At 55.2% G+C, this 60,833-nt stretch overlaps 1 protein-coding gene across 1 annotated transcript; it reads left to right on the top strand.

Moving 5' to 3' along the window:
- Positions 1-18,136: 18,136 nt before the first annotated feature.
- On the top strand, positions 18,137-59,259 carry CACNG5 (calcium voltage-gated channel auxiliary subunit gamma 5). Its single transcript, XM_059907678.1, has 6 exons — positions 18,137-18,176; positions 52,120-52,372; positions 54,364-54,450; positions 55,341-55,481; positions 58,595-58,740; positions 58,935-59,259. The coding sequence occupies exons 2-6, from the start codon at positions 52,177-52,179 to the stop codon at positions 59,190-59,192; spliced, it is 828 nt and encodes a 275-aa protein (XP_059763661.1). The 5' UTR covers positions 18,137-18,176; positions 52,120-52,176; the 3' UTR covers positions 59,193-59,259.
- The last annotated feature ends 1,574 nt before the right edge of the window (positions 59,260-60,833 follow it).

Genomic DNA, 60,833 nt, shown 5'->3' with positions numbered 1-60,833 from the left:
CCTTCCTCAAGGTCTTGCCCCAGCCCGTTCACTAGATGACCCAAGTGCCAGTGTCCACGGGGCTAACGTCCCGTCCCCAAGCTGCTGTGGTCCCCCTGCATCTCCCGAAAGGCCAGGATCTTCCCGCTGCCGGTTTAGATGCGGAACAGCAAGGAGCACGTTTAGGGCCCTGGGAGCGGCGAGTGGTCGCCGGCTCCCGGGCTGGCCCTGAGCTTCACTCGGGGCTGGTTGCTCGCACAGGCACGTGCGGCTCGTGGCTACTCCCCCGCTGCCTGGCAAAGAGGCCACGTGAGGGGCGGCTTAGAATAGCTCTTCAGCCTGCCCTCCTCCCACCAGGTGCTGTTTTATTTCCCGTGCGTCAGGCTCAGCCCCGGGCTCTCCTTCCCGTTGACTGCGATGCGGGATGGAGCGCGTGCGTCCGGCACGGAGCGGAGCAGCACCCTCGGCAGCTGGCCACAGCGAGGGCCCGGCTCGGCCCACCGCGATTCACCCCGCGGGGCGACCCCACGGCCCAGCACGGTCAGGTGCGCAGGGCCTCCTGGCGCCACGGGGGCCTAGGGGGCGGCCTGAACACCAGGAGGTCAGGACTTGATGCTTCATTAAGCTCGAGACTGCGGCTCCCGGCTGCCCGGGAAGCCTGTCCCCGGCCCCCCAGACACACACAGCTGGTACCTACCACCCAGGTGGGGCCCTGGCTGGGCTGGCAGCTCACGGCTGAGCCAACTCGGAGGGTCGCTCAGCTTGACGAGGCCCCCGTGGCTCCTCCCCGTCTCCCGTGGCTCCTCCCCCTCCCCGTGGCTCCTCCCCCTCCCCGTGGCTCCTCCCCTCCCCCTCGTGGCTCCTCCCTGTCCCCTGCGGCTCCTCCCCCTCCCCTCGTGGCTCCTCCCCATCCCCCTCATGGCTCCTCCCCTCCCCCGTGGCTCCTCCTCGTCCTCCCGTGGCTCCTCCCCCTCCCCTCGTGGCTCCTCCCCATCCCCCTCATGGCTCCTCCCCTCCCCCCGTGGCTCCTCCTCCTCCCCATCCCTCTCGTCACGCATCCTCGCGTGGGCCTGGCGCCCGTGGCCACCTCCTCCGGTGCATTCACGCCCGTGAGCTTCTCCCCTGCTTCACCCTGCGTCTCCCACCCCCCGGAGAGACAGCCCAGGGGGCGGTTGAGAGCGAAGCTCTGCAGCCCTCCTGCTGGCCTCCCCCCGGTGGTAGCTGCTCGATCGGGGCCGGGTTGTTTGAGTCTCCGGGGGCCTCAGTTTCCTCGCGTGCAAAAGGCGCTGCTTGTGACGGTGCGGCCCCGTCGGGCCGAGGGTCCGTGTGGAGCGCCTCCCGCGATGGACGCCAGCTCTCACGACCCAGCGGGAGCCCTGGCGCGAGGCCCCCAAGACCAAGCCGGGCCGGGGCTGCAGCGAGAGCACGGCTTCTTCTCTCCTTCCGTCCTTTGTGAGAAACGGGGCCGCGTGCCAGCCGATCGGGGGTCCGCGGTGGGAAGGTCATCACTGAGCCAGCCTCGGCCTCCAGGAGCAGGGCTGAGGGGGGCGTGTGCCCAACAAGAGGGATGTTCTGTAAACAGGACTCGGGTCCTCGCGAGAAGGGGCGGCTGAGCCGCGAGGGGGGGAGACTGAGGGGCACTGACCAGCCTTGAGGCACCCCGGGCTCAGCCGCCCCCCGTCCTGCTCTGCGCGGGAGGATGGAGGGGGGAAAGGGAGGGAGGGGGAGGGAGGGGGAGGGAGGGTGCCCACCCCGGCGCTGAGCAGCGAACGGCTGTTGAAAGAGACAGAGTGAAAGCGTAACACGCGGGGGAACCCGAGCCTGTGTCGCTCTGGCTGCGGAGGCTCCCGTCCCTCTGCCCCTCTGTCCCTGCCCTGAAGCGGTGGGCAGCGCCCCTTGCGGTGGCCGGGGCTTCTCCGATTGTCCTGCGTCCAGTACCAGCCTGTGGCCAGCTCTGCCCACTTACATCCAGTCCGCCAGCAAGACCTGCTGGGTCCACCCTAAAGCCGTGGTTCGCTACTGGGGGCAATTCTGCCCCCTGGGCAGACGTTTGGCGATGTCTTGAGACATTTTTGGTTGCCACAGCTGGAGAGAGGGGCTACTGGCGTCTAGTAGGTAAAAGGCAAAGGCCAGGGACGGTACTAAACGTTCTACAACACACAGGGCAGCCCTCACAGCAGAGGATGATCCAGCCCCAAATGGCAGCAGGGCTGCTGCTGAGAACCTCGCTGTGAAACAGGCCCCCGGCCGTCCACTTCCACCATGTCCGCCGGTCTCCCCGCCTGGCCCCTGAGGCCGCCCTTGACGCCCGCCCCAGGGCCCTCTGTGCATCAGCCAGCGTGACCTTGTCTGAGCAGGTCCCTTCCCTGCTTAAAGCCCTCCAGTGGCTTCCCATGACCCTTAGAATAAGCGCAAACTTTCCCACTACCCACCAGCCTCATACAATCTGGCTCGTGGCACATGAATTCAATGGGTGGGAGGTGAGCTCAGAAAAGTGCTGGCTTGATTATTCACTCCTGGGTGTGTGTGTGTGTGTGTGTGTCTGTGCCCTTTCCCATCAGAATATAAGCTCTACAAGAAAACCGAGCTGGTCCATCCCGTTCGCTGCTGGATCCCAGCACCTAGAACAGTCCTTCACACATAGTAGGGGCTCCAAAAAATGTTTGTTGCATGAATAAATGAGTGAATGGATGCCAAGACTGCTCTGAGCCCGGCGAGTTGTGACCCGAAGCATAACCGTGTCATGGCCCGTGCGCTCGCGGTGTTCGCAGGCTGCTTAAGGAGGCAAGACGTGCGCCCGAGAATTAATTCAGGGTCAGCTCTCAATGCTCTTCACGAGCCGAGGAAACCCGAGCTGTCAACCTGTGCCATCAGCCGGCACCTAGAGGCACCGGCTGCTGCGGTTACACTTGGGCGATTGTTGTCGGCCCTGAGCTTTCTCTTCTCCAGCCTGTTGTGTGTGCTCTGGGGTGGAATCATGGTTCAGCTGAAATGCTAGCACACACGGGCAAAGGCGACAGCCCACACCATGGGCGGGGAGCAGAGCTGAGCCTGCGGGGGGTGTGCAAGCAGTGCTTTGGCTCTAAGAAAGCAGAACAGGATGTCTCCCTGAGATGCTTTTTTTAAAAAGCCAATTCAATAAATACATTGCAGAGAGGCCTATTCTAGGCAGGAGAGGGGTAAATACAATTTGGTTCTAAAGAACAGAAAGAGCTAGTGGTGGACTCAACAGATGGAGGGAAAAGGCAAAAAAATAAAAGCACAATGCAGATGATACACACACACACACACACACACACACACACACACAAACACACACACACACACACACTGAGTGAGTACCAAAAGCATGCCAGGCACTCTTCTGGTTACCTTAAGTGCATTTTTTAAAGCCCACAGTGACTCCTTGAGGTGGGTCCTATCTACTGTGCCCATCTTACAGAAGAGGAAAGCGAAGTCCAGAGAGATTAAAGAACAATTCCCGGGTGAGCAACACCAGGCAAACCCAGCCAAATGGAAGAGCACAGATGTGAGCCACGCTGGGGGGCCTTCCTGGAGGAGGGGGCGGGAGGCTATGGTCTGATGGAGGAAAGGATGGGTGGGAGGGGTCAAAACCACACGGAAATCAGTAAACAGGTGGGAGAGGAAGGACTGATTCGTATCCCGTGCTCGCTGCATAATTCCCACGTAATCATCTCGTTTAATCCTCATGGCATGTCTGCAAAATAGAAGCCGTTGTTCACACCTCACAGATGGGGAAACTGACACCCAGGTTAATTAACTGTTTTCCAGTTCTATAACTCCTAAGCATCAGAACGAGGTTTCTCTGTCCTTTCTGACCTTGAACACTTAGGGCACCAAAGAGGCAGCCTGGCTGGGGTGTGCCGGACCTTCCCGGGGGCCTTCTCCCCTTACGGCTTCCTGCAAAGTCCACCCCATCACCAAGGGAAGTTTCCTTTTCTCGTCTGACTCTGATGCCTATGAGACCAGAGGCCCTTCTGTAACTGTTTCTGGAAGGCCTCTCTCCCACCTTCATCTGATTTTTTTTTTTTTTTTGAGCTGTCTGGGTGTGGGTAGAGAGAGAAAAATAGCACTGCGGTTCTCAAAACCCAGCAGGTCCCTTTGCAGCCGCCCCACCTGGCTGGCTGTCACCTGGAGAAGACCCAGAGGAAGGAGCAAACTGGCAGGCAGGTGGGGCTGGCTCTGGGGTCACCCTCCCCCCACAGGACAGCCCTGGTGTTGAGACCTCCCAGAGGTCAAAAACAAATGGAAGTAGTGAGTGCAGGTGACCCGCAGGGCGTGTGGGAGGGAGAGTCAAGGCTGGCCGGGCGGGGTCAGCATCAGCTAGTGGCCAGAGACCTTGTCAACGGGGAAGAGCTGATTTCTTTGGCAAAGGGCAGCCCAGGGAGGAAAGGTTGGACTTGGGGCGGGGGTAGCAGAATACTCTGGGGGTGTTTGTACTTTGTGGAAAATTTACCAAAATAACACCTGATTCCTGTAGCTAATACAGATAGGAGAAAGAAAACCTCCCCATCCCAGGATAATCACTGTCATACTTAAAATGCTTGATAGGGTCTTCCCTGGTGGCACAGTGGTTAAGAATCCACCTGCCAATGAAGGGGATGCGGGTTCGAGCCCTGGTCCGGGAAGATCCCACATGCCGCTGAGCCAATAAGCCCGTGCACCACAACTGCTGAGCCTGAGCTCTAGAGCCCGTGAGCCACAACTACTGAGCCTGCATGCCACAACTACTGAAGCCCACACCCCTAGAGCCCATGCTCCGCAGCAAGAGAATCCACCGCAATGAGAAGCCCGCGCACCACAACAAAGAGTAGCCCCCGCTCGCCGCAACTAGAGAAAGCCGGTGCGCAGCAAGGAAGACCCAACGTGGCCAAAAATAAATAAATTAACAAACAAATAAATAAAATTAAAAAAAACAAAAAAATGCTTGGTAACTTGCTCATTTCACTTAATTATTATTAATTATTTTGTTACATTTTCATAACGGGGACAGTGAAGTTCTCTTATCAAACTTACCGGGACCCTAAGCCGGGTGTCTAAAATGGGGATGGCAAACATTGACGTGCAAGTTCCTTAAACATTTTCTGTAACTTAGAGCCTGTAAACACACAACATTCAGAAAGGATGAGGTCTTCTCTCTCAGTGCCTCCTTCTTGCATAAACTATACCCATAATGCTTGACTGAAAATTGCCAATTTGAGGTTATTTGAAGAAAAGCAAAATATTCACAAAGCAACCTGAATGCAAAGTCCTTCTTCATGTTTGCAATATTTTCTAGTCTTTTATAGTAGCCTTGCCCACAACTAGCTCTAGAGCCGTTTTTAAAATCTCATCTTTATTATCCTTCTTAAACATTCTATTGTGTCCTCATTGAAACAATTCTGTTCTTTGCACTCGTATATCTTCAGTTTCTGAGGCATTTGCTTAAACTATTTAACTAAAAAACAATATAGCAGCATCAAATGTTTGGGGAATAAGCTGGCTGATTTGTGCTAAGTCACAGTGAGAACACAATTCCACAGAGAAAAGAAGATGTTCAGCATGTCATGGGCATTATTTAGTGTTTTGTAGAGGAAAAAAAAAAAGTCCGTTAATCCATTCAGTCATTCAGTTATGTCATTCAGGGGACATCAACTAAGAAAGATTCCACTACAAAATATAGATCTTTCCACATAATTGTATTGTTTTTTAAGAGCTGTATAATATTCCATTTTGTACATATGCATTATAATGCCTCCTAACACATCACTTACTTTCAGCCTCATGTCCTAACATTTAGGAGGTTCTCAACTTTTTCTATCACAAACAACACTGTGATGAATATTCTAATCTTTATATCTTTACACACTTAACCAGTATTTCATTCATTCTTGGGTGTGATTTTATTACATGGAAGAGAGAGTGAACAATATAAGAAATGATGTCCTCTACAATATTTTGGGATTTTTAAAAAAATAAATGCAGTAGCAAATTTCACATGGCCTTTCTTTAGTGACCTTTATCAAGTTAGGGGCTTAACCTTGAAATGCAACTTCATGAAGGTGACTGATAAATAAATAAAAAGATAAATAAACCCAAATCTCCAGGTAAGTATCCAATTACGTGGTCCAACCTGGTTCAAGAATTTAGAATTCCTGGAGGAAAACAAACAAACAATGAGATACCAAGTTTTATCTATCAACTTGGCAAAGATTAAGCCTTCTTTAAAGACTAAAACCCAATTTTGGTAAGACTTGGGGAAGCCAGCCCTCTCATACGCTGCAGATGGCATATAAATCGGTACAGTTCTCTTGGAGGGCGATTTGGCACCAGGTAACGAGAGTCTTAAAAATGCGCTTGCGCACAGCAATTCAGCTGTGGGGATTTGTTTCCTAAGGAAATAATAAAAACTGCACATCAAGACTTATGTGCCAGGAGCTTGCTCTGCTCAGGTGCCTAGGTTTGCAATCAACACAGGTGTGCCCACCAGGGCCTGGAAATCTCGGGGTCTCTGGCAGTCCTGGGAGGTGAATTCTTTCCGTCCCTCACATCGGCATCTCAGCTTCTCTTTTTCTTTCTAAACCCTTTTATTTTGAAATCATTTAAGGCTCAAAAGACTTTGCGAAAATAATACAGAGGGCCCACATACCCGTCACCCCTCTCTCCCCACGATGATGTCTTACCGAACCGCAGCATGTTATCAAAATCAGGACATCGAGCCAGTGAAATACTATTCTCTGACGACAGACCTTATTCAGATCCCACCAGGTTTTACATGCTGTGCGCGTGCGTGTGTGTGTGTGTGTGTGTGTGTGTGTGTGCGCGCGCGCGCCTGTGATACCATGAAACCCTACCGCGTGTATAGAGTCACATAACCACCACCATGTTCAAGATCAAGAGCTGTTCCTTCCAGAAAGAAACTCCCTTTTGCTACGTTATACTCACCTCTTCCCGGCCACCGCCCGTGCAACCGCACATCTTTGCCCGCCGCTGTAATTTTGTCCTCTCGAGAGAGGTATACAAACAGAAGCGCCAGGATGTAAGTTTCTGGATGTGCTCTGCCCCCTCTACTTGTCTGTTTTCTCAGAATTCCAACCAACCACACTGGCCTGGGGCCCTTTTGGGTCAGGCCGTGTCGTTGGTCACCAGCAAGCCCGTGGATTGGCTGCTGGGGGTCAGGCTCCCACCTGCGGTCCAGTCATCCGTGGCCGAGGAGGGAAGCCACCTGACACAAAGCTCGGCCACCTCGGCCCAGACTGTCGTCAAAGACAGGAGCAAAGGAAGTTCCCCTCTGAGGGGGCCCGGGCCGGGCAGGCGCTTGACCTGGTGCACCTACTTCGCAGTTCACTGGGGGAACCCTGAATGTCCATGGCCTACCTGATCGCCGTGCTGGGCCCCTCTTTGCTAACAGAACACCATTTGGGGCTGATTTGGGGTAACCATGGGTCCTCTAGAGCCCCAGGGGATGGGTGTTCGTGGTGTGAGCCAATCCCAGGAACTCCAGTCTCCCTGCCACTGGCCGGTTTAAGTGAGAGCCCAGGACACACTGGGTCCTGGCCGGGGACCCTTCTGCGAGCCACCTCAGATGACCTTCCAAGGCCTGCGGGGGCCGGGAGGGGCTGTCGGGAGAGAAGAGCTCGGCATCAAAGAGGGTTTTGCAGGTCTGCGAGAGCATCTTGCCGCCCGGGCTTGCCGCAGAAGTCCTTACCCAGGGCTCAGTAGCGAAACCCACTGCTGCAGCCAGAAGGATTTATAGCAAAGCAAAGCAGCGCAAAAACAATAAACTGACTTTGGAGGACAGATTAAAGGCCAGAGAGGAGATGCTGGGAAATGTTATTAGGCTGAAAACACACAGAGTCATCATTTGAGGAGGTAGCAGGATCTTTTGGTGCCACAGGCCCTGAGGGATTTCGGGGTCTCGGTGAAGCTCCGCCCCCTCCCCAGGCTCGGCGTGACTCAGAAGGGGCAGAACCCGTCCCCGCGTCCAGGGGCTTTTGCCTCGCCCCTAATGATAGGAAGACTGTATAACTGATCGTCCGAACCAGGTAACGCATGAAGCAAAACAGAGGTCTGTCCGTTCTGCCGGGACGGAAGCCGGGACCACCGCAGCAGACCGGGCTGGAGGGTCGCCCAGCAACCTGCCCGCCTCTGGCGAGAGCTGCCGCCCGCCCCGCCCCGCCCGTTGGGAGGTGCCCGTGAATCTGATATTTTATTTATTTGAGGGTTTCTCTGCCTGACGAGTGTCTCACCGTGACGTTTGGGGGTTCATATTCTTCGCGGTGGTGATTGTCCCGCATGCCGCGGGATGTTCAGCCGCCTCCCCGGCCGCCTCCCACAAGCACCCCTCTCCCCAGTCGTGACCACCGAAAACGCCTCCATGTCCGCGGGGTCGGGGGCAAAGCCACCCCGGCTGAGAACCGTGGATCTGGCCCCATCCTCTCACTGTCTGGCAGAAGGACTGCAGTCGGTTTGCTTAGGGGTTAAAGCTTTCTAGACAGTTAACAAGGCTTGTCATCTCGGGGCCGAAAGGCAGGGGCCTCGAACTGGGGTGGGCACAGGGGGACACGTGGAGGACAGCCCAGGGAGGAGGGGGGAATGGGCACCTTTCCGCCCGGTGTCGCCCAGGAAGCTCTGCTATGACCCACAGGCGCCGGCATTGTCCCCACGCCTCTGCAGAGCCAGCCTGGGGCGCCGGCCGTTGGCGCCCACCTGGTGGGCCCGCGAGGGCTCCTGGCCCATCCCGCTTGCTTGGTACCAGGTGCGCCCAAGGTGCCCAGAGAACTCGCCGCCCTCTCGCTCCCTGCCGGCCTCTCCCGTGCTCTCAGGGATGCGCCTGGCGCTTTAGAAGATGAACAGTCTAGAAGCACACCCTCCCCATAGGAATCTATAGCTGAACGTGTCATAAATAATAAAACTTGCTCCTTTTAGCCAGACCCCGTGCTGAACCCTTGGAATACATTGTCTCCTTTATTCTCCCCACAAACCCTCAAGGTGCGTGTTCTGGGCAATCTGTGCGGTTTTCAAATGATGAAACCAGAGCTTAGAGGGATCAAGCAATTTGCCCAAAGTCACTTCGTGGCCGACACGTGGAACTGAGTCTCAGACCCATCTCGCTCCAGAGCACGTGAGTGCACTCCGCTGGGGATCACCGAGTTACAGGTGTGCGGAGGTGCGGCTTGCTGGAGCGGCCAGAGCCCCCGAGCCAGTCGAGCAGCCCTGACCTTTCACCCCAGCGGGCCATCCATCATTATCACTGTCTTGAAAAGGGTCAGGAAACACAGCCTGACCTAGTTTCTCCCACAAATGGACAGCAGATCTGCCAGGAAATTTTAGACATTTGCCAGCAGATGGTAATGACTGACGGAAGGAGATTTTTTTCTCCCCCAAGTGTGAGTAGAATCTTTGATCTTTACAAGTGATGACTGAGGGATATGTCATTCTCCATCACGGTTTCCAGAAGCTAGAGGCTTCCAGATAACCTGAAGCAGGTCCTTTTTTTTTTTTGAGAGGCAAATTTGTCATGCCCAGAAGGAGTCCCACTTCCTAGAACCAAGCCCAGGTGAATCCTACAGACCTTCGCTTGCTCTGAAAGGACAGCCAGAGCCGCTGGGCAAGCATCATGGCTAGGGTTTCTGGGACCAGCTCTGCCCATTCCAGACTCTGATTCTCACCTTCGCTGCCCACATCCTCAGACTCATCCTGGAAGTCAGTGCCACGCTTCTCACCCACTAGGAGGGCTATGGTACAATAATAATGAATAATAATAATAATTTTAAAAAGGAAAATAGCAAGTGTTAGCAAGGATGTGGAGAAATTGGAACCTTTGTCCATTGCTGATGGGAATGTAAAACAGTTTAGCCGCTGTGGAAAATTCTGTCGGTTCCTGAAAAAGTTACACATAGAATTATCCCATGATATAGCAATTCAACTCCTAGGTATGTACCCCATAGAATTGAAAACAGGTGTCCAAACAAATACACGTACACGCACGTTTATAATCACACTATTCCCAGTAGCCAAAAGGTGGGAGAACTCAAATATCCATCAGCGGGTAAATGGATAAACAAATTGTGATACGATAGAATGTTTGCATAAAAAGGAATGAAGTATTGACACATGCTACAGTGTGGATGAGGCTTGAGAACATTACACTAAGTGTAAGAAACCAGACACAAAGGGCTATATATTGTAAGATCCCATTTGTATGAAATATCCAGAATAGGTAACTCTATAGAAACAGAAAGCAGTTGGTGGAAGCCAGGGGTCGGGGGAGTGAGAACTAACTGCCTAGTGGGTCCAGGGTTTCCTTGTCGGGTAATGAAAGTGTTTTGGAACTAGATAGAGGTGGCGATTTTACAACAGTGTGAACGTACTACCTTCAGGCACTGAACCGTTCACTTTAAAAATGGTTTATGTCCCGTGAATTTCATCTCCATAAAGAAACTTCTCAGTTGAGAAACAGTGCCACAGTTACACCAGCCTCGGCAGGGGGCCGGGCTGGTGCATGATGAGAGGGTGTTCCTCTAACCTCTGTGCGGTGAGCACCTGCTGATTTGGTGAAAAACGTCCGTACCTTCTTCCGGGATCTGTTCCCAGCGTTTCCTCTGAGGACCTGTCCCCACCGTCCTCTCTGAGCCCAGATGCCGGCTACATAAGTCAGTTCATTCCCTTTCCTGGTTTTCTGTCACTTGCAACCAAAACAGTCCTGATGATGCAGTCAGTTTCAATGTTTCTGTGGAGCAGACCCTAGTTTATGCTTGAGTCCATTTCGGGAAACTGCCGAGAGACGTTCACGTGGAAATTTGAAAATTCTAGCTCCCAGCCCCCTCCTTCAATCTGTACAGAAACCTTCAAGTTAAAAATGTTATTTTTTTGGATGGTGACGGTTGCCCAGCAACGTAAATGTACTGAATGCCAATGAAATATACATTTAAAAATGGTTAAAATGGTACATCTTATGTTATGTGTATTTTACCTTCACTTAAAATAATAATGAATGTTATTTTTTTCTGATTATAGTATTAATATACATATATTCATAGTAAGACATTTTTAAACAATATAGAAAAGAATGAAGAATGTAATGATCACCCATAATCTTTCCCCAGGGCCTAACAACTGTGCACACTTTGGTATATTTCCTCGTAGACCTTTTTATTTTTCACTTGTATACACATATAATTTTATTTTTTCACAAAGTGGATCATATTACATAAATATTCTCGTGTCCTGATTTTTACTTAGCTATCCAATAAATATATATGTATATATAATAAATAATATTTAGAGACTATGAGCATTTTCTGTATCCTTAAATTAAAAACTTGATTTTTTTTTTAATTCTAATTTCATGAACTTTTATTTTATTTTATTTTATTTTAATTTTTAATTCTTGGCCGTGTTGGGTCTTCGTTTCTGTGCGAGGGCTTTCTCTAGTTGCGGCAAGCGGGGGCCACTCTTCATCGCGGTGCACAGACCTCTCACTATTGCGGCCTCTCTTGTGGCGGAGCACAGGCTCCAGACGCACAGACTCAGTAGTTGTGGCTCACGGGCCCAGTAGCTCCGCGGCATGTGGGATCTTCCCAGACCAGGGCTCGAACCCGTGTCCCCTGCATTGGCAGGCAGATTCTCAACCACTGCGCCACCAGGGAAGCCCTAAAAACTTGATTTTTAATGGCTATATAATAGTCTGTTCTTTGGCCACGTCGCATGATCCTCCTAATGGATTCCTGAACAGTAGGTGTTGAGGGAGTTTCCTATTCACGCCCATCATAAATAAGGCTGTGATGAATATTGATCACTGGGGTCAGAGAAGAGGGATTACGAGGTCAGAGGCTGGTAACAACTTCAATGCTTTTGATTTCTGCAGCCGGATCACCCCCCGAAAGTGGTCCCTTTGTCGAGCTTTAATCACTGCCGGAGGGAGGGGCCTGACTATCAGGCCGGGATGGGGGCAGACGCGGGGCTGCAGGACACTCACGGCTGCAGGGGGAGTGGGTCGGGGGGGCCATCAGCACCCCCCACCCCCACCGGCTGGCTCCTCTGTGCTTCCTTCCCAGATGCTGCCTGCTTAGAAAACCACCCTCACTCCTACCTTTCAAAGTGTTTTCCATCACCTTCAAAGCTGGGAAACAGCGATACAAAACGTTGCTTTCTGCCCTCGCAGGAGCCTGGTCCTGACCTCTGTCTGAAGTCCACGGACACGCTCTCCTGTCCTGGCCCCCTTCTCCCCGCCGCCCCTGCCACCCTCCGGGGTTCTTGCCCTTCGTCACGGGGTCCCTCACCCACCCGGCAGCTTCCCAGTTAGCTGAGCTGCCCCCCCTGCCCTTGGAGTGCTGACCAGCCCGCTGGGCTTATAACCACTGTCGTCGGTCTTCTTCTCATGGAGGGAATGTTTGGTCAGTCTCCAAGGACCTGGGCCTATGCCACCCGGCCTATTTAACACCTTAGCCCATGTGTGTCCACACTGATGTTGGCGTGGATTAACTTTTCACAGAGCATTGGTGTCTCCCTGAGGCCCATGAGCGTGAGTCACCAGGCAGAGAGTTTCCCGGGGTCAGCAGAGAACAAGAAAAAGTCTCAGACGACCCGGCTGCAATCACCTTTTGCAAAGACCCTCCTCCAGCCACCTGCTTCCTGAGCCCCGCAGGGAGCTGTCCCCGCGAGGCCATCTTCCCGGCCACCTTCAGACCTTTCCTGCGAAGACCTCCCCCCTCCTGTCTTCCCACCCTGCCGTATTCAGCCACGTCCAGGGCCCTCATTCAGTGCCGTTTCCTTGAGCACCGGCAACCTTCTCAGCAGTCGGAATGGAGAAGAGTCTTCATTTGGTTGATGGGCTCCCCTGCCCTTGGAACTGTTTTATAAGCAATCATCCAGTTGCCAAGGGGACAAATTACGAGAGCAGAGGCTGAACAGTTGGTCCTGGGGGACGGGGAGGGCAGCTTGGAGAACGGCCCGTGGGGGGAGCACAGTGGCTGCTGGGTCACCCGGCAAGGACATGCCCGGCGGCGGGAGCACTCCCAGGTTCCACGCCCTGCGGCGTCCAGAGGAGGAGAGGGCACATCCTGCTGAAGCAAAGGACTCAGTTCTTGGCCAGCCACGGTGGGAAACCTGCCGAGCCACTTAGCGGGCTGCGGGGGGGGGGGGGGCCGTGAAAACAGCAGAGACTGAAGGAGAGGGGCGATCACAGAGGAGGGCGAGTGAGGTCTGGAGGAATGAGGGACAGGGAGGTGGACCCGCGGTCCCCGTCAACCCCTCCCCCACCAGCAACGTCAAGTCCAGGAGGAAAGCAGGGAAACCCACAGGCCTGAACCCACGGGTGAGAAAGCGGGTGAGTCAGCAACGCCACCTGGTGGGCTATAGCACATCCGCAAGCCCAGCCGCCTGCGGGTCCCGCCGACCAGCCCGCCACGGAGCATCGCTGAGCGCGCCGGCAGCCTCCCCGAGGCAGAGCAGGGGATCTGAGCGCGCCGGCAGCCTCCCCGAGGCAGAGCAGGGGATCTGAGCGCGCCGGCAGCCTCCCCGAGGCAGAGCAGGGGATCGGTCTCCTGCTTCCCGAAGCTCAGTGTCTCTTGGGCCCTGAATATTCTTGCGGCCAGTGGCCCTGTGGCCCTAGGCTTCCCTGTCTGCCCAGTTGTCCCGAACATGTGGGTCCCACAGAGCTCCCTGCCGGGACCAGATCCCGCGTGCCCGGGCCCTGACGGCCAGCCTGAGGACGCAGAGTGCTGTACCCACGCACGGCGCGGGTGACGCCCGAGAGGATGGAGCCTGAACACGCCGTGCTCCCTCCAGCACTATCATTTTGCCGTTTCTGGGGCAAACTGCTTCTTCAAGCCTCCACCCCCTCGTCTGGAGTAGAGGGTACCGAGGTCCTTGCTCACAGGGTCGCTGTGAGAACCCAAAGTGCCAACGCGTGGAAAGCACTCGGCAGACTGCGGCAGGCAGCACTCACGTTATATCATCGGCCAGCCCGCCACAGAAGCGCCACTCCCTTGAGCTCAGGTCCCCTCACCCTGGCCTTGCCCGGTCCTGCCCCCACACCCACCCACCCCCTCGAGGCCCTCTTCTCTCTTCCCTGGGCCTCCCCCCTCCCTCCCTCTGATACACACACAGACACAGAAGCCCCCCAGGCCCTGAGGTCATGCCCATTTCAAACTTGATCTGGAGCTGCTGGGAAAGTCTGGTCTCCGTCCCGACACCGTCGAAGGTGCCCTCCTCTCTCTGTTGCCCGTCCTCCCACATGAGCACCGGCAGCCACGGAGACCTGGGGCTCAGGGCTTCCCCAGCCCATCTGGTCACTGCACGGAGAGTGCAGCCCACGCGCTGCTGAACAAACGAGCAGTGGGTGCTAGATGGGGCAGGAAAGGGCGGCGGGCAGGGGGGCCGAATCAGGCGAGACCAAGCTCCGCAGCCGCGGCGAGCTACCCGTGCACCCAAGCGGCCTCACAAGAAAGTGTTTTCCTTGCTCAGGCTGTGTGTCCATCAGAGGTCGGCAGCAAGCTCTACTGCTTACAGCCACCTGGAGATTCGGAGCGACAGACACTCCAGCCTGACTAGCATCTCCACAATCCCAAAGGCAGGGAAAACGGAACGGCCAAGTACTCGGTGGCCCCTGAAGCCTCCGCCTGGAGGTGACACATGTCGCTTCTCCTCATCGTCCATCAGCCAGAGCAGGTCCCCTGGGCAGGCCTGACGTCGAAGGGAGCTGAGCATCACGGTGCACAGGCGCCTACCCTGGGCGGGCGCACCTCCCATGGACCTTCCCAGCCCTGCACCCGCCGGGGCAGCCAGCCTCGCCTCCACCCCGGCGGGCCTGGCCCGGCCTTCACGCCTCCTCGGGAGGTAATGGGGCATTTGCCGTGACAGGCGCACAAGGCGCGTGGGCTGAGTGCGCGCCCGTGTGCGTAGGTTTCTAGTTAAGACCGCAGGCATGCAGGCATCGGATTTGCACCGCTTGGCCTAGGATTCAGGAAAAGCTGAGGTTTTATGCAACGCTTCAACCACGGGCACGCAGGAATTGCTGAAAGGCGAGAAAGAGGCCCGGAGAGGAAGGGCTGCTCCGTTATTCATCAGGCCCAGAGTCCCCAGGTCCCCAAGCGCAAGTGCTGGGCTTAACAAACACCTACAGAGTTTCCCCATCAAGTCGACAGCGAGCGCGCAGCTCCAAGCAGGGCTCCCGCCCGCGTCCTCCACTGCCCGTCTCATCAGCTCAACCCAACGGGGCAGCCTTCGGCTCGGATGCTGGTGTTTAGGGCCCACCCTGCCCCTCACAGGCCCCCAGGCCCGAGGCCCGACCTCCTTAAAGGAACCAGAAGGCCTTTCACTCTGTCCCCACCGCGTGTCCCGAGGTTTGTCTCCCGCAGCCCTCCACCCCGCCTGCCCCAGACCGCCTGCCTTTCCCTGAACGCAACTGGTGTTCTCCTAGCTCTGCCTAGGCCGGTCTTTCTGCCTGAAACTGCCTCCCTGTCCCTCTGTCCGCCTGGCGACCTCTTCCTCTTCAAGCCCAGATCAGAGGAGGGGAAACTAACTTCTGTTGCGAGCCGGGTGTTAGATGTGTGTGCAAACATTATCCCAATGAAGTGTGTGTCAGGGGGTGTCATCGCCAGCTCCATAACTTGTGGGGTCCGGTGCAAAATGAAAATGCGGTCCCTTGTTCAAAATGATTAAAAATTTCAAGACCGCCAAAGCAGATCATTAGACCAACCAAGCCTAAGAGCAGGTTCTGGGTGAGTGCACAAGCCACATAGCCATGAAATCAGCCCTGGTTATAGGGCAGTAAAGCGAAACTCAGAGAGGTCAAGTAACTTGTCCAAGTCACACAGCTAGTTAGGGGCAGAATCAGGTTGAAGATCCCCTTCCATCTAATCCGAATCCTCTTCCTCTCAACCACCCACCTTGTGAGGCCTCCCCACTTGCCTCAGGCAGAATGACTAGGGGAGAGGCTGTCAACACCCCCAGAGACCGACTGTCCTTCTGAAGGATGCCTTCGGTGGGCAGTGGGTCTCTTCCTTCACCCTGGAGAACAGCATCATCAGATGAAAGAGGGGCCCAGTCTCAGGAGCAAGTGGGCATTCCAGCAACCCTCCATTGGCCCATGAAGGAGGACACCCCGTGCCCCAGCTACCCCTTCCTTCATACCCACCTTCAGGCAGCCTGCTCACCCCCAACCCTAATACACACTCTTCTGTTGCCTGAAGACATTGCTGCTGTCCAGCAGAGCTGACCCTGTAGGACACAGATCCCAGGTCAGCATCTCCGGCCTTCGCTGGGAACATTAAATGCTGCCCTTGAGAGAGGCACAGCTCCTGGCTACTCGGCCCAGTTTTCATCTTCTCATATCACTGATCCAGTTCAGTACCTCTGCTGGGTGGCTTTCCCCTTGACTTGACAAACCTCAGTCTTGGGGAAATGCATCCTACTTAGATTCAGTCATTCAACAGTGCACCTACTATGTGCAAGACCCCTGCCTTCAAGGAGCTCACAAGCATAGCTGGGGAGACTGACAATAAACTCACCGTTGCTAAAGGGGAAAGAGCTAGTCAAGAGGCTCCTGGGCCCAGATGAGGGAAGGAAGAAATTATGTATTGGGTCAGAGGGAGCAAACTGAGTAACGTTTTGAAGGATCTATAGGAGTTTTCCATGTGGCAAAGAAGACAAGCCAAGCAGAAGGAGCTACACATTTGGAAGAGTTTGGGGGTGGTGGGGTCTGGGAGTCTGAGAGACGTGGGACTCGGTCCCAGTTGAGAGATGTGGACACCTTCAATGGGGTGAGAGGCCTCTCCATCAGGGCATCCTGGGACGTGGAGAGGAACACTCCTGGGGAAGGCAGGAGAAGAGAGAGAAAGCTGGGAATTTTTCAGGCCTAAAATGCTGTGAATAGAAACCTGGTGTGTCCTTCCCATAAACCTTCAGTGGTTTCAACTCCACATGACCCTGTTCACAGGTGACAATGTCCTGTGACGCCCAGGTCAGGAGATCTTAGAAGCATACAGGCTCCTGTTGCACTGCTGCCTTACAGTTTTCAGCAAATACGTTCATTGATGGTGTCTCAAACTTCGGAAGCCTACTTCTGCCCTCAAACACATGCACATCCCATGTATTTGACCACGTCACGGTCTGTAGAGACTTTACAGACCTTCCAGTGGAAGGGTTCCCATGGCCTGGCTGGCCAAACTCACCTCCTGGAGGTTCCTTCTTGCAGGGTGACCCTTACCTCTCAGAGCAGAGGGCAGAAGCTGCTGTTCTGTGAGCAAGTCACACGAACGTCTTGGACAAGGGTGCCGGTCAGGCCGTCATCACAGAGAAACGAAGATGGGCAAGGATTCAGGCCAGAAAGAGTTAACTGTTGGGTTGAACCATCCAACCAGGCTCCAGCTGCAGCTTTCAAACAAGTCACTGATTAACAAACATTTATTGAGCACCTCCTGGGGGTCCGGAGCCCAGAGAATAAAGGAGACATATAAACGGAAGAAAGAAGAAATAAAAAATATTGGTTGCTATCATTATTGCACATGTATTTCCACTCTGTACTTCCGAGGGGCAAACAGTGTGCTTAAGGCCACACAGAAAGAAAGCACAGATCCGGGAGCCAGGCAGACTGAGCTGCACCGCGTGTCCTCAGGCACATCGCTTCAGGACTCCGGGCCTCAGTTTTCTCATCCGTACAGTGGGGTTGTTCGGAGGGAGGATTTCATGGGAGCAAAGCGCTTTGAACCGTGCCTAGTGCACAGGGAGTGATCAATACATACTAGCTGGTGGTGGAGTTGTTTTGATGATGGCAGTGATGATGCTGGTTAAACAGCAGCAGCAGCTGAAATCTGAAGGTAAATCTGACTCAAGTCCGGGAGGGCTCGGCCAAGCTCTACGTGGCCCCCGAACTCCTCTCCCCGAGACCCCAGCCCGCGACTCCCCACCTGCAAACACCGCGAAGGTGCTTCCCCAGATGTGCGCACCTCCCAGGTGGACCCAGTGTCCTCAGGGTCCCCAAGCCCGCCGACGGCTCGCAGTGCGGGATGAGGCCCCGCCCCGGCCCCGCCCACTCCCCGCGCGGCTCGAGCGGCGGCCGCGGCCACTGGCGCCGGGCGGTTCGTGCGGGCGGACGGGGCGGGCGCCCCGGAGTCTCGCGCGGTACCTCCTGCCCCGCGCGGAGCCTGCGAGGGACGCTCGACCACGGCCGGGGGCGCTGCCGCTCCAGCGAGGTAGGAGCCGGGAGGACCGGGGGAGACCGGCTGTCGCCGCGTGGGCCCCGCAGGGGACAAGCTCCCCCCCGTTACCGCGGGGCGGGGGCCGCAGAGCCCGCGTGCGCGCATCCCGGGCGGGCGCGGAGAGGAAGGGGCGGGGTGGGGGGCGTGCGTGTGCGTGTGCGCGTGCGTGTGCGCGTCTGTCTGTCTGTCTCGGGATGTGAGGGGGGGTGATGACGCCCCCCTGTGCGGACGCTGCAGCGCTGCCCACCCCGAAGCGGAGGGCGGACGCCCCACAGCAAACTCGAAGAGCGCCGGCGGCCATTATCCGGCTAGTGCGGGCGGGGAAGCCCACCCCCACCTGTCGAGCTGGGCCGTCCGTCTACGCGGGTCGAATGCCCCGCTTACCGCAGCCTGCCGGGTGGCCTCCCTCCCCCGGTGGTCAGACAGCCCCGCGGGTCCGCCTGCCCGGGACGGGTCCGCCTGGCCGCGGGGTGGTGGGCCTGGCGGGGATGCTCGGTCCGGCGGGGTTAGGAGGAAGTGTCCCTGCGGGAGGCCACGGGGGCGGCGGGGGAGACGCGGGGGCGACGCGGGGAGGCGCTGGGGAACCTGCAGGCAGGTGCAGAGTGTGAGACGGCAGCCCCCAGGCACACACCAGGATATTTCCCCAGTCGCGCCAGAGCCCCCTCCCCATTTTAATTACTTGACCTGTCTCTGCCCTCATCCTAATCCGGCAATTGATGGAGATGCAGTGTGCTACAAATTGTTAAATGAAGTCAGACTGCCTCTTCCCAGGGCTGAAGAGGTGATTCCCTGGGACCTGGCTTGGGGGGGTCCCTGAGCCCCTCCAGCGCTGACCGGGGTGCCTGTGAGCAGGCTGGGGCCACAGGCTCTCGTCTGGCCCCTGGGGCCTGCCAGGCACACGGGTGTCCCTTTTCATGGTTGAGGACTTTCGTTAAGGGAAGGATTCACCCACTTTGCACTGAATTATCAGTGACTGGACGAGAGCAGGACCCGGGAGAGGGTCCCCAGGTGGGGGCCTGTCTTAGTTTGACAGAAGTCACACTCCGGCTGTCACCAGTGCTGGCCACTGCTCCACGGGGATCACAAGATGGGACCTGCCTCCCGGCCAGCTCGGACGCACTCCCTCATCTCCACATCCCCAGGGTCTGATGAATTAACAGCCTGGACTGCCCTGGAGGTGGGCACCGGGGGACTTGGGCTCGGATCTGGTGTCCTGGCTCCAGGACACCCCAGGACCGTGGGCATCGGGGTTGGCAGCAGCCTCTGCTGACCCCATAGCCAGCGCTCCCTCCGGAGCCCCCCGCCCGCCTGAGAAGCACTAGCTCTGCCTCACTTCTCTGCTGACTTGGCAGCTTGAGGTAGCTGGGGACATCTCGTCACAGGGCCAGGTCCCCAGGGTGCTTAGAAAGGGTGGAAATTGTAGCTGTGCCTGAGACACCCCCCGACACACTTCAGCCTCCCTCTCACATGTGGAACTCGGCGGGTGCCCCCGGGGGCGGGGTGGAGCCAGGGCTGCCCTGTGCACACGCGTCCAGGCTGTGAGATTCCTGGCCTCCTGGTGGGCTGCACGCACCCACCCCCCAGCTGGCAGCAGGCTTTGAGACCTTGGCCGTTCTCAGGCTGTGAGTTGGGGTTCCGTGACTTGGGTTGGGGGAGGGAATGCAGGGGGAGGTTGCCTGAATTGTTCACACTTGACCTGAGGAGGCCACCTTAGGTCATGGTGGAAAACATGGGCTCCAGCCGCAGCCGGCTCTCTGACTGTTGGACCTTGGCCGAGTCCTGGAGGCTCAGCTTCCTCCTCTGTACAATGGGGCCAGGGGCGTGCGCAATGCAAGGACACAGGTGTCAGTGTTGGGCTCGTAGCAGATGACCAGGGCCGGTCGTCTCTGCTTCCTGCAGCCCCGGCCTGATTCTTGGATGTTGCATTGAAAGGGCCCAGTGCCGCCAAGACGCCTCATGCCATCCTAGAGCTGGGGCAGGGGTGGGAGTCTTTGATCAGGTAGCTCACAGATTGCGCTCGGGTGCCCAGAAGGCAGCTGGGAGAGTTGGAATCCAGTCTCCACCAAGCCCTACCTTCTAGCCCTTGGTGCCCTGGGCCTGCCTTGCACGGCGTCCTGGCTCATTCCGGGTGGTCACTGGGCACACACCTGCTCCTTCAGCCCATCCTGGGTTTGGGGTCAGCCTTCCTCCCTGGCGGAATCGGGGCCAAGCTACACGTAACCTCAGGAACACCAGGAAAACCCCTGCTCACCAAATATCCTGTTCCCCCAAACCTAGCAGTCTGCTGCCTAACGCTCCACCATTAGAGACTCATTCCTTTGTCTATGGCCTTGTACCCAGTTAAGTCAGCTACTAAACCTTAGCATCGGTGACTTGTTTAAAAGCTTTCAGGACCTGCGAGGGGAGAGAGAGGGGGGAGGAAAGAGAAAGTGGGGAGAGTGGGAGAGGAAGGTGATGTGCCAGCCTCTGGGTTCTGCAGAGAAAGGCTCAGCGGGGAGCCCAAGGAGGCCCCTCAGGAGAAGGAAGGGCTTGGGGAGATGGGGCGGGGGCGGGCAGCAGGCAGGAAAGTTGTGGACCTCAGTGGGAATTCTCAGCGGGACTGTGGGCTGGGTGGCCTGCTGAGGGAGCCGATAGAAGCCTCCAGTCCTGTGGCTGGGGCAGAGCCAGCGCCTTCCTTTTCACGCTGCCCTCCCTTCCCCGTGAGAGCACGGCCACGTGGTGTGTGATGTATTCCGTATTACAGGTGGTGCTCTCTGCCTTGGGAGAGCCTGGGATAGCCGCGCTGGCCATTTAAAACTGTCAGGGGTAATTTGTCAGGTAGGCAAGAGGCTGGGCCGAGCTGGGCCGGGGAGGGTCCAACACCTGTGGCCCCTCACACATCCCCACACCCTCCTATGGCCTTCTCTCGAAAAGAGCAACACAGCATAATTCACTCAGAAGGCCTGGGGGTGCAGGGTTCGGCTGGGGTCACCTAAAAGGCCCCTGGCCCGGCTGGGCACGCGACCCTGAGCCTCCCGGCGTGGGGGCCAGTGCTGGCGGGCGGGGGCTTGAGGGGCGCCAGCAGGCCCGCTGCGGGAGGGGCAGGCCAGCATCGCGTGGGCCCTCGGGACCTGAGCCAGGGACTGGCCCCGCCTGATGGTGGCCCAGCAGTGACCAGTCTGCAGCCCGTCCGGGCGCTGCTGAGGGCAGAGCTCAAGCCAGAGCCAAGAAGTTATGGCTCCCCAGGACGACCTGATGGCCATTCTTTTTTATTAATTAATTTATTTATACATTTATTTTATTTATTTATTTTTGGCTGCATTGGGTCCTCGTTGCTGCATGTGGGCTTTCTCTAGTTGTGGCGAGCGGGGGCTGCTCTTCGTTGCGGAGCGCGGGCTTCTCATTGCGGTGGCTTCTCTTGCTTCGGAGCACGGGCTCTAGGCGCACGGGCTTCAGTAGTTGTGGCTCGTGGGCTCAGTAGTTGTGGCTCACGGGCTCTAGAGCGCAGGCTCAGTAGTTGCGGTGCGTGGGCTTCAGTAGTTGTGGCTTGCGGGCTCTAGAGCACAGGCTCAGTAGTTGCGGCGCACGGGCTTAGTTGCTCCGCGGCATGAGGGATCTTCCCGGACCAGGTCTCAAACCTGTGTCCCCTGCATTGGCAGGTGGATTCTTAACCACTGCGCCACCAGGGAAGTTCCCTGATGGCCATTCTTAAAGATTATTCTTAACCGTTTCTGTTCTTAAATAATAACAATGGTGGCGACAAGGGTGATAGTACCTCTTCATTCTTCATCAGTTATTCATTGAGCACCTACTGTGTACGGGCTGGCCACTGTTGTCAGTATGGGGATACAACTGTGGCACTATTGGCGTCTGGGGCCAGAGTATTCTTTTGGGGTGTGAGGGTTCCTGTGCACCACAGGGTGTTTGGAAGCATGCCCGGCCTCTACCCACTAAATACCACGGGCACCCTCCTCCCTTGGTGACATCCAAAACTGTCCCCCAGGAGCCAGCATCACCCGCTGCTGACAACTGCTGGGGCTACAGCTACAGACAAAATGGACGGAATCCCATCCTGTTCCCTTAGAAGCAAACGTTCTGAAGAGGGAGATGAACACCGTGTGTGCTAAAGAAGGGACACATCCAGCAGGCTGCGTGGTGCAGACGCTAGAGAGAAAGGCAAGGCGGGGTGGGCAGGCCGTGCCATCTTCCAGGGGCGCTCGGGCAGGGCCTCGCTGGTGAGGGGGCCCCGGGGCAGAGGCTGGAAGGGGCGGAAGGGCCTTGCAAGCAGCAGGAAGAGAAAGCGCAGGGACAGGAGGTGGTGTGAAGAGGTGGGGAACAGTCAGATAGGCCCCCCTGGGCCACGAGGCCGCCGCAAGGCCGGCAGCTGTGTCTCTGGGTGTACAGGAGCCCAGAGACTGCCCACTGCCCGCTGGGTGCAAACACCAGCCCAAGCATTTTTCCACGTGTCTTCCCAGCTGTCCTCTAAGGTGAGCATTGTTTCCGTACCTCACGTTTCAAAGCCCAGAAGGGTTAGGCAGTGTGGGGTTAGCCCGGGGACATGAACTTGAGTGGTCCGCGCTCTGCTGTCTGACACTAAAACGTGGACTTTGGAGCCCCACAGAAGTGGGTTCAAATCCCAGCTCAGTCCCTTACTAGCTGTGTGTGGCCTTGGACTAGTCCCGGAACCTCGCTGAGCCTCGGTTTCTCAGGGGAGGGGTGCTGTCGGGAGGGGTGTGTCATCCTTTGTCCCCTCGTGCCCCGTCCCTGTCCGAGCACGCGTGCCCCCAGGAAGCCAGGCGGCGGGCAGCAGCCTCCCATCTGTCCCAGCCACAGGCTCTTGTTCTGGATTCGTGCATCCGTTCACTGAGCTGCAGCAATGCCATCTGGTGAGGTCAAAGCCCAAATCTCCGGAGGGAGGTCGAGGGAAGCTAAACGCTCCCACTCCCTCCGCCTCCCCGGGAACTGAGAGAGAGGGACCACCCCTCTGAGTCACCACCTCCCTGGGGGGGCCAGGCTCTGCCGTGTTCCTGCAAGGATGCCGGCCTGGCTCTCCGTGGGAGCTAAGCGGGCCTGAAGCTCCAGACCCACCCTCTGGTGGGGCAGGGCCTGGGGCTGTCCCCGCAGGCCATGTTCACTGAGACTCTATGACCGCTAAGCCCCCAAAACTCTACATTAGAGAATCTCAATCAATCGCTTTTCAAGTGACTCACGTCAGAAATAGGTTGCTACCTGGAAAGGTGGGTTTAAAACTTACCGCAGAGAGTTGAGAGTTGAGAAAAGAGGATCCCTGATGGGATGGGCAGGCGACCTCCCTGGTAGTGCCGCCCTCAGTCCCCTTTGCCCCCCGACGTGCAGGGGTGTCTTCCCTGGGGGGGGATTGCGGTGATGAGAGGCCCCAGGAAGGACGTTTCTGGACCGTCGGACACACGGGGGTGTCGGTGTGTGCTCGGGAGGGAGTGAGGCCCCTCTCGGGAGGTGAGCGTATGTGCCCCGTCGGGCGTGCTGCGTCTTTGTGAGTTTTCCCCGTCGGTTCCTGGGCAGGTGGCCGTCAGAGGTGGCTCCGTGGTCTCCACGGGCCGCGGTTTCTGGGGATGATGGGATGTCCCGGGCCCTCCGACTTTCCAGGCAGGCCCCAGTGCTCACTGATGGAATCTTTGGTTCACGCGAAGACGGTGCCCGGTGGGTGGATGGCCCTTTCTGCCTCCACCCAGAGACACATCCTGCCCAGCTGTGCCTCTGCTGCCCGTGCGCGAGTCTTCTGGGCGGGGCGCCTGTGGCAGGATCGCCCTGGCCTGGGGATGGGTCGAGCCCACTTCCTCTTACTGGGTGGCCTTAGGCAAGGCCCCGCTCCTCTCTGGGTCACTCTGTCTCATCTGCTAAAGGTGGGAGGGAGGAGCCACTTTCTCCACGCATGTTCCGGAACCCCGGCTGCGTGCGGAGGGGCAGGGATGCTTGGGGGAAGATCACAGCCCCTCCCTCGCAGAGCGTCCTGCCACCACCTCCGAAGGCCTCCCAGCTCTAGAGCTCAGTGGGGCCTTGAGTCCGAGAAAAAGTCTGGACCCAGGGCTCCAGTGAGATGAAGGAGGTGTGGAGGGGGGAAAGTGAAGGCCGCCTTGTTGCACGAGAAGCAACGGCCAGAAGAGGGCGCCGCTTCCCTGGTGAGCCTTAGTGGCGCCCCAACTCCTCTGGCCCTCCCGACCCCCCAGCCGCCTGCCGCATCCACATGGGTTTAGTGGGTGGTCTACAGAGGGCAGCCTTAAAATGTCAAAATGATGGGTTGGGGGGTGGCTTGCCCCCGGAGCCCGGCGGGGAGTGAGGGGCTGAGTGTGGCCTTGGCGGGTTCCCACCTGCCCTCCACCGATCACTGCCCAGCAGCCTTGACCAAGCGACTTGGTCTCTCAGGTTTCCTCGCTGGTGAGATGAGGGTGATAATGACAACATTGTTGGGAGCGTTTTAGGGGTGAGTGGGGTTTTTTTCTAAATTTTTTTTGGTTGCAAACAAACTTAACAGCTGAGAAGCCCAAGGCTCGGAGAGGCTGAGCCTCCACCCACGGTCACGCGGTTAATAAGTGGCAGACGGAGATTTGAACCCAGGTCTCTCAGGGCCCAAAGCCTAGGAGCTCTTTCTGCTAAAGCAGCCCGCGCAGAAGCGAGAGTTGATCAGGGAGGCCTCAGGCGTGTCCTGGAGCCCGAGTGGGCCTTGTCCTCTGATTTCCTCATCAGAGGACCCGGGCTCTCTTAGCCCTTCCATCCTCAGGCGTGTCTGCCCGGGTGTGTCCGCTGCACACGCCGGGCCACGGGAACCCCAGGACGCTGGTTTGACCTTAAAGAGAGCAAGCGCATCCAGTCGGCTGTGTGTGACCCGCTCCTGGGGCAGAGGGAGCGGGGCTGGGAGAGAGGGCAGCGGCCGTGGGCAGCCAGGCCAGGGCCCAGGAGCAGGGAGGGTAAGTTTCTCTCAGTCCCACATGTCAGGCAAACGGAAAGAGGCTGAGGTTGGACATTTCCAGAAGACAGTGGCTAACGGTCGTTTCCACCACTTCTGTGGCATCTGATTTGTACCTGCTGCTTGTCACACCATTTAATTAAATCCACCCCCCCCCCCAGCAGTCTTGGGCAATGGGCTTTATTATCCCCATTTTACAGATGAGGAGACAGAGGCTCGGACACGTAAAGTAACTCGCCTAAACCACGTGGCTGAAGGTGGCGAAGCAGGGGTGGAAGCTAGGTCTCTCCAGTGCCCGAGGGGGCCCTCTGCCACGCCGTCCCCCAAGCCAGCACCTAAGCACAGGCAGGCGTTGAGCAGGGAGAGGAAAGGCTTGGAGGGGCGGGGGGACAGGACGTTTCAAGAGCTGCATTTAGAAGGAGGGGCGCTTCGGTTGTGATGACCCTCGTTGTTTATTGTTTTAATTTCCCGCTACTGTAGTAGTTCCTTTTTACGGCAGAACGTTTGGGAAATGAGACCCATCGTGTGTAATTCCAGGGGGCAGAATCTTGAGTTGGCAGGAGCAGCCCTGGTGTTGTCTTGGGCAAACTTGCCCCCGTTGGAGTTGTCGCCTGATGTTGGGGGCGTCCCCACGTCCCCAGAGTCCAAGCCCAGGCTGCCTGGACCCCAGCCCAGCCGGGATGCTGCCGAAGGCCTTCCTGCTCCAGAGTCGGGGCTTCCGGGAGCCCTTCTCGGAGGGAGACAGTGCGCCAGGGCCCCGACGGGTGCCCGAGGGTGGACACCGAGGCCCTGGGGGCAGAGGTCGCCGGGAGGGGCCGCTCTCGCCTGGGCAGGAGCCCGCAGCCAGCCTGGCCCTGAGTAGTGGGGAAGCCGGGACCCCTGGAATAAGCCAGTGTCGAATTGCTCGCCCAGCAGGGTTTCCAGCAGAGCTGCAGGCGCTCTGCTCTCTGCAGCTTGGCAGGAGGGGAGATCCTGACCCGGTGAGAGAGCCGAGGCCTGGGAGGGGGCACCCGCACCCTCTGGGGTCCTGAGAGGATGAGCCGGGCAGCGGGACAGGCCCCTGGGGGGCGCAGGTCCCTGGGCCGTCTTCCCGCTACGAGGAGCCGCCCCCTCGATTGTAGTACAGGTAACAATGGAATTGATGTCGCCTGGGCGCTTATCAGCGCGAGGTCTTGCATGAGCCTCGCGCCACCTGATCCGTAGGAGATGCACCTTACGGTCACGTCTGTTTTGCAGACCGGGCGTCGGGCTCGGCGGGTCAGCGCCAGCGGGAGCTGCGACTCCAGGCTCTTCACCACCTCATCCCCCAGAGTGGGCAGTGGGGGCTGGGAGCTCGACCGCCCCGTGTAACCTTGGGCCAGTTATCTTACTTCTTGGAGCCCAGCTTCCTTAATTCTAACACGAAGGGGAGAGCGGTTCCACATTGGGTGGCGCAGTGATAAAATTAAATGGAGACGACAGACATCGTGCCGACGTCGGGCAGCAGCCCACGGTGCTCCACATGTGGGGGTCACTTGCTTTGTCTTCCTGGCCCTGTGGACTCGGAGCCCACCACCCTCTTGGTGACGCCTGAAAGAGATTCTGCTGAAGTCTGGGGCTGGGAAAGAAGGAAGCCAGTGGGACCTTATAGGCGACCTTGTCGGTGACCCTGGCCCCAAAGCCACAGTCAAGCATAAAGGGAGTGGATACGTGACAGTAGCTCTTACGGTGTGTCCGAGCCTGGGTCTCCCGGGCTGCGTGCGCCACCCGCCTTATCTGCCAAGCAACGCAATGAGGTTATTGTTATTAACCATATTTTATAGGTGAAGAGCTGAGACACAGAGAGGTCAGGTAACTTGTCCAGAGTCACAGAGTGCATAAATGGTGGAGGAGGGTTTGAGCCCGAGGAACCCGACATGCTTTCTGAGACCCTTGGAATTTGTACAGGGAAAATGTAAACAAGTCGCTGGGCTCGGGGTCTGACTCTTCCAAAATTCCCTTCTTCCCTTCATTTAAAACCAAAACTCTTCTCCGGACGGGAACCAGGTGATGTAATGGACTCAGCTCGGGTGTCCCCTCCCCCCAGATGTCCCCCAGTTACAGGCCGAGTTTGTGCTTCTGCAGCATCTCCTCCATCAGCTGACTTGCCCCCGGCACCGCCAGCATCTTCTGCTTTTCACCTGCCCCGTAAACCAGGGGCTCCCCAGGGTGCGTCCTACCTGCTTTTGAACGGCATTCGCTCCCACTGGTCTCTGCAATCAGTGTCCAGTGTTTCCTCTGCCCTTCACAGGTCTGCCTTGCCCCACGGAGCCTGTTTTGCTGGTGCTGATCACGGCCCCTCTCGGGGTCAGTTACCAGACATAAAGGCAAGTCCTGGAGTTGTGTCCCTGGGGTCTCCTCTAATCCCCCCCGGCAACATCCCCCCCATAATTGCTCATATGCACACACTTTTGGTATACGCTCCTTACATTGTGGTGAATCATTGTCTTTGATATAAATAGATGCAATCTGTAGGGGATTTTATTGTGGTAAAATACACATAACAAAAAAATCTACCGTTTTAACCATCTTAAAATACAGAATTCAGTGGCGTTTAGTACATTCAAATGTTGAGCAACCATCACCACTATCTAGTTCCAGAACGTTTCCATCCCCCCAAAAGGAAACCCACCCAGTAAGTCACTCCCACTCTCTCCTCCCTAAGGCTCTGGCAACCACTTACCTGCTTTCTGTTTCTGTGTGTTTACCTATTTGGGACATTTCATATAAATGGATTCCCACAATATGTAGCCTTTTGTGTCTGGCTTCTTTCACTTAGCATTATATTTTTAAGGTTCATCCATGTCATAGCATGGATCAGGGCTTGTTTCCTTTCTATGGTTGAATAATATTCCATCGTGTGGATATACTGCATTTTGTTTATCCATTCATCAGTTGATGGACATTTGTGTCATTTCCACCTTTTGGCTATTATGAATAATGCTGCTATGAACATTCATGTACAAGTATATGTTTTCAATTCTTTGAGGTGTATCCCTAGGAATAGAATTGCTGGGACATATGGTAATTCTCTGTCTCACTTATTGAGGTATTACCAAACTGTTTTCCACAGCGGCTGCACCATTTTACATTCCCACCAGCAATGTATGAGGGTTCCGATTTCCCCACATTGTCTCCAAAACTTATTTTCTCAAAAACCTTTCGAACTCTGGCTACCCATATTTTAGGATCACACAGGGGCTCAGACAGCGAAGCAGCTTGTCCAAGGCCACACAGCTGCTTGGTGACAGAACCAGAGCTCGAGCTCCGGGGCTCTGCACTCCTGACCGCCAGCCTCTTCTCTTCCAGTGCTCGCGTGGAGCCAAGGTCGGGGGCTTCAGGCTCACAGGAGCGTCACTGTGTTTCTGGGTCCTGACTCTGTACCCGGCTCAGCACGGCTTTGCCTTCCGAACAGAGGCCCCACTGAGCATGGTGCTGGGAGCACCGTCCTGGCACTCATGGGCAGTACGTGTTGGCGTGCTTTCCGGCAGTGCCTTCCCTGGGGGTGATATATCCAGACACCCCCGCCCACCCACCCCCAGCCGTTGCCCTGGGAGGCAGGTGACTTCTGGTGTAAATCTCACTTGGTCTCAAAATAGGTGGTTGCTCCCTGATGGGTGACCTTCACTTCACCTCTTCATCCCAGAGGCCCAAGATGCCTCGGCCAGCCTCACCTTGCTCTGCAGGAGAGTGGCACGTGCTCTGGGGCTGGTGGATGCACAGCACCGAGGCCAGCTTCATCCTTCCAGGGCACGAGGCGTGTTTTTGATGGAGCTCAGGGGATGGGCTGTGAGTGATGTGGTCAGGAGGGCCCCCACCTGTTTCATGGAGAGGATATTGTCTCCTGGAGAAGGCGGGTGGGATTGCTCTGTGCATGGAAAAGGTCTTTTTTTTTTTTAACCTTCTGCATCAGGACAGCCTAATCGCTCTCCCCACCCACCTTGAACTCCAGCTCCACTCTGAGACCACCTCTGGCCTTGCAGTGCCCTGTAGCAGTGATCTTGACCTTTCTTCTAGATCTTTTTTTGGCAGGATCTTAGTTCCCCAACCAGGGATCGAACCTATGCCTGCAGTGGAAGCGCGGAGTCTTAACCACTGGACCACCAGGGAAGTCCCTCTCCTAGATCTTAACCCTGACAACCTGGACCCCACGGCCTGAGCCCCCTGGACACGACTCCTGTCTGGGTGGTAATTTGGGGCCACCAGCAGCTTTGTGATCTCAGAAGCTGGGCCCAGAGGCCACCCCCACTGGTCACTGTCTGTGTGACCTCAGGCCAGCTCTGTGTCCTCTCTGAGCCTTGGTTCCCACGCCTGTGAGTGGGGGACATCAGGGCGGTGCTCACAGAATCACTGGGGGACGAGGGTTGTTGTGTAGAGAAACACCTGGGACACTGCTGGTCAAGGCAGAAATCCACAAACACCAGCTTCTTTCCCGCCCTCCCTCCTTGCCTTGGTCACCTGTTCCAGCTGCTCGAAGGGACCTGCTGATTTGGGGCAGGAGGGATCCTGGCACCCAACCCCACTCTCCTTCCTTCCACTTGCCAGGTCTGCTGGTTGTCTAACCCCAGGTCAAGATCTGGGGCCCTTGTTTCAAGCGAAGCCCTTGCAGCCATAGGAGTTAAGGGGGCGGCTGGAGCCCCTTTTTGGGCTTCAACAGTCTAGAGCATTTGTGGCAGGAATCCTACTCACCTTCAGATGCAAAAATCTGCAGAAGGAGTTCTTGTGCCACCCCCCCAATCCCCCCCAGCCCCACACAGGTGTGTGTTGGTAGAACCACGATGTAATGGAGGTTCCTTAAAAAACTAAAAATAGAGCTACCGTATAATCCAGCAATCTCACTCCTGGGCATATATCCAGAGAAAACCATAATTCGAAAAGATACATGCACCCCAATGTTCATGGCAGCACTGTTTACGATAGCCAAGACGTGGAAGCAACCTGAATGTCCATCAACAGAGGAATGGATAAAGAAGATGTGGTACATACATATATACAGTGGAATACTACTCAGTCATAAAAAAAGAACAAAATCATGCCGCTTGCTCTAGCTCTATCCATGGATGGAGCTAGAGATCGTCATACTGAGTGAAGTAAATCAGACAGAGAAAGACAAATATCCTATGATATCGCTTATATGTGGACTCTAAAAAAAGGGTACAAATGAACTTATCTACAAAACAGAATTAGTTACAGATGTAGAAAACAAACTTACGGTTACCAGGGGGTAAGCGGGGGAGGGATAAATTGGAAGATTGGGATTGACATATACACACTACTGTATATAAAATAGATAACTAGTAAGAACCTGTTGTACAGCACAGGGAACTCTACTCAGTACTCTGTAATGGCCGATATGGGAAAAGAATATAAAAAAGAGAGGCTATATGTGTATGTGTAACAGATTCACTTTTCTGTACACTTGAAATGAACACAACATTGTAAATCAACTATACTCCAATAAAAATTAAAAAAAAAAAAAAGAACCAGGATGTAATTATAATGGGAGCAAACCCAGCTGGAGGGGCTCCTGGGTGCTGGGCACAGCGCTAGGTGAGTGACTACACCTTCCGCAATCTTCACATGGCTCCGTCAAGAGGGTTCCATTTTTATCCTCCCTTTAGAGATGCAGAAACTAAGGTCCAGAGAGGTGAAGTGACTTGCCCAAGGTCACACAACTGTTAGTGATAGAGCTGGGATTTGGACCCAGAGCAAATGTGAGTGAGGAATGCTTGGCTTTTGTAACTTTTTGGGACAAAGCCCGGGCTGTGAACTTGCAGCAGGAAGGTCCTTCCACCTCTCCTGCTTCCTTTGCTCTGGGGGCAGTGATTGCCCCCGAGGATGCAAAGAAAAGGGCCCCAGGCTGTGGGCTTAGTAGCACTGGACTCGATTTGGTGAGGGTAGAGGCTGGGCCTGGCACCCGCCTCTGAGCCCCAGCTCTGAGAGCCGTCGTAGGCACGTGGTACCCACTCTGCCTTCTGCACCTTCAGCTGCCTCCCTGAAACCTTCCTACGGCACATTGCTCCGGACCTCCAAGCACTCCGATGCCCTCTCCTCAGCCAGCCCCCCACGGGAATCTTCCAGAGGCTTCAGGGGGGCAGCTGGCATGGGCTAGGAGCTGTCCCAGCCCTACCTACACTACTGTATTTCATCATCTTAGCACCTGTACCAAGAAGTATTCTCTCAGATCCCCAGATGAGAAGGTGGAAGGCCTGCGGGGTCAGCTGAAAGGTCCAGGTGAGAGCACACAGTTGGCAAAACAGTTGATGCCAGACAAGTTGGGCGCCAGAGGGCCAAGGCCAGAGCTTGGCTTTAAGAGCAGCTCACGACAGGGCCAGGTGTGGGCTGGGCCCTCTGCGTGGATCACCTCCTGCGCTCCTTAGACCCTGTGACTGTCCCCACTGAGGACAAGGCTGTACCGACTCAGACTAAAGTGTTGCTGGCTGACAATGCTGTTCGTACCACTTGGATTTCAGCTCAGCTGTGAAGGTGTTTGAGCCCACGGCAGGCATTTTCACGTCTGCAGGAAAGATGGGTTTGGGAGACCCTGCTTCTGTTTTCTCGGCCCTTTTCCCGATGAGCCCAGCCAGCTGGCGACTTGCGTTCAGACCCCGCTGAGCAGCCCCGGCGCTGTGAGCAGAGAGAAGCCAGGATGTCCAACTCAGATACGCGGGTGGCCCGTGCGTGTTGACTGAGAGCCCATTTCGACCCGAGTGCCAGCCGGCGATGGCTGGCCATTAAGGGAGCACCCCTGGGTTCACCCGACGTCAAGATCAATTAGTATCAAACTGCCGCCAGCATTTTTTTCGCGTCCTGCCTTTGCCGAGGGAAATAAAGCATGGGAGGCACAATATAGAGACATCATTCCTGGTTATTGATTTCCTCCCCTTCCTCTCCCTCCCGTCCAGATTGGAACGTCTGTCTGCCTCCTGATGAATGTGCTGTTGTGGGGAGGGCGAGGACCACTCATCATCTGAGGGCCCCAGGGCAGCGCACTGGACGCGGGCAGGGCCGCGGAGGGGGCTGAGGCCGGTCCAGGGCGGGGGGCAGCGGGAGAGCAGCCTCAGGGCCACGCCTACCCCAGGGAGGGGCCGACCCAGCCTGGATCAGCTCAGCGTGCCCCCTGACCCCGCATCCTGGGGCTTGCACTGGGGAGTCTGGGGCTCTGTTCTGGGTCTGCCTGGGAAGAGCATCCTGTGTCTTTGTGGGGAGAACAGAGTGAACACAGACAGAGGCCTGTGCCCCAGAAGACGCAAGTTCATGTCCTGACGCAGCCTCCCTGGGCAGGACACCTCTCGCAGCCTGTTTTCTCACTTGCAGATGGATCACGCCATCCGTAACGGCGTCTTCCTCCGCTTGACGGAGGGAGCTCATGAGGTCCCAGCCTTGTATGAAAGCATTTAGTGAAACATCTTTAATGCTGGGGGGTCAACGTCACACCCCGTTGTGTTCCAGGCTCCCGAGTGTGTAACCTTTGTGGGGTTGGATGGTTGGAAGATACCGTTGAGATCACCAGAAAGGTCTAGCAATTAAATAATTAAGAAAGGAGATGAGAAAGAAGAATTCAAACCCCTTAGTCCTCCAAAAGGTGGTTCTCAGTGCGGCTCCTAGCCAGTCGGGCCAGGAGCTGAGCTGCGAATCCTAAGCAAGCCAGGAGGGGTGCGAGAACAAGGTGATGGACAGCCGGCCTCCAGCCCTACAAGCCACGTAGCTCCCGAAGGCAAGCTGCAGGCGGACGCTGCCCACGCGTCTGCGTGCTCTGTCCCCAGCACCGTCCCCTTCCTGCCGTGTGCCACCTGCTTCACCCCCTCCTGGGTGTCCCCTGGGCAGCCCCAGCCCCTCCATGGTCTTCAGCCTTGGACTGAAATTGACCTCGGGAAGATGCCCCAGGGCCCCGTTGATGGCCTGCCGCGCTCAGTATGACTTGGGCGTTTGCAGACGGAGGTCAGCTGACCATTAAGCTCTGGAACCAAGCACTCCACTTGGGCGTGTATTTGGGACACAGTTAAATAATGAAAACAAAAATAGAACATTGCAAAAGCCTGAGGCAGGCTGGATTATGCCCCAGGAAGGAGCCGGGAAGGCTGTCTTTGGGGACAGGGGTGGGGAGTCACTGCCAGCCCCCCTCTGCCAGGAAGTTGCTCTGGTTTAAAATGTATTTTTTCTTTATATATAGGTCATCCTTCGCTAACTTTTAAATGAAAGTTTACACGCACACATACACATTCCAATTGGAAAAATAATTTGTGCTTGTTACCGCACGTTGGGAAATTCAGAAAAGTAGAAAGAAACAGTCTTTCCTCCTCTCGCTGGCTCCATAATGCTGGGTGGGCATGTTAGAACTTCTGGTAACCGCCCCCCCCCCCCAACCCCAGGAGAGCGAGAGGGATGAAAAGCAGGTACCGAATTAGAGACTTCCAGTTTTGGCAACAGAGCTAGCCCAGCTAACACATACCCATCCAATGACCAGCACTTAGGCAGATTTTTAAATACATAGTTGACTCATAAGAAAGACAGAAGTCTTCAAGGAACTCACACTCAGAGTCTTGAGCATGTAAACTGACACCGAGGAGGACTGGGGATATTGGACCCAGATATGGTCATAGGAACTCAAGTCTAGAATCTTAACGCCCACCCAGGAACAGGGAGATGTGACATTGGGCGCTGACAAGGCCAGAGGTTGTCCCTGGGACCTCTCCATGGGCAGGCTGCTAACCTCCAGTGCAAGAAAGCTGCCAGGACATTAACTCTGTTCAGATGCTCTAGGTGGGGGGGGGGGGGGGGGGGAATGTTTCCTTCAAGAAGCCTAAGGGCAAAGACTGAGCTACCCATAGGTACAAAGTCTAAATTTACAACACCCCCAAAGGGGAGAAATCCTGAACTAAAATTTAATGTAAAAATAGGTCCTGGGCTGATAGAACCCCTGACTCACCCAGCGGAATCAAATTCAAAACTGCTTTCCAGGGCTTGTCCAGGACCCAGAGTGCATAGGATTCCCACAGGGAAAAAAGCCCTGCCGAAGATGAGCTCACAATAGAAACTACAAACCACTCGAGGATGTGGGTTACCTTGAGGCGAGTTAGCACAGACAGCAAATGGGGACATCAGCATGTCAACTGTAGAACTTGAACTTGATCATAGAACCATGCAAAAAAGTCTGTAAAGCAAGTCCAATGTGTTTAAAATAACCAAGGAGCTACCATCACCAATCTGCTTTTTGTTCCTATAGTTCTACCTTTTCTACAATTTCATGTAAAGGGAATCATACAATACGTAGTTTTTTGTGTCGGGACTCTTTAGCTTATAATGCATTTTGAGATTCATCCGTGTCATATGTATCAGTAATTTATTCCTTTTTATTGCTATTATATGGATATACCATGGTTTGTTCATCCATTCACCAGTTATGGACAGTGGGTTGGTTCTAGTTTGGGGCTATTATGAATAAGTCTTCTATGAATATTCAAATGAAAGCCTTTACATGACCATAGTTTTCATTTCTCTAGTAGTCCCACCTAGGAGTGGAATTGCCAGGTTGTGTGGCAAAGACATGTTTAACTTTATAAGAACTTCTAAAGTAATGGCGCCATTTTGCATTCCCACCAGCAATGCATGAGAGCTCCAGTTGCTCCAGATCTTTGTCAACACTTAGTATTGTCTCTCTTTTTGATTTTAGCCATTCTAGCATCTGTGTAATGGTTTCTCATTGTATTTCTAATATAACCTTGATGACAAAACTAAACAGGACTTTGGGGGAAAAGTATAGGTCAATTTCATTTATGAATATACATACAAATGTTATAAATATAATGTTAAACTATATTATATATAAATGTGTTATACACACACGTATATATATACATACATATATATCACAACAAAAGCAAGATTTACACTAATAATGCAAGAATAGTTTAACATTAGGAAATCTATTCATGTAATTTATCTCAACAGATTAAAGGAGGAAAATAAACGTCAAACATGTAGAAAAGATAATAAAAGTCAGTATGATTGTAAAAAAAAAAAAAAAAAAAACAACCTTGTAGAAAACTAGCAACAGAAGAGGACTTCTTTATCCTAAGGTATACTGTCAACAATATCTGACTTGATGGTAGAATGTTAGAATCATTCTCTTTCAAATCAGTTGAGTAGGTCTCTACCATCCCTTCTATGTCCTAGAGTTACTTGACAGTACACCAAGATAAGAAAAAGAAGTGGGAACTATAAGAATTGGAATGAAAAACTACAAAACTGTTAATATTCACAAACTATATGATCATTCATTTTATAGAAAATCCAGGAGAATTTTTGTTCAGCACAGCTGCTAAATGCAAGATCATCATACAAAAATGAATAATAGTATGTTTGAATATATTTAAGGACCTCTCAGAAGATACCATAAAGAAAATGAAAAGAAAAGCTTCAGACTGTGAGAAAATGTCTTAGCATATAAATATGACAAAGGATCAATATCCAGACTCTTTCAAGAGCTCCTGTAAATTAATAAGGAAAAAGATGAAGAACTCAATAGAAAAATAAATGGGAAAAAGACACGAACAGACGTTTCATAGAAATGGGAACAAGACTGTGACTAGACATGAAAAGATACTGCATATCATTAGTCATCATGGAAATGTGAGTTAATTTGACAATGAGATACCATTTTATTCCCACTGGGACTGATAAAAATTAAGAAATCTGACAATACCAAATGTTGCTGAGAATACGAAGCTATGAGAGCTCTTACACACTGCAGGTGGGAGTGTAACTTGGTACAACTGCTTTGGAAAAGAATTCGGCATTATGTAGTCAAATGGAACCCATCGCCTAGGTCACTGTGCTCCTGCACCATTTCATTTCTCAGTCACCCCACTTACAGGCCTTATATTGTTGTCACCATTTTATATCTTTAACTGAATGAGGCTGAGAAAGCTTAAGTATCTTGGCAGAGTTCGCAGAAGCTATGAAGTTTCAGACTCTGCTTTCTATCCTCTTAACAGGCCATGATTCTCTGAGAGGCTTTGAGGCAGGAGTGGGGCCCTGAGTCTGCCCATAATTGGTCGTCTGTCCCAGCTGTGTTTCCACTTCTCAGTGCTGCAGGCTGCAGCGCACGGTCAGCCAGCAGGGGGCAGTCAGCCGCGCGCCTCCTTCCCTGGTGGGGCATTGTCCCTTAGCGGCAGGAAGACCGCTAATTTAAAAAGGGAAAAGATCATTATGTCATTTAAGGGAAAATGTGGTGCCATATATTCAACAAAATCAGGGAAAAGGGACAATAAAGTAGAAAGACAAATTTGGGCTTCCCTGGTGGCGCAGTGGTTAAGAATCCGCCTGCCAATGCAGGGGACATGGGTTCGAGCCCTGGTCCGGGAAGATCCCACATGCCTCAGAGCAGCTAAGCCTGTGTGCCACAACTATTGAGCCTGCACTCTAGAGCCCACGAGCCACAACTACTGAGCCCGTGTGCCACAACTACTGAAGCCCGCGCGCCTAGAGCTCATGCTTTGCAACAAGAGAAGCCACCGCAATGAGAAGCCCACCCACCGCCACGAAGAGTAGCCCTGCTCGCCACAACTAGAGAAAGCCCGTGCGCAGCAACAAAGACCCAACGCAGCCAAAAATAAAAATAAATAAATTTTTTTAAAAGACAAATTCACCCATAATCTTGTGATCAAAACAGCCACTACATATATTTTTGCTTTCATCATCCCACGTTAACAGATTTTTTTTTTTTTAACAAATCAGCAAACCACTGATATTTTGTGTCTCACTTTTTTTTCATTTAACATTTCACAACAATGACTACGTAGTGGTAGATTGAGTGGATAAACCATAGTTCATATAAATAACGCCTTCCTTTCAGAAAACCATTTTGGTGGTTTTTAGCATTTTGCTAGTACAGACAACATATTTGTGTATTTTTGTCTGTTTCCTTAGCGGCAGTTCCCAGAAGTAGACTTGTTGGGACCAAGAGAAGTGAAATGCTTAATGCTCAGTGCATGTTGCCAGATTGCTTTCCAGAAGGATAAACCAGTTAGTACTCTCGCGCAGAGTATGAAAGATACTGTTTCAGAGGTGAGACTGTTTTTTTCTAATTAAACTTGTAGTTTTTAGATAAGTTGTAGATTCATATGCAGTTGTAAGAGATCATACAGAGGGTGCCCATGTACCCTTCACCCAGTTTCCCCCGATAGTAACATGTTGCAGAATTGTAGCACAGCCAGGGTATTGACAGGAATGCAGTCGAGATGCAGGACGTTCCACCCCGCAAGGTTCCCGCGTGTTGCTTTTCCATTTCTTTATTTTTGTCATTTCAAGAATGTTACATAAATGGAACCACGAGGTGCAGTTTAAGGAAAATTATTATGAAAAAAGCAGAGGTAACAAAGTTACAAACAGAACTATAGAAAATACAGTTTGAATTAGGTAGTCTCTAGACACGCACTGTCCAATAGAAATATAATGTGAGCCACATAATGTAATTTAAAATTCTCTAAGGAAACATTAAAAAAGTATAAAGACATAGGTAAAACTAATGTATTTTTTAGCACAATATACCATTTCGCCACGGAACCAGTGTTTTTACAAATCATTAATGAGATATTTTGCGTTCTTTCCTCATGCTAAGTCTTAGGAATCCAGTGTGTATTTGTACTAACATCTCGACTTGGACCTGCCATGCGCGTTTCAGGTGCTCGAGACACACATGTGGCTAGCGGCTGCCACGTTGGGTGGCTCGGCCCTGGTCCAGAGTGAATGAATCAAACCGTGAGCGTGGGGTCTGTGCATCTCCAGGCTCGGGAGGGTCCCCCAGTTAGCGAGTGGCTCTCAACCTTGGTTACACATTAGAATCACTTGGGATTTTTAAAGAATACTGATGCCTCATCGCCCCCCACTCCTTCAGCCCCAACAGAGGGCTGGCAGTCATTGGTCTTGGAAGCAAACCAGCATCATTGGGATTTCTTTAAAACTCCCCGGGTGACACTGACGGGTAGGCCTGCTGGCATGGAGGCCTGGGGCTGTGTCCCGTCGGGTCCTGACGTGCCCTGGGAATCTGGGAGAGGCCCTGGGGACCCCTTCCCCATCGCCATCTCAGGTCCTGCCCTGACCTCTTGGAGAGCAGGCACTTTCCTCTCTTAGCAGTTCTGGAGGTTTCTGTGCTTCCGACCCTGCAGAGTCCCACCCCGGTCTCTGCCTTGTTCAGTTGTGAGGCTGGTTTTAAAGTGAGATGCACACAAGCTCCCTCCCCTGGTGCTCCCGCCCTGGGGTCAGCCGCCTCGGGGGGCCAGTCTTGCCTCCTTTCTGGGTCAAGGAATGGAGACGAGCGTTGCCAAGAGCCCGTGACCTACTCTGTGTGATGGAGCCCTCACGGCCACTCGGGAAAGAAACACCCCTTCCTGCGTCGTCGGTGGGACTCTCAGGGGCTGAGCCAGTGGCCGGGGGTCGGAAGGCAGACCACCCGGCCCAGGGCCCCGCTGGGCGTCCACGCGGCCTCAGCGGGTGACGAAATGAGGCATCAGGCCGCGGGGCGCACTGGGCCTGCTTTGTGCTCGTTTTCCAGGCTCCTCCGGGCCCCGCGGCCCTGGGGCCCGTGAGGTGGGGTTGCCGGCCGGGAAGCGTGCAGAACAGCAAAGCTCGCCTCTCCACCGTGTCACCAGCCCTCTCCTGGGGGCCCTGAGGTCCCTCCCCAGGCCTTCGGTTCCGTCGTGCCGTCAGGAAATACTGAAGTCTCTTCAGAAGCACGGTCGGCACCTCGACTTCCTCTCTTGAGAGTCACGAGGTGTGTCTGGAGCCCAGCCTTGTGGGCTCAGCGCCGATCCTGCAGGGGCCACCGGCCACCTTCCGGGACCGAGAAAGCCAGCGGGCCTTGGCCCTGGCCGCCTGTGTGTGCCTGGGCCTCCCGCTCACGGGAGGGGTGCTCCGGGCAGGCCGCTGGGGCCTTGGGGCGTCCTAGACAGTGTTTCGCCTTAAGTCCCGGGGGTGGAGAGGGAAACAGGAAGCCTCGTGCTGAGAACGAGCTCCTCAGAGAAACACGTCAGCCTCTTCTGCGCTTTTCTCTCCTTGCCCGTCTGGTCCAAGGCGCTCGCCCCCAAGTGGCTGCGCTTTCCTTCCGCGCTAGCACTGGGGGGCCTGGGACGCTGGGCTCGTGGGGGCCCCTCCTGGACCTGCAGCAACCCGTCCGGCTCTTTGCACGACCCCGTGCCCGGGGCTCAAGGCGGCCAGGCTGGGCTGCGTGGGGGAGGGCAGGGCCGCGGGGGGAAGGAGGGCGGGGCGGCTTGGACCACTGGCATCCTCACTATCATCTCCTGAGGTATCGTACATTGTGCTGGGGACAGGGAAGCCGTACCAGCAGCGGGTGTTGCCAGAGGCGCACCCCGGTGCTGTGTCGCCCAGCCGGGCCACGTCGACTGTCCCGCCAGGGTCCTCCCGCCGCAGCACTGCTCTCCGGAGAGGCGTGCCTGCTGGGGGGGCTCCGAGCTGGCCGCCCAGTGCGGCCGGGTAGCTTCTCCGAAGCCAGACTGCTTTTCCTCCCCGCTCTCCGCCCACCCCCTCCTTTCTCCCTTCTCCCAGAAGGAAGCATCAGCAGAAAAAGCAGTGTCTCGCTAGACACTGGTTCTAAGCATGGAGGGGGCTGGGTGTAGCCAAGAATAACCTGCAGCGTCCAGCAGGGACACTCAGCTGCCTCCTTCCCCTCCTCCATAATCACTGTTTTATACAGAAAATATCTGGTTTGTCCATCCACCTGAGTGGTACAAAGGCCAAGGAGAAAAGGACCTGAAACGCTCAGCCCTCTTATCGTAGGCAAGAGCCTGGGCACGTTGACAGCGAGGAATCTGCACTGCCCGGCAGAGAGAGTTTCCCAGGTGGTGAGCTCAGCAGTCTGGAGATGCCCCTCTGCAGCTCACGAGAACCAGGCTGAGAGGCGAGGGAGGGGTGGTTTGGGCTGGCAGAGAATGGGGCCAGACTGGGGGCTCAGATCCCGGCTCCCTCCGTCCCTAGCTGGGTGAACTTGGGCGAATGGCTTGGCCGCCACCCCCCTCATCTGTGAAGCGGGGATGACGACCCCGGTTAGGGTGAACTCTGTGCGCTCGCGCTGCGCCAGGCGGAGTCCCCGTTTTAACCTGGTTACGTGTGTTGCCTCATTGACTCCTCATAACCGTATGCACAAGTTACTCGTATTAAACATCCCCGTTTTAATAACAGTGCCCAGCGCGAGGGTGGTTGTGAATTACGTGTAGCTGCTATGAACAGTGTCTGGTACAGAGTCCTGGCCCAGTAACCATCAGCCTGCGGGAACTGGGGAGGCAGAGTGTCCGTTAGGTGGTGCTGAGGAAGGAGAAAACCCTGGGTCAGCTCTCCCTGCAGGCTCTTTCCGTCTGAATCTGATGGATGGCCCGTGTCACCAGAATTAGATCAAGTCTGAACATTTTTCCTGTCTACACATATTAAGACACAGGGTACAAAATTGTTTTTCATTTCTCGCTGGCTTTTATGGCACCGGTAGCTGCGTGAGCAGGTAGAGACGGCCACGCGGGCGGGCTTCTGATTGCCATCAATGAAGACATCGTGCCACTGAATTATGTAGTCTTCAACCCCCGTTGCCACTCTGTTTCAGCGGGATCTAATGGAAGAAGGAAGTATGCAAGTCTCCCTGCCTTTTCTAAAGGCGATTTTGGTTTCCACAGACGCTGTGAGATAAAAATCTGTTTCTGTCGGGGTGGAAGTCGGGGCTTGGGGCTGGCCAGACGTCTGCTAGTGGGCTGGTGCGTCTCCTCTGCTCCCAAGGTCCCTGACGTGCCACACAGCCGGTGTGTGACTTGGGGCCCAGGGAAGGGTGTGTCTGTGGCTTGTGGCTGGTGGCGGGGCTGCGAGTGAGGAAGTCACAGGCCAGAAGGACAGAGGCTCCCAGGCTCAGACAAGGTTGCTCGGGAACCCACCTCCGCGTGGTTGAAGGAGGGTGCAGAACTTTTTAAATGGACGAGAGGCTGGTGTCCATCGCTGACGGGGGAGAAGCGGGGTCTGCGCTTGGACACACCTAGGTTTGAATCTCGCCTCTGTCACTCAGGAGCTGGGCGATCACCGCGGCTGCAGCCTGAGACTAATAGCGCGACTTGGCGAGGAAGGTGTCGGAGGAGGTGTGGGTGCGCAGTGGACGGCAGCTGTCCTGACCGTCGTGGTCGCCGTTTGTCCTGCTCTGACGCTTACGGTCTCTGAGCTTCGCACGCCTGTTCGTGCCCGGCACGCGTTCGTCAGGCAGGCACGTGAGATAGAAATGATGGTCCCCGTCATCTGCCAGCCCCTAAGCCGGGCCCAGCTCCCTTATCCAGCACCTCCAGTCTTTACCTATGTCAGCTCCCTAGTCCCCAGAGCCAGCCCACGAGGGAGCGTTGCTGCGATCCCATTCTCCGGATGAGGGAACCACTCGGGGAACTCCGTGGTGAATCATCTAATGAAACCCTCAGAGAGCTCGCCAAAGTGGGTGTCTCTCCAGCCGGGAGTTGAATCTCAAATCGTTTGATTCATGGAGCCGCGGGAGAGGGGGTGGCTAGGAAAAACGAAGAGAGGAAATGGAGCCCTGGTCCCGCCCCAGGCCCCGGGGTTGGGGGTGGGATCCAGCGGATGGGCCAAGGGGAAGAGCCACGGGGGCCGGAGACGCCCTGACCCAGAGCAGGGCCTTCAAGGAGGACAGCGGCCCCCAAGCCCCCACCTCTGCTGGTCCCCGCGCCAGCGCAGGCTCGACGCTCCCTCTGGACCACCCAGCCAGGTCCTCTTCTCTTCCCGCTGCTTGGAAGGCCGGACCTCAGCCTGCAAAGTCCCCGCACACGGAGGGCCTTATCTTGTTCTCATCTCCGCCACGGCAGGTGCTGGCTCAGGACGGAGAAACAGGCTCTCAAGGAGTGGGCAGAATGGGGCATTTATCCCTTATTCTTTCCTCCTCAAAGCATTGCCCGAAAATGGGAGTTCCTGGTTTTTAACCTCAAGCCCCCTGAACGCATATACCTGCGGCATGTGATCGTGCAGCTGCCGTCCGTCCCCTCCGTGCTGCGTCAGTGGGGCTGGTCCTTCCCTTGGCCTGAGACGGGCCCTTGGGCAGCCTCCGTGGCTCTTCGGGTCTCTCAGTGACACCAAGCTCCCCGGCAGTGACTGGACTGTCCAGTCCCAAACGACAGCCCAGCCCTCCGACGTGATGCAAAATGGCAGCAGCTGCCCACCGCTAGCTCAGCTCTGCTGTGGCGGGAAGCCCGGCGGCGCCTCCAAAGGGTGCGGCTGGTCCCCGCCGCTGCCCTCCCGCCTCAGGCTGCAGCTTTGGAGAGAGGGAGCAGGAGGGGGAGGTGGGAGAGGTAGACGCGCCCCTGCTTGGCCGGGGTGGTCGTGAGATGGCCCGGGCTTTCTGGGCTCGGGGGTCTTCAAGGCTGGGTCTTTCTCCCATGGCCCTTTCCTTGGGCTCTTCATAGACCCCTCCGCCCCTAACGCCTTCTAACTTGTAGCTCCCTTCGGGTGGGTTTTGCGCTCTTCCGTGGTTCCTTCCTCACACTCATGGGGATCCGACGGTTCTCCCCCAGCTTCTCTCCGCCGAGCCTCCTTCACCCCCCACCCACCCCGGCAGCCATCCTGAAGGACCTGCGTCCCTCCGTGCCAGCACCCTCCGGCCCGCCCCCGGTCACTGGCAGGTTCCTACATCCCAGCCCCGCAAACTTGGGCAGTTCAGGTTGGCAAAGAGCCGCCAACTCTCCATCACCCGAGCAAGAAGCCAACATCTCTCTTCTTTTAGACTTTCCGGGCCAGAGTCACACTCCAGGCCACTGGGCTCCCAGCGTGCACTGGACCCTCGCTCACCAAACTGGAGGTTTAGGGGAGGGGTTTCCCGCCTTCTGTGGGACAAGGTGTGTTTGACAACTAGGGGCGTTCAGTAGTTCCTTCTCACATTCCTCTTCACAAATCTCTCCCGATCTTCTGCTCACAGAACGGTTTCACCATCAGCGCGGTGAGCTCCTTAGGAGTCGTGAATCCAGCTCTCCATCACCTAATTACTCCAGGTCTTACGGCGGCTCTGCTTACAGTTTTGGAATATAGATGGAAAAGTTGTACAAAATGTCAAGCTTATATCCATGCACTTCCTTTGTCTTCAGGTCTTGACCCCTGAAACCTTGGTTTCCTTGATTTCTCTGCAATGTCTTCAAACCGATACTTTACATTTTATTCAGCTGTTCTAATTATTTTCAGTAGGAGGGTTGGAATCACACAAGCTTGTGCATTGTAGCCAGAAATAGAAGTCCACCCTCCCTTTTCAATTCCATGGACTGGCTTATTTTTTTCATCTGCATCAAACTGTTTTAATCATTGTCACTCTGTAACATGCATAAATATTTGGTAGTTCCCACTTATCCATCTTTATTTTTAAAGGAATTTTCCTCGCTCTCCTCAAATGTTGCTTCCTGTAAACTGACCCCAGAATCATCTTCTAGGGAGAACTCATTGCATTGAATTCATCAGTTAATTTAGGGAGAGTTGACATTTTTATGGCATTGTCTTCCTATCCAAAAAACAGGATGTATTATTTTATTTATCAGTCTTGTTTTATGTTCATCAGTAGTTTTAAGGTTTTCTTTATATAGCACTAGCACATAATTTGTTAAGTTTATTCCCCAAGAGTTTGCTGTTTTGTTGCTACATAGATTTTTTTCCCCCTGAGCATTATATTTTCCAACTGGCCACTGTATTATAGCTGTTGATTTTTTATAGGTCATTTTTGTGTTCGGCCATTTATCTCAACACTTGCGTTTTCCCTAACGGGTTTTTCAGCTGATCTTGATCTGGGCATGCGTGTGTCTATAGTCTTTCACAGGTGATGACGATGGGTCACCTCAAAAAGTCTCAAGACACTGATGTAAGATGTTTTGCTTTACTTAGGAGGTCCTGCATTTCCTGGAGCATCATTCATAGTATAGAAGCCTTTGTCTTGAAAACCCTGTTGATGCAGCAAGCATAGCCCTCAGGGCTGAGCAGAGCCCAGGTTCCAAAGCTTCCTTTATTCTCAGCAGAGATGGGGAGGGACTCTTTCGACCTGGAACAGTTTGGAGTTCTCTGTGTCCATACAGGCAAACCTACGTTGTACCTTAGGTAGCAGGGGTAAAATGCCTTTGAAATCTTTCAAACAAATCTTGACAATACTTCTCAGAATGCTAAAATATTCCATATCCTTAAACCCAGAAATTCCACTTGTAGGAATTGATTCGGAGAAAATACTTGCAGATGTCCGCAGATACTTAGCTCTAAGGATGTTTATCTGTCATTGTTTACAACAGGGAAAATTTTGGAAACAACCTAGCTGTTCTACAGTAGGGAAGTGGTTAAATCAGTTTTGGTACATCCAAGTCAGAGGATATATATTCTGTAGCTACTAAAAATAATGTAGGAAATACTGACGACTTTTAAGTAAAATAAAATCAGGCTATACTATGGTGTGTGCAGTATGGTCACATTTGTAATGCATGGAAAAATTCTAATTTGCATAGAAGAATTCTGCAAAGAACATAATATCAAAGATACAGATACCATTATAACTGCCTGATTAGCGCTCCGTCGTTAGGTGTGTTCCCGCTTGACTTGGTGTCTGCGGCCACGCCGTTGGGGAAACACTGTGGATCCTGTAGAGAGCATTTTGCTGGACCCGCAATAAAGTGTTGGCCACAGTCTCTCCAGCTGAGCTTCTTTTTCTGCAAGAGCAGTGACCTTTGGTGGGTGGTCATGACGCCCCTGGGCCCCCTATGGAAACTGTCTGTCGGTAACCTCCTGCCAAACCGAGGGTGAGAGGAGTTTGATTACACACCGACCTTCCCTCCAGGAGGTTTGGACCCAGGTCTGCACCCTCAGCTGTGTAGCCTGGACTCCTGGCAGACGGGTTTGCTGTGGCTGTGAGCTTAGTCTTGGGGCAGACAGAGCTTGAAATGCAAGACTCCTTGGGCCTTGCTTTGTCAAAGGACCATGAATCTTTGCCTGGCGCTGCTCACGTGCTCCAGAGGGCATCAGCAGTGCGGCAGAGAGAGCTCAGTGGGGCCAGCATGGAAAACAGGTCCCTCGTCAGCTCCGGCCAGCAGCTCCCTCACCGCGTGGCGGAGGGCAGTGTCTCTAACTGAAGGGTCGGTGGGGGGGCGGGTCTCCCACATTGGGACATAATGACACCTAGGGGTCTCCAGGCTTCAGGTGCCACGCTCCCTTCTGATGCTGAGCCTCTGTTGTGTGCGACACTTAATAAGCACTTGGTACACATTTGATGATATTATATTTATTATCTGTGTCTACAGAGATGGCACTGTGCCTACCGCCAAGACACCCTTTACATCACTATGCAGAACGGTGTTGCTCTCCAAATGAGAGAAACCTAAAACCTCTCCAATCCCAAAGCCTTAGTTGATATGGAGATAAGAAAGGAGACAGAGGGGCTGAAATTTGGCGGGAGGTGGGGGGTGGAGTGAGGAAAATTCTGCAGGGACCAAACGCCATGATGAGAGGGAGGTTGGAGAGCTGGGTGGAGATGAGAAAGTCTGAACCATTTCGCCCCTTTTCAGGGACAGATTTACCCTATTAAATCCGCCCTGTTGTTCGCCGCTCCTTGGGTGTCAACCGGTGTCACTTTCTGACTGTACTCAGGTAGCATGAGGGGGTCCAGCCTTATTCGATTGCACGTTCATAAATCCTCGCAAGTAGCGCTTACAAAGCTACCCCTGCGTTACAGATGAGGAGACTGAGGTTCAGTGTGACCGTGTGACGTGCCCAGGACGGGACAAGGGAGAACCAGCATCCAACTCAGAGCCGCCTGGTCGCAAAGCCACGTGCCGTTCGCTCCCTGACACGGCTAAAGATCCCGGGGATTCAGCTGTGATGCTCGGGCCCCATTGCTAAGTCACATTCTGGTCAGTCACACCTGGGATTCATGTCGTACTTAAGCAGTGAGAAGACGCTAATAAATCAGTAATGAAGTTGTTTTGATAACTTCTGCTGCCTGTCAGATCACCTCAAACATAATGGTATAAAACAACAACTACCTTATTTCGTTCATGATAACTTGGGTCAGGAAGTTGGGCAGGTCCTGCTTGGAGCTTCTCATGCAGACGCCGTCAGGTGTTGTCTGGGGACGCAGGCATCCCAAGGCTCACCTGGCTGGACGTCCAGGATGGATGGCTCAGTCGCGTGGCTGGCAGCCGATGCTGGCTGTCAGCTAGGAGCCCAGCTGGGCTATCAGCCAACCACCTGGGCATGGCCTCCAAAGCAGCTCTCTCAACCAGGGACAGTTGTCCTCCCGGGGACGTGGTTGATGACAGCTGCGGTGCTACTGGCATCTGGTGGACGGAGGCAGGGAAGCTGCTGAAAGGCCTCCCTGCAGCAAAGAATTGTCCAACCCAAATATCCACAGGGCCGGGGTTGAGAAACCCTGCTCTAAAGCAGGGGGTTCTCTGGGGTGTCCGACTTACGTGGGGGCTGGCTTTCCCCTCAGTGAGCTCCCAGGAGAACTAAGTGGCAACTGCATCTCGTTTTATGACCCAGAAGACACATAGCATATGTGTTGGTGGAAGTAGTCTCAAACCTGCCTAGACTCAGAGGAGGAGACGTGAGTAGACCCCATCTCTCAGTGGAAGGAGCGCCAAAGAATTGGGGTCACTTTTCTTTTCTTTTATTTATGTTTGGCTGCGTTGGGTCTTCGTTGCTGCGCGCGGGCTCTCTCCAGTTGCGGCAAGCGAGGGCTGCTCTTCGTTGCGGTGTGTGGGCTTCTCATTGCGGTGGTTTCTCTTGTTACGGAGCATGGGCTCTAGGTGCGTGGGCTTCGGTAGTTGTGGTGTGTGGGCTCAGGAGTTGTGGCTCGTGGGCTCTAGAGCGCAGGCTCAGTAGTTGTGGCTCACGGGCCCAGTTGCTCCGCGGCATGTGGGATCTTCCCAGACCAGGGCTGGAACCCGTGTTCCCTGCATTAGCAGGCAGATTCTCAACCACTGCGCCACCAGGGAAGCCCTGCGAGTTCTTTTATCACTGGCTTGGGCAGGGAAATGTGCCATTAGTGCTTTAACCTGCACGAGACGTTTCTCCCTAATTGCTGGTCGTGGAGGATAGTTAGCGACCGTTAATTCCTGATAATTAACAAGCTAATGCTTAAAGGTAATGGTCCCCGGGTAATCATCTTAAAAGACTCAAAGCTTCGGTGCTTTCTAAGCCCCAGGCTCCGAAGGGCGACCTGCATCTCAACATCTCTCGCCTGGGAGTTCGAGGGCCCCTGCGTATTCTTTACGAGGGCAGTGATTGGAGAATTGTCGAGTCTGGTCTTTAACCTAGTTTTCTTCTCTAGATGTAGGAATAATACATGTTCTTTTAGAAGCTTTGTCAAGCCCAGAAAAGTAGAGAGAAAATCAAATATACATAACCTTATTACTTGGAAACGTCCACTGTCAACATTTTGGTTTATTTCTTCCCAGTCTATGAATTTCTTTTCACAGTTGGGTTCATGTTAAACACGTGCTTTCACATCCAACTTTCTTCTTTTTTTTCTTCCCTTGTGGTGGCAACTTATTAAAAAAGGTCTCCCTACCCTCCTGCAGAAAAATCAAAGGAACGTTGTAGAGGGCGGATGGGATCCATGGGAGAAGGAGAAACAGTGGGAAAGCAAAGACTTGGCCCAGGGCCCGATTAGGTGGGAGCTGGGAATTCATTCTAGGCCGGAGTGTCTTCAAGGGGACTCCTGTTCCCGCCCTCACCAACCGAAGATTGGGTAGAAAAACACACATGTGCGCGGTTACACAGGAAGGAAGGCTGGAAGGCAGTGAACTCAGGTGTTAGTAATGGTGTTGTTTTCAGCGTGGGGACCGGCGGTTTTCATCGTCTGCTTTACAATTTCCCATGCAGCACAGAGGAAAACGCTGTGCTTCCGCATAAAGATCTTCACCTCACAGCCTTGCCCCTCCACGGCACTGCCTGGTGACCTCAGGTAACTCTCCCCGCTGGACCTTGACTTCCTTATCTGTGCTTTGAGGGAAATATTAGTCTTCCCGCCCTACAAGGTGGTTTTCAGACTCCGAAGTGCTGAGTTAGTGCATCTCCATGAAAAGATACGCTCAGGTGACTCCCAGTAGTAAGCCCAATAGGATCAAGAGACGGCCCTGACGTAGCCCTTGGTTGTGTACAAAGACAGTCTCCCAAAATTGTGTGCCACCCATTTCCAGATTCCCTAGTGGCTACTTTGCATGTGCCTCTCCCCCAGCACTTCTTAAACCTGTTTATTTCTTCAGTAGGGGGCAGTATTGCTGCAGTGGGGACTTTGGAGTGAGACCTGGGCTTAAATCCCGAGTCGGCCACATGCCTGTGACGTCCTGGAGGCTACTTAGCATGTCTAACCCTCAGCTTCCCCGGCCATGGAATGGGGCCGATACCACTGATGGGTTTGTCCTGAGGTCCTAATGAGAAACTGTATGATAAAGGGCTGTTCAGTTCTCAAGTCAGTGAGATCATTTATTGGTAAATAAAGGTGATTTCACAATAGAAGCATCCGTTCAACTGTGCAATGAATGAGATTGTTATTTTTCACTCCGTGCAGAGTAGGTAAACGTGTTACCTACTCTGAAAAGGGAACTTTCCTGTTTTCCCAAGCTCGCCCCGGGCCTCAAGCTCTGCTCTTGTAGAGATTGGCAGTTTGGGTCACCTTGGGCCTCTTCTTTCATTTCTTGCTTTTATAGATTCAGATCCAGTCTTCTCTCCATTTTCATCTTTCCAAATCTCCAGGACCTGAATCTTTTCTGTCTGCCAAGCTTAGCATTAAAATTGGCTGTTACACTCCGAGCAGTCACTAGCTGCTGTATTTAGAAAGCCTCGATCCATCTGCCCTGCAAAGGCAGGGGCTTTGCCCATTGTTGCTTGATAAGAACACCTTACACCAGCATCCTGCATTAGCTTGTTCGAAGCACTGTCACACCTGCTGTGGCGCTGAATCCCCCAGCAGTTCTGTCTTGTTATTCTTCACGTGGGGGGCAGCAGTGTCCCCAAAGTGGATTTCACAGAACAAAACGCCATTGTGTGGCCAAAACAGTCTGGAAAAGAGTGGGATGAGCGGAGCTAAGCAGACTTTTCAGGCTTTTAACCTGTGAATGTGCAGTGTGACTCTTCAAGACCTAGATGCAGTGACTCCCAAGTTTTTCTTCACCAGAGCGTTTTTTGCTAGAATATTCCATGGAAGTTTTGCTCCATGGAACTCAACTTAGAAAGGTCTTGAGAATGAGGCAGGATAAATTCAAATGTAGGCACATCACTCGCTAGCTGAGTGACCTTGGGCAAGTCTCTTAACCTCTCTGATTCTCAGGTTGCTTACCTATAAAATGGGGATGGTAATATGGTTGTAAAGATTAAAATAACGTGCTCAGCAGAATGCCTAACAATGATAAATACTCAATATACTTCAGCTTTTATCGTTATCCTCTCCCTCGATGTTCCCTGGGAGAGGAAGGGGCCTCAGGAAGGTTAATTTCCCAACTTTCCGCGGCTACTCCGAGACAGGCTGAGCGTGAAGCCCAGGCCCCTGCCTCTCAGCCCAAGGCTCTTCGCGTCACACAGGGCTGGTTTCCTCACTCATTCCTCTCTCCTCCCCTTACCCCCACTCACCATCCTTGGGGTTCCAATTCCGTCCCCTCTGGCAGATATTGGGGTTTCATGAGCCTCAAGTGTAAGTGAACGCACTTACTAAACTGCTGTAAAAATCTTCGTGACCGCAACACATCCACCAACCCGTGCAGGCGTTCCCAAGGGGCCTGCAGGCAGCCTGCCCCGCCACCCCTCACGTCCTCCTCGGGACCCCGGGTTCCACCAGTTAGGACCCTGCCCACCCTCGTGTCGCAGTTGTTTTGCTGTCGTTTCCTATTTTTCCGGCTTGTGAGCTCCGACAGGGCCTCTGATTCCTTGGCTTCTGCTGCGGCAGCGAGCACGGGGCCCACACGCGGGAGGTGCTTTGGGAGATACTTGTAACCAAATCGGGGCTGAGCTGCCCGCTCCACCTCCCAGCCCACTGCCTGGGGAACGGCCGGGTTTGCGGGGAGCGGGGGGAGGGCTGGCTGCTCTGCGTTTCACTTTTTCCTTCTCCGTCAAAGCCAGTGCAGGAGGGACTAGCGTGCAGGAAGCCCCTGTGCTCTCCAGCCTGGCGGACGGGAGCCTTTGCCTCCAAGTGGTCCCAGGCCTCCAGGAAGCCAGCGCAGGGCTCAGTCTGCAGATCAGTCAACCCTCCCGGGGTCAGAGCGGGGTTCCTGCCGTGGAATCCGGGCCAGGATGTCCCTCCTTCTTGCAAAGAGCACCCGTTTTCCTCCCCTTCCCCCCTCTCCCCTCCTACAGCAAGCACAGACTCCACAGAGGAATCAAGCCTCCAGGCTTGAGTGTGGCTTCTGTCCCCTTTCGGCAGCTGAGCCAGGATCCCCCAGTGCCTCGGCTGAGATGTGACACCAGGCCCTGGGGAAGCCTCCCAGGCCACCACGGGGGCCCTGAGCTTCGGGGGGCAGCTGACTCTTCACTGAACATTAATCTCCTGTTTCAAAATGTCTGACTTTGCATCATCGCGAGGGGCCCGTGAAAGATGCCGGCAGCCTGGCAACGTGGCAAACATGACTGGCTTAGATGAGACGCACACGGTTGAGTTGCCCCTGACGCCACCCTCTTCCAGAAATAGCTCTGCCCACCTCCAGCAGCCCCACTGGGTGACCCTCTTCTGGGCTCTCATCACATCCTGGGCTTTCCCCGCCACAGCCGTTACTACGTTGGACTGTAGTCACCTGTTTGCTTGGCAGACTTTAGCAGGTACACAGCTCACTTGAATCTTGTTAAAATGCAGATTCTGATTTAGAAAGTTGGAGGGGCCTGAGACTCTGCATTGCTAACGAGTTCCCAGGTGATGCCAAGGCTGCTGGTCCACGGATGACACTTTGAGTAGCAAAGAGCCGTCGTTCTCAACTTGGGCCGCGATTAGCCTTGCAGGGAGCACAGCGGTACCACGGCCCCTATAGGAGCCCAGCTGCACCCAAGATCTCTCAGGGTGGCACCTGGGCACGCGGGACTTCTAGATGATCCCTGGGTGGCTCTAGGTTCCAGGCAGAGTTCAGAAGCCCTGAGCCGGGCTGTGGGCTCCTTGGGGCGGCATCTTACCCCTCACTTATTCCCAGCTCCGTCTCCGAGCCTGGAGCTGGCTGGGCAGGTGTGGTAGGTGTGCTCATGGCTCACCTCGTGTAGACGCTTAGCCTCACTCTGGCTGGTTCAGAGCCAGCTCCAGCCAATACCATGTGCTGGGCAGACAAGAGTCAGACAGCTTCTGATGAGGTGGGCTCAGGAGGCCCGTTGAGCTTGGACTGTGGCGTGGCTTCTTTACCGGGGCGGACCCAGATCTACAGCTGATTGGAATCCTTGCGGAAGACACCTTCCCAGGAAGCCTCTCTGCCCCCTGCCGCGTCCCCTCTGGGTCCCCCTGCTCCCTGCCAGGTGTCCTTGTGCCTCAGAGCCCTTCTCGACCCGGAGAAGCCCACCAGGCAGACTTCAGGCCTCCATCCCTCCTCCCTGCTCCCACATCCTTGGGCAGGTCTCTCCCACAGACCCATCAAGCTGCATTTTCATTGCTTTGGGGGTGGGGGCGCTTTGTCTTCCAGGAGGGAACTCTTCAAGGGCAAGGATGGGGTCACATTCATCCTTTTGTCTCCACGTTGGGTACAGTGGGTTGCTGAATGAATGAATGAATGAATGAATGGCGTTATCCAGCGGGGGGGACTCCCAGAGAGGACAGGGGGGCCCCTCGCAGTGGCCTGGCAAGAAAGCTGTGCGCTCCTGATGGGGAGAGGGAGGTGGCGTGTCTGTCACCCACGGCCTGACTTCCGGGGAGCAGGCCCGCTGCTCTTCATTCCTCCATTCGGCCCGGCTGGGTTGACGTCAGTTGCCGCCCAGGGCCCCTCCTCGGAGCCGTGGCCACTACTGCCGGCTCAGCCGCTGTCCTGCCGCCAGAGTCCACTCCCTGCTGGTGGCATCGCGGCCGCAGGCCCCGCTGGGCTGTCCGGGAAGATGGACGCCTGCAGGAGAAAGGCCCTGACCCTGCTGAGCAGCGTCTTTGCCGTGTGCGGCCTGGGCCTGCTGGGCGTCGCGGTCAGCACGGACCACTGGCTGTACCTGGAGGAGGGCGTCGTCCTGCCCCAGAACCAGAGCACCGAGACCAAGATGTCCCTGCACTCAGGCCTGTGGAGGGTCTGCTTCCTCGCAGGTAAGGGCGCCCAGGGCCGGGGACAGCCCTGCCCCCAGAGAGGAGCAGCTGCCACCTCACCCCCCCTGGGGAAGCAATGCCCCTGCTGGAAGGAGGCTGGTCACCGTGGACGACGCTCACGAGCTCTGGGCCCGCTCCCTCCAGTGGCCAGGACCCACTCCAGACTCAAGGCCTGAGTCTCCCTGTCCACTTGGGCAAGTCCTCTCACCCCCAGGACCTGGGTCTCCCCACCTGGAAGATGCCCGTGGCCCCGCTGTCGCCACACCACCCACCCCCGGCTGAGAGAGGCGGCCTCAGCTCCCTGAGTCCTCCGTCTCGGTGCCTCCCCCTTGACTCTGCAAGGCAGGCCCTGTTATCACGTCCACCTCACAAGTGAGGGCAGGAAGATGCAGGGAGGTGAAGCACCGGCACAGTCACCTTCTGGTGAGGGCCCTCTTCCCGCCTCCTCCCTGTGTCCTCATAGGGCGGCAGGGGGAGAGGGAGCTCTGCGGGGTGTCTTTTAGAAGGGCACTAATCCCATCCATGAGGGCTCCACCCTTGTGACCTGAGCACGAGGGTGGGAAACTCTTAGCACTTTCTCCGTTCCTATGTCCGTGAAATGGCAGGGAGAAAGCGCAGGTGCAGGTCTCTGCAACGCTGCACGGTGGTGCTTTGGTGCTTTGGTGCTTTGGTGCTTTGGTGCTTTGGTGCTGTGGTGCTTTGGTGCTGTGGTGCTGTGGCGCTGTGGCGCTGTGGCGCTGTGGCGCTGTGGAGCTGTGGAGCTGTGGAGCTGTGGCGCTGTGGCGCTGTGGAGCTGTGGCGCTGTGGCGCTGTGGAGCTGTGGCGCTGTGGCGCTGTGGAGCTGTGGCGCTGTGGCGCTGTGGAGCTGTGGCGCTGTGGAGCTGTGGTGCTGTGGAGCTGTGGCGCTGTGGCGCTGTGGAGCTGTGGCGCTGTGGAGCTGTGGCGCTGTGGCGCTGTGGCGCTGTGGAGCTGTGGCGCTGTGGAGCTGTGGCGCTGTGGCGCTGTGGAGCTGTGGAGCTGTGGCGCTGTGGAGCTGTGGCGCTGTGGCGCTGTGGTGCTGTGGCGCTGTGGCGCTGTGGCGCTGTGGAGCTGTGGCGCTGTGGAGCTGTGGCGCTGTGGCGCTGTGGAGCTGTGGCGCTGAGATCCTGCCCGTCAGGGCCTCCTGCCCGCTTGCTAGGGCTTCTCTGGAACCCGTGGAGTTGCTACTCCAAGGGCTCTGTCCTTTACCCCTTCATCATGACCCGGAACCGGGCTGCACGAGAAGAGCCTCTCTGTGCCCTGCGAGGCTGGTCAGAAACACCACGGTGGGGTCACGGAGCCTTTCTTGAAGGGCTCTGTAACCCATGTGTGCACGGGGCACAGGGAACACTTGGTCCTCCCAGCCTCATGGTAGGGCTTTGGTGGTTGGCGCCCACCCGTATTTAGCAGGGAGGACCCTGGAGGCCTGGCCTCCCGGTGACGTGTTGAGTCTACTTCGGGAATGGCATCCAACACTGACCTCGCCTCCCAGTGCCTAGACTGTGTGGCATCCGTCTGTGTGGCATCCGTCTGTGTGGCAGCTCTGCTTAAATCTGAAGCGGAGTTTGAAGTCACCAGGGTCTGGTTGCCAAAGTGGTCAACAAGGCTTTGGGGGTTCTGCTCCACGACACCCACACTGGGGCACCTAAGCCAGCCACACGCCGTCCTCGGTGGAATCTGTCCCAAAGCCACAAGACGGCCACCAGACATCTGACTCTACCTTGAGTCTGCGGTGATCGCTTTTCATGCAGCTCTCGGTGCTTCTCTGGGAAAGATGTGATGTCAGGACGGGTGTCCACCTCCGCTGTGGGCCACCATCTGGGGACGGGGCCCCCTAGGGTTTGGATCCAGCCCAGGTGTAAATACACAGAGGGTCAAACATCCCAGAAGCACCTGGGAATACCATTTGAATATGTTAACTTCAAATCCGTGTTCAGAAGGACCCAGAGTGTAAGTGGCTCTTGTCTCCGTAGGTGAGGAGCGGGGACGCTGCTTCACCATAGAGGATGTGATGCCTGTGAGCCCCCAGCTCACCTCCGAGTCCACGGTCAACGTGCTAAGTAGGTGCCTCCGACTTTCCAACCTGGGCCACGGGCTGGACAGAGCAGAGCAGGGCAGAGGGAAGAGGCAGGGTGACTGCTTGTTTCTCAAGAGCCGATGCCCTGACACTCAGATGCTTGTGCTGGCCGAGCTCACAGAGCTCGCTCTGCCAGTTATTTATCCGGGGTGGTGACAGGTTGCTGGAGTCTCCCAGTGCTGTGACCCTGGCAAGTGAGAGGGCACCCATACCCAGTGACTTCCTCTGTTTGGGATGCTCTAACAAAATAGCACAGACAAGGCAACTTGGAAGCCACAGAAATTTATTTCTCTCAGCTCTGGAGATTAGAAGTCCAAGATCAAGGCGCCAGCATGGTCACGTTCTGGTGAGGGCCCTCTTCCTGCCTTCTCACTGTGTCCTCACATGGTGGCAGGGGCGAGGGAGCTCTGGAGGGGGTCTCTTTCATAAGGGCACTAATCCCTTTCATGGGGGCCCCACCCTTGTGACCTAAGCACCTCCCAAAGGCCCCACCTCCTATACCATCACCTTGGGCATTAGGTTTAGCAAGTGAATTTTGTTGGCGGGGGGGACACAGACGTTCACACCATAGTACCCAGGGAACTGAACCAAGCTCTCCGGCCCCCAGCGAGACTGACGTTATGGCCTTGGCCTCACCAGAGCTGGTTCAGACCCATGTGAACCTGCAGTACAGTTCTGAGTTAGCATAGGCCCTGCAGGCTAAGGGCCAAGGGACAAAAGCCCCACCGAGGAGGGGATGGAGCCCGGGCTGCTCGTGCAGGGCAGGGGCTTGGGGACCAGCTGGTGGACTCTGCCAGGAACACTTGACTCGAGAGGGCGAGCACTGAGTGAGGCTGCTGGAGGCTGACGGCATCCTTCCATCCCCTCGGTCAGAAATGATTCGCTCGGCCACGCCGTTCCCCCTGGTCAGCCTCTTCTTCATGTTCATTGGCTTCATCCTGAGCAACATTGGACACATCCGTCCCCACAGGACAATCCTGGCCTTTGTCTCTGGCATCTTCTTTATCCTCTCCGGTAAGTGGTGCCGTTTTCGCTCGTGCACTCTGCACTTCTGACATTTGATTCCTAAACCACTCTGCTCTGGGAAGCCCTGGTCCCAGCTGCGGGTCAGCCCCTGCACAGGACCCGCCACATCAGTGGCTCAAGCACAACTGAGTCCGAGCTGGAGGAGGGTTCCGAGGACCCGGGCCCGTCCATCACCTCTGGAGGAGCAGTGACCTGACAGCTCCCCCTGGGCAGAGCTGGGATGAGAACCCAGGGTCCTCCTCATGCCATACCATCACTGCCGCTTTCCTCTAGTTCCCACTGGTAATGAGAATTCCTGGTTTTCTTGAGGGCTATGTCTTTGTGTTTTTACATGAAAGAAATACAATTTGCCTTTGGAATGATGGCCTCTTCATCTCCCATCCCTCAGCTATCCTCCAGAGACCCCCTACCCCCTACCCTGGGCTACCCAGGCCCCTTCAGTGTGGATCTGTCCTCCTGGACCGACCCCAGACTGTACTCGATCATTCACTCTTTCTTTTGTTTATTCATGTGCTGACTCATCCATTCATGTATCTCCCAGGCCTTATCACTGGGAGCTGGGATCTCTACCTACAGAAAGGGCAGTGTATTAGGGGACATAAACAAGTGGGCAGGAAATGTGGACCCTGCCTGACAAGGGCTCTGACAGCGTCAGCAAGGACTGTTATGGGGGCCAAGGGCAGCGGCGGAAACTCAGACCGGGAGCTGGTCAGGGACGGCCACCAGGAGCAGGCGAGATGGAAGGTGGGTAGGAATTAGGTAAAGAGTGTGAGGTTGGGGTGGGCGGAAGGGAGCCTGGAGGGAAGAGAGAGGATGAAGGCCAGGGGAGACTAAGCTCAATCGTGACTCGTGGTGGCGGGAACGTCAGGAGGATGTGGCGAGAGGTGGGGGGCGGCAGCTGAGGTCGCCTTGTTGGGGACTTTGTGAGAAGCCTCGGGAGGATTTTAAGCCGAGGAAGGACATGACCAGATTTGGATTTTAGAATAATCCTTCTGGAGAGTGAGGGGAGGAAGGAAGCAAGACACGGGGCAGGGAGCGCGGGCGGGAGGCTACTTCAGTTGTGCAGGAGGGAGGGGATGGGGAGGGGCTGACAGCGGGGAAGAGAGAAGGGAGAGGCTCATGGACACCTGGGAGGTAAGCTCAGTCGGACGAGGGCTGGGCTTCAAGGCAGGAGCCAAGGGCTAGCGTGGAGCTCTGCGCAGGCCCTGGGTGGGCGGTGCACTGCACCCCTCATCCAGGGGTCACAGGAGAAGCAGCAGATTTGGAGTCAAGATCATGAACGTAGAGTGGGAAATGCAAAGTTTAAGGTGCCCACGCGACAGCTGGAAGCAGTGCCCAGAAGGCTGCTAGGGGTCAGGGTTTGGGGTTCCTGGGAGTAGAGACACCAAAGGTGGAGACGGAGCTGTTGGCCTAGGGACTGGGGGAGGGAATCAGACGTGGAGGAGATTACTGCAGGGGGAGTGGAGAGTGAGCCGGGAAGAAAGGGTGGTAAATGAAGGTCGGCTTTCTCCCCTTCAGGGTGTCCTTTGCGTTTTCATGAGCACCTTTTCTTAATGCATCGAGCCAAAGGCATGGCTCTCAGGGCATGGATTGTAGATGCCCTGGAGCCCTGGATTTGTTGATAAGAGAGGGGATACAGATGGAAGATGGGTAGGTGGATGGCTTGAATAATGGATGGATGGATGGATGGACAGATGGAAAGAAAAGATAAACAGCTGTCAGCACCAGGCATTCTGGTTGCCACCCAACTTCCAAGCCAGTTTAGGTTCCTTTTCCCAACATTGTCTTGTCAATATAGCTTGGGAGCCAGGTGGGGGTCAGAACACTAGATGCCCAAGAGCTTTTCTTTCTTTCTCCTTCCTTCCATCCATCCATCCTTCCATCCATCCATCCTTCCATCCATCCTTTCTCCCATTCATCTGTCCATCTTTTTTTCAATCCACCCACCTATCTGCCATCCATTCTTCCATCTATTAATCCCTTCATCCACCCATCCATCCATCCATCCATCCATCTAACAAATGTTCATTGAGCACCTGCAGTGTCCTCAGCCCACCCTCTGCACCATGATGTTTCCACCTAGTCCAAGACATACAGACCCAGGTTAAGCTCTTTCTTTATCTATAAACTTCACAGCAGTCAAGGCCACACAGCAGCTTCAAAGCACCTGAGGTTTTTCAGCGGCAGGCAGCAGGACCCGAGATCTCAGAGTGAGCTTGGCCACATGAAGTGTTTTAATGACAGCAGTAGACAGGGTTCCCTTGGGCCAGCTTCATTCCAGTGTGAGTTAAGTGCCAAGGAAGGCCTGAATCATGCTTGTTTTCCCGTAGCATTCGTCCTTCAAGGTGCCCCAGCTTAATCATGTGAACGGAATTAAACCTGAGCAGCTCAGAACAGAGTAATTAATTGTGTCCTGTTTCAGTTACAGTCACTGACTGACCGATGCTCAGTCGGTCGTTTGCACAATGGCGGGAGGAGTTTGGGCAGCGCTGGCCTCCTGGTGTAACGCTTGCCAGAGCCTGGACGATCTCTCTTTGCCTCTGCTGCCTAACGACCTCAGTAACTGGCCGCGCCCAGGGGCAGGTGGGCTGCACAGAGCCACAGTTACATGACCATCTGTCCAGGCTCTGGAGGCCCTGGCTATCTCTGCCAGCGGAGCCTGCGTTATCCCTCAGTTCAGCGGAAGCCACTTGCTAAGTCAGTGGTTCACACCCTGAGTTCACCTGAGCCTTGCCTGGGGAGCACTTAGGACAACACGGTGCCAGGTGCCAGCCCAGGCCACGTGACTCAGAAGGTCCGGGGATGGGGCTCATGGGACGCACATCTAACAGGTGGTTCTGGTGGGGGGGGCGGTGAGAACCCTCGGGCTCACCGTGGCTCGGGAGGTGGCTGGACAGGAGCTTTCTTACCTGCAGCCGTCCGCTTTCTAGAAGGTAATGGTCTAAACAGGGCCTTCAGGAGGAGGGCTCCTGCCCTCCTCGAACTCCAGAGTGGGGTCATGGTCACCCAAGGCCGAGGCCTTCTCCCTGAACCCCGAGGGGAGGCGGTGCCCCACCGGCGGCTCCCCGGCTTCCTTGCCGAGCGCCCCTGCCCCCCTGCAGGCCTCTCGCTGGTGGTGGGCCTGGTGCTGTACATCTCCAGCGTCAACGATGAGATGCTCAACAGGACCAAGGATGCGGAGACCTACTTCACCTACAAGTACGGATGGTCGTTTGCCTTCGCTGCCATCTCCTTCCTCTTAACGGAGGTAAACCCCTCCTCGCGGGCGGGGCGCTGCCCCGGGATGGGAAGGGGGAGGAGGCCACGCTCCCCCTGGACCCGCCGCTCTCCCGCCCTTCCCTCCCCGGCCCCGCCCCGCGCCCGCCTTGTCCCCGCCTCGCGCTCGAGCTCCCGCGGCCGCGTCCAAGGCCAGGCCCCAGCACGAGCTCCCCCTGCCTGCAGAGCGCGGGGGTGATGGCCGTGCACCTGTTCGTGAAGCGGTGCACCGCCGAGGACGTGTACGGGCCTCACCCCGGCTTCTACCGCCCGCGTCTGAGCAACTGCTCCGATCACTCGGGCCAGTTCCTGCACCCGGACGCCTGGGCGCGAGGCCGCAGCCCCTCCGACATCTCCAGCGACGTCTCCCTGCAGATGACCGGCACCCACCCCGCCCTGCTCAGGCGCCCCGACTACCGCCAGCTGCCTTCCTCCCCCTGCTGAGTCCCCGCCCGGACCGCCTGCCCAGACAGCCTTCCCTGCCCCCGCTGCCCTTGGTCTGCGGCCCGGCTGTCCCCGTGCTTAGCTGTTTCCACCTGACCCGTGCCCCCTTCCTGCTCGCCCAGAGGAGCTCCTGCAGCCCAGGGTGGCTGTCAGGAGTCCGGAGCCAGCGAGCGGGATGACTGGTTGAGAGCTGGGGGTCACCCCACCTCTTGAGTGCCAATCACTGGGCGCTCTCCTTCCCTGGGAGAGGTGGGCCTTCCAGCTCTGTCTTCCCCCCCGCACCCTACGTCATGGACCCAGGCCAAGGCCAGCTCTGCGATGCCAGGTTCCTTCCAGAGACCCAGCTGGACTTGTGTGCTTGCCAACTGGCCTGGCCCTTGCGTCGTGATCTGGGCTATGGGGCCAAGAGGCGGCTGTGATACGGAGCTCTGGCTGGTTCAGAGTCGTCCCGCGCTGTCCTTGTGAAGTCCTCCACCGTTTGTTGTCACCCCCCCCCCATGCCCTGTCCATCTCGCCCCTGCCCCACGGCCTGTGAGTCTTCTTCTGTGAGTCTTCTTCCTCTTCTCCCGCCAGAACTCAGCTGCCCCAGCTTTGGTCCCCAAGGGGCTGAGAGGGGTCTGAGGCCACTCTGATGAAGTCACAAAGAGGTGTTAATGGCTGATGATGGCTTCATATGCATGGCCCGTAATAACATATTTAACAAGGGCCTTTAATGCCTTAACCCAAAGCAGTGACTCTGACAATGAGAACTGCAGAAGGTGGCTGGTCCGGGTTCATACTGCCAAGCACTGTTTCAGGCCCGGGGGATACCGTCCCCGCTCACATGGGCAATATTTCTGGTCCAGGTCCCTGAAATCTACTCATGTAGACGGACCTCTATACCACCAAAGTAGAAAGAAGGCAGCTTTCAAAGGGGCTGCCTGGGATTTGGAGCTGGATTTGCTGACGCCTGAGTCTAAACAAGCCAGACTCAGAATGATCTGCTCTCCCGAGGACGCCTGCCAACATCGGGGGTTGGCAGTTTAGTCCGAATACGGGGCAGCATCTGCTTCCTGGGTACGGGGCGTATGTAAGCAGATAGACGCCTCCAGAAGATGAGGTGGCGTGATGCCCGTTTTCCGGGTAGGAAACCTGAAGCCCCTTCCGTGAAGTTCACAGAGGGAAACGGGAAAGGCCCAGTGCCGGACGGGACCCCCTCGGGTCTCCACGCGTCTTCTCGCATGCCCACTTTGGGATTTGAGGTTTTGAGTAGCAAAACAACGCCAGGCTCTCTGCTGTGTATTTTTGCCGCACCAGCTGTTCACTCTTTCTCTTGCTCTTTTTTTAAGATAGCATTCAGTTCTGGGTGCAAAAAGCCACCGTGGGCAACACGCGGGCTCCGGAAAGAAATACAGAAAACCACACTTGTGGCCGGGGTGGCCTTCAAAAGGGGAATGCATTCGTTTGCTGGGGCTGCCACGGGCTGCGTGGCTTAAACAACAGACAATTATGTTCTCACAGTTCTGGAGGCCAGAAGTCCAAGATCCAGGTGTCAGCAGATTTGGATTCTCCCAAGGCTGTTTTCCTTGGCTTGCAGATGACCATCTTCTCCATGTGTCCTCACAGGGTCTTTTTCCTGCACGCCTGCATGCCCCCTGGTGT

Source organism: Balaenoptera ricei, chromosome 20, assembly GCF_028023285.1.
Source record: "Balaenoptera ricei isolate mBalRic1 chromosome 20, mBalRic1.hap2, whole genome shotgun sequence".
In the NCBI taxonomy this organism is placed as follows: domain Eukaryota; kingdom Metazoa; phylum Chordata; class Mammalia; order Artiodactyla; family Balaenopteridae; genus Balaenoptera; species Balaenoptera ricei.
Note: the sequence above shows the minus strand (reverse complement) of the source record. Positions and strands in the feature narration are given on the sequence as shown.

Coding starts and splice junctions, on each gene's coding strand:
- CACNG5 (XM_059907678.1), top strand. CDS start 52,177: ATGGACGCCTGCAGGAGAAAGGCCCTGACCCTGCTGAGCAGCGTCTTT. Junction 52,373..54,363: donor GAGGGTCTGCTTCCTCGCAG/GTAAGGGCGCCC, acceptor TTGTCTCCGTAG/GTGAGGAGCGGGGACGCTGC. Junction 58,741..58,934: donor TCTCCTTCCTCTTAACGGAG/GTAAACCCCTCC, acceptor CCCTGCCTGCAG/AGCGCGGGGGTGATGGCCGT.